This window comes from Magallana gigas, chromosome 4 (genome assembly GCF_963853765.1).
Source record: "Magallana gigas chromosome 4, xbMagGiga1.1, whole genome shotgun sequence".
Lineage (NCBI taxonomy): Eukaryota > Metazoa > Mollusca > Bivalvia > Ostreida > Ostreidae > Magallana > Magallana gigas.
Window position 1 is genome coordinate 46,720,581 of NC_088856.1, and position 72,089 is coordinate 46,792,669.

Genomic DNA, 72,089 nt, shown 5'->3' on the forward strand with positions numbered 1-72,089 from the left:
TAAGGAAGATACATGTATAACAACCCTGCCAGAAAGTTATTAATCTATCAGTCAGATGAAATTGTCCTTGATTTTTGCTAATGACCTTGACCTTAATAAGTTTTACTCTTAAGTTGCCATAAAATTCATCTTGTTTTAATTAGGATTAGCTTAAATGTTTTAAGGGGTATAAATGCTGAACACAAGAAAAAAATACCCTCATTTTTTAAATAATTTTTTTGGTATTAACTTATGAGTTGACTTTACCTTGTTTTTCCTTTCTGGAGAAAAACATCACAGTCATACCGAACCGCTTCACTTCCGTCAGCTTCTGCATGTGTGGAAAATAGTCTTCACCAGCTCTGTAAAAGAAGTTCAATTTCTATTAAACTAAATGGAAAATAACTGTTTCAACAGCATGTATATGTACTGGGCAAAAGATGTTAACAATTTTGCATTTCAATTGAATACTAAATGATTTTTTTGTTTGACATAGTTTGTGAATTTATCTAATAGGCAAAAAGCCAAGTTCTGCGCTTTATTTAAGTTATAACTGAAGATAACACAATAGTCAGTGCTACATGTATATGGGCTAATATGGGATAACTTACGGTTTGTAGCAGTTTTGAAATACTTTAAGCATATTCATTAAAATTTCTGCATCAAGGCATTCTCCGAACAGCTTGGGGTACAATGCAGGGTCTATTTTCTACAATATAAACATAAAGTGTTTAGCAATAAAGCATTTAAAAAAATCAAGGCTTGCGCTTGATATAATAATTCACACACCATAGGATAAACTAAATGAAAATAGGATGCTGAAAATATTCAAAACTATTTACCTTTAGATAATCATAGAATACTGACATATCCGTTTTGAGCACTTTGTAATCTGCCTGGAACTGAAATGAAGATGCTGGAACAGAAAAACTTCTGGGTGATAGAGATTTGACCTCTGATCTAGGACTGACAGAAGCTTGAGCCTCATTTTGAACACTTGATAAATCCAGCTTCGTTTCACTTTCAGTTTTATTTATCACAGGTTTTGGTTCTTGGTCAGTTTGTGGGGTGGGGGCTGGAGGATTAATCATTCCAGGGTTGGTGAATTTAGCAAACATTTGATTGTCCTTGGATTCTGTCTCTTTCCTCTGTTTGCTGTGGCTTTCCTCTACTCGAGATCTGGCTGCCTGTCTAATATCTGTTTCTTCAACACCAACTTCTTCAATTTCTAACCTTCTCAATGGCTTCTAAATTGTAATGACATCAAAATTTATGTATTTCTATCATACTTCAAAGATCAACGTTTAAAAAAAATCCAAATAGCCTATGTCATCAAAAACCATGACACTACAGCAATAATTTCTTGGGGTTTTTTTTGGATTTCAAAAACAACCTCCACAATCATTCAATTCTTTAAAATTAAATATATAAAGAAATATATTTCTAAGGGTTAAGAGAGAGAGAAAGAGAGAGAGAGAGAGAGAGAGAGAGGTTTGAACATTTACCTTTGACCTCTTGTTAGGGGGCTTTGTGATTGGTTTAACAAGGCCTACATCAGGGGCTAAACTGTCATGAGTCACCATTTGTTCTTTCTTCATCTCCTAAAAAAGAATTTAATTTTCTAAATATTGTATTCAAGGCCTCTTATTTAACACTTCATTTAAAACTCAGTAATAACCAAGTCCTTGGAGACATAATGGATTTTCATTGCTTTATCTAACCAACAAAATACTTGATACATGGTTGTTGTAACAGAAATGTTCCCAAAAATTATTTTATAAAAAAATGTTTGTTGATGGTTCATGCCGATAAGAAGCTATGGAGAATGACAGAAAATGGACATTACCTGTGCAAGCACATAATTTTTTTGATTAAACATAATTAATTGGTTAAATTGTATCCTCCAATATGAGATGTGTGGCATAGCCAAATTTTGTACTTAATCACTTCATATTTATATAGTTATAACATTTTCTAATTGTTACAATTTCATTTTCCTCAAACTTATGAAAGTCTTTTCAGCATTCTAAATAAAATATACTGCTGACACTGGTTACCAGTATGTATACTTTTTCTGCAACACTACCTATTGGTACATTCATACCAGCTTAAACCATCTTATAAATCATTTCATTTTGATATCATTTCTGGGACTATGAAATATGCACAGCTTCATATTGAGAGGAAACATCATGCAAAGAAAGCATTTGCAACTGGCTCCTAGATCATTTCTGGGACAATAAAATATGCACATCATATAGGCATGAACCACCAAAGAAAGCATTTGACTGCTAAAATATATATGAGACTAAGAACATGAACCACTAAAGAAAGCATTTGACTGCTAAAATATATATGAGACTAAGAAACCTGTACAGCTTCATACAGGCATGAACCACCATGCAAGAAAAGCATTTGATTGTAAAAACATTTCCTGGTCATGATCAACGTAATCTGCAAACCTTTTCAATTTTCTCAATCTCCAGCTTGGCCTGTTTGTTTTGGGGCTCCAGCTGCAGGACTTTATCAAAGGTGTCCTTGGCCTTCTGCAGCTTCTTCATGAAGAACTGAGCCGATCCCAGCCGGAGGTAGGCCTTAACATAGAGAGGGTCTAAGGTCAAGGCCGTCATACAGTCCACCTCAGCAGCTGCATATCTAAAATAAAGCGAAAAAGTTTTTCACACACATTATGCTGTCTAACATTAAAATTCTATGCCTAATGTCACAACTATGTGTACATGTACTATACATTTAAAAGAAAAATGTTGTTTCTATAAAATTGGTTTTGTTTTAACATGTAATTTCAGTAAAAAAACTGCAATTTGTAAAATACATATATTTAAGGCATATCAAGGTTAATTATATCAATCACTGGGATTGTCTTTAAAAGGACAGTTGACTAAACAGCCGGTCTACATGTTACCTGAATATTAACAGTATTTGTGTGAGTATACATGAATAAACTCACATGTTTGAAAATTTTGTTTGTTTTCCTTTCATTGCCCTTCCATGTAGGTTTTTATATCTTGAAGTGACATTAAACATAGAATTTACTCCAACTTCAAAATCATAGTGTATCAAATTGCAAATACATAGATTACTGCACAGATTTAGTATTAAGAAACCTCAAAATATATGTGTAATAAACCCCATATATGTAACACCTGACTCACTTCTGCTCCTTCAGGAGAGCCATTGCTCTGTTGGCGGGTAGGATTGGGTTGGTGGGATCTAATGCCATCCCCTTTGTATAGGATTCAATAGCATTAGTGTAGTCCCCTCGTTTAAAGTAATCATTTCCCTGTCAAAAAGAAGAAATGAATAAAAATATTTTAAACAGTATTTAGTTTAAACAGTAGAGTTTTCTGCTCATCATCTAGCACTTGAATTGCTTCTGAGAAATGTTGTTGAGAATTTCATGTAATATTATGCGATTCACTTTAATTTAAAATAATTACCTTAGTCACAAACAAACAGTGAATTATGATATGAAAATATGATTTACATAATATTATATAAATAACATTTAAGTGTTACATTATCAGAAAGTTGAACTATAGCTTTATTTCATACACGTATCTTTGATACAACATACATATACATGATGTATATACATGCACTGGTACTTTTCTGTAGATATTTTACCACATACTCTTGATACTAAATAAAGTTCAGTAAAACTGACGAAAATTCTGCAGGTATTGAAAAGGTAGTATCAGTTGTAGATCTGGTGACCCCCCCCACCCCCCCCCCCCCTCCCCCCGCAATGGCCCAGTCCTCCCCCCCCCCCACAATGACCTAGCGATTTTTCTTTTATCAGATGCTACAACAGTCTTCTCCCATCCCATGTTGGGTCTGAGCATGATTATTGTACAGAAAAATAAACCTTACAGCATCTTTATCCATGGCTGCCTGCTGCTTCTTTCTCTCTATCTCCCACTCCTCATCTGTTTCGTAATCCGATGAATCCGACTTCTCATGTTTATCCACATCATTACACATTTTATCCTTAAACAAAACACAAGCATAAAAATAGTGATTACTTTAAACCGTTATGTTAAAGCAACTAGATGGATAAGACAGAGAGTCAGACCTTATATTACAAAATATAAAATTTTCTGTTATAACATACATGTTAAAGATAACTAACGAAACAAATGAAATCAAACACTGTAATGTATATACTATCTAAATTAAATTATTTAACATGCATCTTTAATTAAAACATCATCTTCTAATTAGTTTTTATAGCACAGTGTTTTTGCAGAGAGTTTTTGTGGAAAGTTTCATGTACCACACAGAAAAAATATAATTATTTGATGACAACAATTGAGGTTTGAATTTTGGACGTTTCCATTTCCAATTTTCACTGATTTTTTCCAATTCAACCTGTACTTTTTCAGAATATTTTTGTTTGTCCATCCTTACTAACCTAAGAAACAGAATTTTTTTTTTTAGATTTTTTTAACGAGTAAAAGAGAAGAACACTAATACAATATACAAAAGATGATGCTAACACAAAGTAATTTAATATACTCTAATCTATAGTACATGTAATACTAGCTTAAAACAGAGAAAAATCACTAGTTAATAAAAACATGACCAAATCTTCACAGAATTTGATCACATGACCAACCAACTTCATATCCTGGAAAACTTTTTAAATTGCAGTTAATTTCTTAAGTAAAATATTGGCTAAATGTTATTAAATGCAAAAATTTTACATGTACAAGACTGGCCTAAAGGGCAATTAAAACTTTGATGAAAATCTAAAATCTACCAACCCAACACCATGGAACCATCAAATATTTAAGGCCTGAAGTAATTAAAATTGTAATGTATATTGATGAGCATATGAATATGTGTCCTTACAATATCCAGTTTGTCCCAGGACCGATAATCGTAGCCACTAATCCGTTTCCGCGGCTTCCTCCCCTGACTGTCATCGTCCTTTAGAGTTTTCACTTTCCTCTTCTTTTTGATTTTCAAACTGTTTCTTACAGGAGGCAATTCCTGCTACAAAGTTCAACAAAAAAAATCATATTTCATTTCATAAATGTTTCAAACGTCCAAAATCAAACAAATTTATGATATTTCTGTCAATTCTGATATGTTGGAATTAAGAAATTTTTACTTTTTTCACATCTTAAAATTTAAATGTTTTGTTCAAAACGGTAGTACCTGGACAATTAAAAAAATTTAAAGGTAAAATATCACCAACAAACCTTTCCATTAACAGCCTTTTCACTTTTCAGCTTTTTTTCCTTCTCTTTGATATCGTCTTCCCATTTATTCATGTCTTTTACAAACGATTCGAGATCCATGTTGTTTTCTCGCATGTGATGCTGAAGCATTAGCATCTTTTCTTCCGAAGCACTTAGTTTAGACATTTTTGGGTGTTGGTTTGTGAATCTGAACAAACAATAAACGTTAATAGAAAAACACAATTCACTCAGTTATTTCCATGGGCGCAGACATGTTTCTTTGAACATAATATTTTAAAGTCCGAACCCGATTTTATTTCATGAGGTCGAATTTATGATTATTCGCGATTTGTTTGAACCGCATAAACGTTTGTTGCTAATCATGTTTTAACATTATTACATAACAGAAAGCATGTAACTTTAACAAATATTATCTGGTAAAGTATATCAATTTTTCATTGGTGACATCCATTAACATCGGGTACGAGGTATAATAAAATATAACAACGACCTTTGACTTGAATCCAATGTAAACAAGTACTCCAGGTAAAAATTGCAAAGGTAAGCACTCTGTAACTTTTGTTTACCTTGTAATTATCTACGCTTAATAAAGAAAATATTTTTTGTTAAAATTATATCATATATTTACACATCAACGTCACTTAAAACATGTAATTCAGACGAGTGCTGCCCTGAATGTTCATTATGCAGCTGTTTAATAGTATTTGCACGTGTTTTAAAATAGGGTAACTTACGCCTGCATAAACAATTATTAACGATTACCTCAAAAATGTATTTATTATAGATCAAAATTTTTATTTGTACAACTTATATGAATATCCTTAAAGTTAGTGTCTTGGTTTACCCGGACTAGTAAATTAACAACCTATACACATGTACTATATGTAAATCTGTATGCATAAAGCAATCAGCTGTCTGGTTAGACCCTAGATAGAATGTTCTGTCGTTAAAATGACAGGTGTCCTACGGACCCGGTGCGCAGCCTGGTGTCACGGTAAGATTATTCTTTCTAGTTGGACCCCGAATCCTCTGGAAGAACCATTAATTTATATAAAGATAACATACATGATTGACGGGTTTTGCGTCAAAAATTTAAATGGACTGTGTGGAACTCTGTGAATTTTAAGCCACGTATCATATAGAATGAGCATTGCGCAATTACCTCCCAATTCCGGTCTTTCTCGTACCCCCATTGCACGGTGCTTGACGCGCGCGGATCCAGAATTTTTTCGGTCGGTTGGGGGGGGGGGGGGTGGTGGTGTCAGAGGGATATTTAGTTTTTGTAAATTGAATGAATTTAAACTTTCCAGGAGTGTGTTGGTGGATGGGGTGAAAGGCGTTTCAAGACACCCCCCCCCCCCCCCCAGCTCCACGCATGGTAGCTGTGCAGGTCTGTAAAATTCGGATGGACAACATAGGATATCGTCACTTGCCGGTTTGACAAATGAAGACCAAGTCCATCTGAATTTTTTCAGACCGGGAGCTACAGACCTGCAGCAACATGCATGCTTGATATACATCAAATTTTGTTGTAATGAATATTCATACAATTCATGTAACACCGTTCCGTTGAACCTCTTCGAATTCTACATGCCGTGTTAACTAGTGACTGCGGGATAAAGGTGGCGTAATTGCAAAAAAATGCATTATAATATACCCGGGTTAGCGGGTTATGTACATGAAATTTTTTTCTGCAATGATCTCTACTTTTATATATAACCCGCATGAATCATCAAAGAAAGCATATTATATATTGTTTGTATCTGCATCTTTTTTGGACTGAAATCTACACGCCCCGTTTATCGAATTGTCGAAACCTACAGCTACCTTCGAAAATCACGTACTGCACGAAATTATCAATAACATGTTGATGTCACACACTTATTCCCACAGGTGACGATTTGGGCGCTTCTTTTAGCCAACGTACTGGTGTACATTAACAATAATTTAGTGAACTTTACTTACCTTTTGTAATCAATATTAATTTATTAATTTGTTAAAAGGAAGATGTAAATACAAACAATAGAATTTTTATTAATGCTTTCTTTGATGATTCATGCGGGTTATGAAGGTAGCGATCATTGCAGAAAAAATAATACATAGTCAGCTTTCGGATATAATTGACATTGAATTCGTGAGCAAATTGAAAAAAAATAGCACGTTTTGGCTATGATATGCGACAGAGCTGACGCGGGGCATGTATTTTCTGTAATTCTTTGCTCGCTACATTCACATCAACATGAACCACGTACCAAAGAAAGTATTTTATTGATTAGATATACAGTCTCAAAATTTTTATTTTTTAGAATTATTATTATCAGTTATATTCCTGCTAGATAGGCCATACCTATTCTTCATAAAGATTAGATACACAGCTGCGCTGCTTTCCGAGGAATATAAACGAAATGATAAGTAACATCAAAATTTTATCTTACTTATCATGCTTATCTCTTCAAAGATGTCGACTTTACAACGTGCACATCTGTAGATCACATCTGTATATAAATATTAGGCTTATTAGGTACATTAATATTATATTGTTCTTTACATTTCACATATTAATTAAGTTCAGGTATCTATAAAACTGGATATAAGCTCAAGCAGGTAGAGTTTATGTTATTATAATTATTTAAACCCTATACGGCTTGTTTTTTTTAAAAGTTAGTTTGACCATCAGATATGATTTATCCGTATAATGAATTTTCACATATTTATGATTATGGACTTCTAATAGTTTTTATGAATTTTGTTTAGAATAATTTTTTCGTCAAAAGTTTTTAAGGGAAGTTATGAGTTCTTTACAACATGTAATGAATATTTTATAAACGTTTGCGATGACTATGTCATATTGTAGAATGATATTAAGGCAAATAAATTCTGTTTTCAGTTTTCAAAGCATGTACATCTTTTAAAAAAAAGGACGTATGAAACTATGAATGAAGACAAATAAATAACATGGTACTGGATAACTATAGTGATTTATTAATAATAAATTAATGCCCCCCCCCCCCCCCCCCGACCAAAAAAAAGATCCTTTAGATATTCTTTTGATTTTTCAGATGGAAGCAAAATCCACCAGTCGAGGATTAACCGCAGCAGAGCGCCTCTTCTTCTATGGCATGCATGGTCTCTTTGACGAAATTGTGTTCACTGCTCTTTATGACGTCGTATACGAACCGGATGGAAACCGACAGCTCAAAGGCTATTCCACTATTTTCTCATTTTTTATCTATGGAGTTTGTAGCTATTTGGTTGAGCGAATGTATGTCCGCCTCAAAGAAGTCGGTATTCCATTTAAAGTTCGCATCTTCATATATCTCGTCGTACTTTACTCCTGGGAGTTCTCCTGTGGCCTCGTTTTGAGACAGTTTGACGCATGCTCATGGGATTACAGCCACTACCAGTTTAACATCATGGGTCTCATTACGCTAGAGTACGCTATTTTCTGGCTTCCCCTGTGTGCGTGGAATGACGTTTTGTATAAGTATTTGCTCAGCCTTAAACTTACGGGGCATAGCATCCATGAAAAATCGACCTAAGACGAAAGGTTATCTGTACTGAAAAAAAGCTCAACATTTTCCATTTGAAATATGCAATGCTGGAACGTGCGTCACTGATGATGTCATTGCATGTATTACGTAACTAAAATATGTTAGGGTAGTTACAGTTGTAGAGTAGACAGTGAAGAGTTTGTGATTTTGTCTTGATCTCATTGTTTAAAACTTTTGATAACTGATTTTTTTTCTTCTATTACGCATTTATATTAATATGCAGTTGTTATCATTTAAAAGTTTGTATTACGGTAGACCTCCACATTGCGTCGCAGACCTCCACATTGCGTCGCAGACCACCACATTGCGTCGCAGACCTCCACATTGCATCATGGACCTCCACATTGCATCATGGACCTCCACATTGCGTCACGAGATGCATTCTTTTTATTTTGTAAGGCATAAATTGTTTACCCCCGAGAAACATGTATAAATCATTCTATTGCAATTGATCCATTTTCCTTATTTTTTGGCACTATGAAGAGAGCAATATTTGACCCATAATTCAATTGCCCGCTGCAGGGAGCATAATATCAACGAAATATTAAGCATTGTTTTGCTGTATGTTTAAATTGATGCGTATGTTGATTACTGTAACAATATGGCTGACAATCACTTCATGTGTTATACATTGTAAATATGTTTGAGACTGCTTGACTTTCTCGCTTTTTTTTGTTTTACAGTTTTTGTTTTGTTTAGTGAACAAGAATTGGTTTCAGTTGAAAATAAAAGTGAAATCTTATTCATTTATTTATTCATTAATGTATGAACCCTGGATTGTAAACTCACTTGAAGTACAGACACTTCCGACTTTTAACAATTTGATGAAGACAGTGTATTACTACCAGGCATCTTTGTTAAACTGTTTGTTGCATTTCTGTTTTGGAGAGAGAGAGAGAGAGAGAGAGAGAGAGAGAGAGAGAGAGAGAGAGAGAGAGAGAGAGAGAGAGGAGGCGTTGCCTGATAAAGAAACTAATGGGTTAACAGTCAATATATTCTGTAGGCCAATTTAATATCCAATTCCTCAGTATATTGCTTTCTCTCGCGGGAAATAGAAATACCGGTACTTTATTTGAAATAATTAACATTGCATCTTCGTTACCATGAATTCTCATTCTTATGTACATGTGTATAACAAAAGTTGCAAGAACAATGCATGTATTAGTTTATCATACATACATGTGTCTAATTCATTAACGACTAAATAAATGCTTTTGTATAACCCTATCAGATGTTAACAACAAAATAAACATTCTTAACAACAAGTTAAAGGTAGATCAACATTTATTGTCTAAAGTAGTACAATACCTTGGGGAATTGAATCAATACACTGCCTTGTGGAAATTCTACGTGGTAGCCCAATAACGGCAAAATAATTTCCTGCAGAGGATAGCAGGCAGAAAGAAGGGCGAATCTTTATGGTCATTTGGTGGATTCGGTGCAGTCATTTACTAAATGAAACATTTGTGCCCAGCCTTATATTATCTTTAATCGATATTGCGTTTGATCGCCATTTGTATACATGTCCGAGAAAAAGACATAATTTCAATACACACTTTATATATTAATCGATATGGAAATTTTAAATATTAAACAGAATACAATGTATGTCAACATACAAACCGTTATTTAACATTTTTTAATTTCAATCAATTTGTTTACGTGCAGCTGTTGATTTCGTCACTTCGCACGCACTTTTACTGTGTTTTTGTTACTATAGTAATTCATGTGTCATGGTTTAGAGGAGGGGGGTGTGTTTCAATACACATTAGCTGCTATTTTTTAATTTTCATCATTTTTCTTTCTATCCACCGCTTATTGATTATTTGTATTTTGATTTTATCAATTTTCTTTCAACGTTATATATTTGATTAAATCGTGTTTTTTGGATTTTTTTAAATAGTTCAGTAACTTCCTCTCAAATGATGATGTGTACAATATCAATGTTACTGATTCAGAATGAAAATTACTGAATGTAACTTTTTAAATCCCGTATTGGTCATTTCGGAATTAAAGAAGTACGTGATTTGCATAATGTCATATATAATGTAGTTCAAATCAAAAAAGGACATTTTCGGCATATTTGATAACATTCTTATATTGTTTGAGCTAAATAAGGCATGGCAGTATGTAGCCTCATTTGCTCTACAATGAATAACAACTAGGTATGTTAGTCTGCCGTGTTTCACACGTTTACAATTTTAAAGTATAAAATGGACTGCATGTCGATTTTGAAAAAGAAAATGCCTGATTCCAAAATGGATTAAAGAGACCATCTTAGAAATAACATGAAAAAAAATGTCTGTGTTCATAAAATGTAATTCATAATATCAAGAAAATATGACCATTAGTAATAACACACGAATCTTGAACCATGCAGCTGTGTGTATTTCACGATTTTAATTTCTACAATGTATCTATATGTAGATCATTTGTTATACTTTGCAATATCTTTTGAATTAAAGATCTTTTAGAGCTGTAAATTTTTGAAAAATACGACATTAATCAACCAAACTTGTTATAAAATCATTACAACCAAATGTCATGACAACGAAGTACAACCCACATTTTAAGAGTCACACAAATCGCATCCTGAAATACTGGAATTTCCTTAAAAATCATGAAATATGCAAATAACTATTTCCCAATGAACCTATGATCGCCTACAGTAAACACAAGAATATCGGCGCATTGATAATTCAATCACGGTTACAATAGATGTAGGTGTGTTCCCATTTCGCCCTAACTGTGAAATACAGGTAAAAAAGCAGTAAGGCGAAATGGGAATTTCTTGATAATATAACTGTAAAAACAGAACTTGAGATGTTATGATGATTAATTAATGAATAACACAGATAAAAATAATGAAATTGGAAAAATGAAGAAAAATCAATGTAATGTGAAAATTAATAACATAAATAACGAAAAAAAAAATTATGAGAAAGTTCATGTAAAAGATTCATTTTAAAATTTAATATTAGAATGATAAGCCAAAAATAGAACTCACTGGTAGTAAAATTGAATTTAATTCATGAATACAGCGATTTAAATGTACATGTAAAAACTATTTTCTAAAAAGTATCTTTTAATCTTTATGATGACTGTAGTGTATATCTTTTATCTTCATCAATTTTTTTATCCGAAATTCATAGCCGATTTGTATGAATCATTTTTATAGTGGAGCTATATCAATTCTTCATTCATTCATTCTTTACATGTATGTCCCTCCTAAGAGGATTATGAAGTTATATTAATGGTCTAAAGTTCACAGAAATGGTGTAATGTACAAGTCAAAAGTAAACAATGAGAAGGATGTAGAGAGAGGTAAACACACGCACATAAAAGGATGTTGAAAAGGATGTGTGAAGAATTCAAATTATCCAATAATTGCCTATAGTTGATCAGCTTGCTTATACTAAAATATCAAAATGTTTATACCATTGTTGCACATGGGCATCGTATCCGCTCTACACTCTATGACATATATATGAATATTAATATCTGTCATAGAGTGTAGAGCGGATACGATGCCCCTGTGATTGTTGATCAAATTTAGCAAATCATGTGAAAGATAAATACCGGTATTTTGAATAATAAAACGTTTCACATATTTATATCAGTGCTTTCTACATTACATTTTTACAAACTTATTTATACTTTATTCAGAATCAACAATTTTAGATAACAAACATTATTTACAAAATATATGTTTATACAAGTTCCCACCTCGCCTAAATTCACCTTATAGCCTACTAAGGCGAAATGGGAATACCAACTTTTACAGTTAAGGCGAAATGGGAATAAACCTTACAATAATGTAAAAACCATATTTAAAACCGCCGAAACGCTCTTTGCATCTCACTGGCTTCGAAAGCAAATTGAAAGTGTGTGTGTGTGGGGGGGGGGGGGGGGGCTAGACTAATCCTCAGAAAAATTGACAGGCAACAAACCCCCCCCCCCCCCCTAATTCCCCAAAACCATGAAAATCTTAATCCGGGGGGGGGGGGGGGGTATACCTATAGTCCCCCCCCCCCCAAAAAAAAAATCTAACTTACCAAAAAAAATCCTAATCATCCGTTGGGGGGGGGGGGGCTATAGATAGTTCAAAAAAAAAAAAAAGAAATTCACATTCCCCAAAAAAAGTTATTTCTTCCCCAAATCATGAAAATCCTAATCCGTAGGAGGGGGGGGGGCATAGATAGTTCCAAAAAAATTTACATAACAAAAAAAAGATATTTTCCCCCCAAATCATGAAATTCCTAATCCGGGGTATTATGCCTATGACTCCAACTTCTCAATATTTCAATCTTTTCAAGGTAAATTCAGGAACAATTATGTTTCCGGCGAGAATAAGTGGGGGCGGAACCCTCTTTGGTGCTATGTTGGTTTGGTCTAACTTTGCAAAAAAAAGTGAGGGGGAGGTAAGCCCAGCCCACCCTCCCCTCCACCCCCCACCCCCCACCCCCAGGTTCCGACGCCTATGCATCTATGATAACAATATTATTGTAAAACGTGTACTCATAATAACAATATCAGTGTATATGTACTCATAATGTGCATGGTCTAGAGTATGGGGCCTTGATAAATTAACAACAAGTTTCGTTGATTCTGGGTTGATGTCGTCTTTTTAAAAAAAAAAAAACGTGTTCGCACTGTTGTTCAGAATGTTGCTTCTCTTCCGCCTTTTCTTTTTGTCTGTTTACAATGTTGAATATATCGATTGAAGGTAAATATGTCGGTATTGATTTTAAAAATCCGGTTGCAACCTTAAACCAGACCTTAATTATGAATGCCATGAGCGCAATTAAATATGAATGGAGAAAAAAGACCTAGCATGTCTGTATTATTTGAAGGTTATTTTACCATTTAAAGTTCTGGATCTATACTCTCTGGGGATACACATCTAAAACTAACAAACCGCCTAGCCAGACCGTGTCATAATACGATGAAAACCGACAGGTAAAAATGACAGGTAACGAAGCGTGGCCATTGTTGACAAACGGAGAATTGAGATTTACCTTCCTACTTTAGCCATGCACACACAGGTGTGAACACTGGGAGAATTTCTTGAATGAAATATTGTGTGTTGTTTTTTGACTCATGTACGAAAAAAAATGAGGTGAAATTAATGCCGTGTGTACAGTAATGAGACAGTGACTTGTCGTATGGACATACAAAAGAAGGGGGTCATCGTTTTTTACGTTATGACGTAACGACGTTCTGGTACTGGTACTTTTAACCATCCACATCCGGGAGAAAGATTCTTTGAAAGAAAACAGTAATGGAAAACAAGACCAAAAGCTGGATTTTTGTGATCTCGTTGCTCGTGTATCTCCCGTCCATTATCTTATCCTCCAAACGATGCTACTACCCTGATGGTCAGATTAAAGGATACTGTCACGACGAGATATTTTCCAGCCCGGGACAGGTCCGTTTTTCTGTGATGGTGGGGGTACACAGTCCCCGCGATGCCCATTCCTGTGGTGACATATCCCCCGGGGGAGTCCAAACGGCCATGGCTGTCAAATGGATCGTGGACATTCTGAATGGAGCGGGGGACTTCTCCAAAGCCTTCGTCCCGGGGATTAGGCTAGGTTTGTCTGGTTCCTGTGCTATAAATATATATATATATATATATATATATATATATATATATATATATATATATATATATATATATATATATATATATATATATATATATTGCAAAAAATATATATAACGATATATATGTACGTTATTTATTAGATATCAGATGATTCCGTTTATTCTTTTTTTAATACTAGTCAAATTTACTTACAATACTATGAATTTGAGATAAATGTCTCGTTCCGTGAGAATTAAAAGCTTTTAATAAAGACTCTCTCTAATTACAAGTTGTTTCGTAAAACTCCCCATTAACCGTAATTTTATTTAACTAATGACCTCAGCGTTTTTCAAATTCTAAAAATTTGACATATGGAAATGCATACAAGTCATGCATTTTGAACAATTGTTATGCAGGTGTGTTCAAACCTTCTTTAAATGAATTTCGTTTTATACAAGGAAACAAATGCAAAATTAATACTTTTTTTAGTATGGTCTCCTGTTATGCTTGTCTGATTCTTGTTTATCGCATTAAGTTTTGTAAAAACCGTCGTAAATGATTGTAGATAGGCTTGTAAAACAAACATTACGTCGTAATCAAAGTTTACTCACGACAAAAAAAAATCTAATGTGATTACATAAACGGATCAAGTATTGACCCAAATAAGAACCGACAAATAAGCTCGAATGTCTCGCAAAATAGAATAATTAAATAATAATGAAAGAGTTGAAAATAGTAAGGCCAAAATAAAGAAAAACGACCCCCCCCCCCAAAAAAAAACTATCTATATTTAGATTTGTATTTCTTATCAATTTTTAATAAATTAAACTTCAAGTTTAACCCCACCCCACCCCCCCCCCCCCCACCCCCACACACTTCTCTCCTGGATCTAGACACCCCTAAGCGGCAATTCCAAACAAACATTTTTTCTAAGGATTACATTAAATGTTCCCTTTCATCTGACATAGATTTGTTTCCTGGAACTAGGGAACTGTTAGAAACCTCCCTACATGCGACATATCAACAAAGTCATCTATCACCAAAATCAGAAGAAAATAGGCCAGTGTCAACGACCATATAATGAAGAAATTTCACGGGTATATGAATACTCGTTCATAAGAAACCCAACGAGCGTATTAATTAGGGATTTACCAGTTTAAATCCCCCCGCAAACCCGCTATACCCGACCGAGCACAACATTCCAATCATATAAATGATTTTCATTCATAAATACTCAAATACAGACTTTCACCCGCTAAGTTGATTCCACTACACACATAGTTAGTGCATTTGATGTAATTAGACAAATGATGTTTGGAATTTCAATTAATGGAATCTCTATCAGTTTATGGAGGGTATTTTTCTTGGTAATGTAACATCGATTTAACTCCAATTGTAAAACTAAAAGCCATGCTGCGCCTATTTGTTTCAGGGTTTTTTTTTTTTACCTTAGTTATATTTAACAACACAGGTAAAATATCTTATTCTCAAGAAAATAAATTATATTCGGGAGTCGACAATACTGTCAAAACAGGTTCAAATTCTGAAATAAAAAAACGTTTCTATTTATAAACGAATTCTGCAGAAAATATAAATATGCATGCGTTTCATACCTTTTAAAATCAAACCTGCATAGCAGATCTGCTTTTTTATTTTGTTTTCTTTCGAAAACATCTTTTAAAGAATTTTAAATTTTTTAGACATTTAACCGAGAATATGATTTAAACTAAAAATAAAACTTAACCTTCTAAAATTCTTGAGGGTCACCTTGAAAAAGAAAAAAAATATTTTCGTCGCAAACAATTCGTCCGTATCGTATTACTAATCTTTCGTTCATTTCCCTGTAAACTTAACAAATTATACCCGTATATTCAGTGACCGAAACGAGAGAGAAAAAAAAGGTCAAACAAAACTGGGTGCCTAATACGTAAATTCTTTGTTTAAATGGCTGCTTACAAAGTCAATACACAGAAAGGTCACTCATTTTTGATCCGTTAATTACGTTATATATAAAATCACATTTTAAATTTAACAGCCAGTGGCGTCGGAAGCAAATTAAAAGTGGGGGAGGGGGATGCTAACTTCACAGAAATCTTGACAAGCCAAAAAAAAAAATGGATTATTGTTATTGTTATGGCTAACTTTGCATAAAAAGACTTACCCCCCCCCCCCCATCTCACATGACAGTACAAAAGACCTAATATTACTTTACTTAAAACGGCTATGTGTAGATGTGTACTGTATCATTTTACTCTATTGTTGATGATAAATAGTTCATAAGAAGAAATGAATCGTTATGGTATTGATGCATATATTAAATATTCCTGCTTTATGAAATTGTAAAGTTAATTATGAAACTCAAGTTTGACAGAATGTTAATAATTATTCTATAATTTCCAAAATAAAACAGTATTTTGGTGTACTGTAAAATAGTTGCATTCATTTATTCATTTTGAATTTCCTTACACCACCCATGTATCATTATTTTGGTTTTAAAAAAAGGGAACTAAAATTTGCCTTGAAGGAGCGTACTTTTTTATACGTTTGGTTTGTTGCTGCAGGTTTTGACGTATATGATGACTGTGGAATCAGGTCACGTGCAACAGACGGCGTGTCGGAGCTGGTTCCGCTCACAGACACCTCAGTCTTGATGAAGTGTGAACAGCCGTGTAATACATCCAATTCAGAGTTCCTTGGTGTGTATTAATATTCATCAAGAATTAAATTTATCTCTTAATTGACCCTCTTCCTATTTTGTACATCAGTCAATATTTATAAAATGGTTATTTTTTCTATTGTTTTGTCAGTATTCGTGGATGTCCTTGAATTCATAATTTGATGATAAGTAAAAGAAATCTGTGGACAACTACTGCAATGGTTCTGTCCAAAGAAACACGATAATGGCATTCATAACCAGTGATTAAAACATAGTGTATAATTACAGTGTACGGTTTCTTCTTTCATGTGTGTTTGTACAGTATAATTTAATTTCATTATTTGCGCTTTCTAGGTTTAATGAGTTCGAGCACCATGGAGGCCACATCTGCTGCTCTTTCTGTGCTATCCCCTAGCATCACGGGCATGACGTCATTATCATCCTATAATGACATCAACGACCGAAGGGTGACGTTTACTTCCACAGAAGATGCAGAAATTAAGGTATTGTTTTATATTGAAGTTTTGGGGGATTTGTTTTTTTTATATACTTTTAGATGTAAACGTCTGTTCCAAGATATTAATGCTGCACATTTGGGCAATTTTTTATGAAAATACAAATACATGTGAATGTGCAAGTGAAGTCGATGAAAGGGACATTTTCTAACTAAAGATAAATTCAATCACACATTATCATTTTCCTTCGTAAAAATTCACAGCAACGAAAACAGATTTCCTACGGAGATTTATAATGGATAATATTAACATTTTTTCTTAAACGAAAGTTACTCGGAATACCTCGCACAATTTTTCAACGTTATTATCCTGGTACCTTCATATCTTTACCAATGGGAAATCCCCGTTCAATTTTCACAGCCGTGTATTGAAACCTTACAAGCTAGAGGGGGCGTTTCAAATGGGAAATATTGAGATTTTTTCATACTATTGAATAAATACCGTCTGAACCAAGAGGTATTGATTTAAAAAATATGCGGCAAAAATATCCTGGGACAAACTTTAATTGTATATCAAACTCAAAAAAGAAATGTTCATACATTGTATATTAATATGGCATCACAGTGAGAAAGGCCAAATAATTCAAACCCATTAATATGTCATAATGTTTTTGTATTACAAACAGGGATTAGTGGAATGGATGAGAGAGCAGAAGTGGTCATTGGTAGCTGTTGTGTATACGGATGATCAACGTAGTACTGCCATGTATAATTCTCTTGTACAGCATTCCAAAAGAGCTAAAATTTGTTTAGCTCATGTTTCGCTAATAAAGGAAGAAGCGCTTTCAACTTCCACTAGTAAAGACATCCTAGAGCCAATAATAGGCACACTGGAAAAGACACAGAAAAAGTTGATGGATGAAAAACTGAGTGTGGTGTTTCTCGGAAGGACGGACACAGCCAAAATGTTATTTCAGTTCATAAAAAATCGTGATACCAATGTAATTGTTCACAAACTTCAATGGGTGCTTCCTTCAAACATTCATTTGGACTTAACACTCAAAAACACACTTATTTCACAACAGAACCAGAACATGCCAAAAGTCATTATGGTTGAAAAGCAACATCAACATCTGCCATCCTTTCAAAACTATTTCATTGATGAACTGATAAATTATAACCAGTACGACAGCCTTCCTAGACAATACTTGGATGGATATGAACAGCAAATGCTAGGTCGTAGCAATGCAGCTAAAAGTGATCTAACCAAGGTTTATAGACAAACCGAAAGCGTACTACCCACTGTAAGTGCCATCTTGACTTTAGCATCAAGTCTTCGACATATGCAGGCAAAGCTGTGTACAGTTTCAAGAGATTTCTGTCAGGAGCTGAGATCCAGCTTGGCCAACGAATTTCTTCGTTTGGACTCATCCAACTTAGAACAGCAGATAGGAAGTTTCTCTGTGATCCCAGAGGATTTGAAAAATTTGACAATAAGTAGTAGCAACTATACATTTTCTTTCCCGAGTTTTAACGATCTTCAGTTTTCTGTGTATGAGCCATCTAATCAGTCACTACACAAGGTAATGTAACTTCAGTATATGGCTATTTATCACAGATATTAGTATGTACAACATTTTAAGAAAATCATTCACAATCTTCAATCCTGAATCAGTTTTCTGCAAAGACTTTGGCATATTCAATGTCATTAAAATATGCATGTAAATATTGATGCATTTTAAGAAATAATTCGATAAAGAGTGTGAATCGGATAATTCTGTATCTATGGTATGTGACTTTTATTAGTGCATTGAAAACCAATCCTTTTTTCTTTTTTCATAGTTAGCAAGCATGGTGAATGGCAAAGTTGTTGTACACGACCAAACTTGGACGATGTCCCTTACGTCAGAATGTAAGGCACAGTGTGAAGAATGTCAGAACAAGGATGACATTGAATTCGCCTATATTCCTGGAGACGTGCTTCTGTTGGGCATATTTTCGCTTCGAGAAGACGGATCAACGTCTTCCACAGACTCAGCCAACAAGTACAACTGCGGAATGTTCCGAGATTCATATACTCCGATTACCGTATCTTCATTTCTACATTCTATTACTTCTTTACAAGAACAGACTATCATCGGGCCAAAGATTGGTGGAATCGCTTTAGACGATTGCTACAATCCTTTGAGCATATCGTATTTGTTGTCTGAACTTTTCACGGGAAAGCGTGTCTTGAAGGACCCAAATACCGGAGAAAATGTCGATTTTCGTAAAGTGATTGCTGTGATTGGTGCACTATCGAGTAAGGTAACCCAAGTGATTGCCGATCAGCTGACTTTACTAGATATCCCGCTGATATCATACGGCGCATCGTCTGCTTCACTAGACAACCGAATTAGATATCCTTTGTTTTTAAGAACAGTGCCCAGTGACGACTTTCAGGTCCAAGGTTTTGTTGATATTTTAGAGAAATTAAAATTTAGTCACGTTGGAGTTATTTACCTTGATGATGCATATGGCCAGAATGCAAAACAATCATTTTTGCAAATGACTGAACATAAGAAAATATGTGTGGAAAACCCATTGTCTATAACAGAGGATTTTACATCAGAACAACTGCAGGAGATCGTCGACAAGCTAACAGAACAAAGAGGTACTGACCTCCCATTTCTTGTTCTTTCTCCCTCTCTCTCTCCCTCTCTCTCTCTCTTTGTGTTTGGTTTTAGCAATCTTTAGTACCCATCTTTTTAATCGCGTTCACATTTTTTTTTACATGCAATAATTTAAATAAAACCCCATTAAATGCATAACTTTCTTATTGTTATGTTACAGTCCATGTCGTCCTCTTCATTGGAATCGACACAGTTGCTGAGATGCTGTTAGACAAGCTAAAGACGCAGCTTACCGACGTTCATTTCACGTTCCTGGCAAGTGAAGGTTGGGGGACGCACCCTAAGCTCATTGAAGGAGGACAAAACAGTAGAGGAATGGCCGCGGCGGGAACTCTGGTCTTTGTTACCAACGACAGCTTCTACGTGGATGACACCTTTAAGCTGTATTTAGAAAACCTAACCTCTCTTTCAAGCAACAGAAATCCGTGGCTCGATCAGTTTTGGGAAAACGTTCTTGAATGCGACTTTCGAGGATCATATAACAGACGGTATTCCAAATCATGTGAAGCTGGAGTACACTTTACGAACGACCAGATCAATGCTTTTGCATCATTTCAGAGAAGTGTTCATGTTCACCATGCGACCTATGCGATTGATTTGGCTTACAGGCATGTCGTAAACGACATTTCTTGCCAGAATCATTTTCGAACAAAAGAATGTGCTGATGTTTTTGTGGCTAGAATAAAAAATACAGAGCTGATATCCAAAAACGGTCAGAGGATTAAGGTTTTCAAAGATGACGGCAACGGATTAATGGGATTTATCGTATATAACATTCAAGCTGTGGACCAAAATAAATACGAATATGTCAAGGTATAGTAAATATTTTTGATAACATTTTTAACAAAATTCTTCAAAGATACATCTTAAGAATGGAACAAAAACCCATATTGTTGTGGTTGGCTTTTTACTTATATTACAGGTTGGAACTTATTCATCCACATCAAGTGAAATGCTACAGCTTGACATCACAAAAATTAAAATTTTCAAAGAGGGCAATCCCCCAATTCCGATACCCATACCAGAACTGGGAGCATCTTGTGAAGAGGCAACTACCTCTCGAGACAACTGTAGGGTCGTTTGTCCCGTAACAACAACAATACCTACCACTGCATTAGTAAAAACAACAACAGCTGCTTCTGAGTCATCGGACAATGCTTCCTTGTTAAATATAGTGCTTGCAGTCGTCTGTGGTGTATTGTTGCTTTTCCTTATCATTATAGTAGTTATGATGTGTAGACAACAAAGGATGACAAGTGCTTTCTACAACAAGAGAAATACAGGTAGGGTCGATTTCAGTATCAAATTAAAGTTGTAGTTCTCTTTCAAATTCACACGGCGTTTGATGAATCATTCACTTTATACAATACCATTTTTAAATTAAAACTTCCAAGCAATGAAATGCTATGAATTTTAAATAGACGGAAGGGGAAGTTTATTTTCATACGAATTATATTTTCAGCAGTTAAAAGCCCAAGCCTCAGAAGTTTGGAAATCTACGATGAGCCATATAAAGACAGAAGAGTACGGACGACGTCTTTTGAACAAAGTGAGCACAAATCCTCTTCGACAAGCGGTGTGGTATCAATAAGATCAACTGCAGGACGCGGTGGTACAAGGAATTTATCTAATGGGACTACCAAAAGCATCAAATCGCCAATCGAATATTCTGAATTCTTGCAGCTAGAGGTTCCAAGGGCCGACACATTGAAGTATGGATCGAGGGCATCAGTTGCCACATACCTTGATCCGGCAAATAACGAAGTTCCCAGAATTCAAATAACTCGCGACGATAGTGATTTACGGAATTTCAGAGCCCCTGGTATGGAACAAATCCAGAGACATCACTCTGAAAATAACGTAGGCGAATCTGATTCAAATCTTACCTACATACAGGCAAAAGATCTCGAAATGGATGACGATGATGAGCTCGCGCGACAAGAGGCTGAGTTAAACCATCGACAGAGGGCGATATCTCTGAATGAAGGCATGCATGGACAGCCCACTCTGATTCTAAATCGTCCTAATACACTTCCAGGTATACCGTCCCGCTCTGATATGGGAAGCAGGGACCAAATGCACACGCCATCTTTCTCTGCACCAGCGCCTAATAGACACATATCTCCCATGTACCTTGATGCTGTGCATGACTCACAAACCAGCGAACCATCATCGTACCCAACTATACCCGTGCATATGAATGGGCATCCTAATGGTTCGCATCTTTTGATGGTTTCACCCGGGAATTACATTCCCTCTTTCGGATACCAGGGAATCCCAACATCTGGTTACCATCCGGTGTATATTCCAACGGCCTCTCATTCCATCCATGGCCAACCGATAGCTTTTGTAAATTCCCAGGATGCAAGACGTCCAAGGGGTTCATCATTTACAGCTGGCATTACTGAGCATCCAATTCATTTTATTGACCCAAGTCAAGTTCATATTAATCCACACAGTGTTCACGGAGTAAGTGTCCATAATGACGGACAGACTGAATTTGTATCCAACACACTTCCGTCATACAAAACCAGGAGTAAGGATCAAAGAGAACAGTACCATTCGATGACGTCAATGCCTGACGTCATTTCACACGAGCATGAAGATGGTGTCGAAATAATGATCTGATACATGTGTATTGAATCATAAAAGATTTTTCATGCTGTTAGAATAATGCAGTTTTTTAATCTCTTCCGATACAATCTGTATATTGGAAACCCTATCCAAGATTTTTAGCATTTCTTTTTTAAAGCTAAAACGTTTAATATATCTGCCATACATCTTTTAGAACAAAATCCATATCTGGAATATTTTTATGCAGACATTTTTCGTTTTTTACATAATTGTATTTATGTTTATAATCGCTTCTTTAAAGGGGTTTAACCATTAAATTGTTGATCAATTTTATCATTTTCATATATAAACATAACATACAAAAAAGTTTAAAAAGAGGAATAAAAATCTTTAAACTGTTAGAACTTTTATGTTTTGTTGCAATGTTTTTGATTTAACAGAATACAATTACATTGAACAAGACCAATTTACATTGCACACTGATTCAGATGTTTCACAATCTTATCAAAACTCTACATTATCCAGTCTTATGTAACCAATGGCAATAAAATTATGTTGCTTGCAGGTAATAATTGTTTGTTAAAGGGACATGGTGACGCACAAACCCCTGTTTCAGCAAATATCGAATTTTTACACAATATTCACATATTTTATATGTCATATGAATTATCAATGGATGAATTTTTGAAAAAAATACGGTGTTCAAAAGTACATAAATCAAATTAAAAAGAGAAAAATAGAACAACGCCTTGGACCAACATTCAAATATTGAGTTTTCCTTCCGCTTCATAGCCACGCAAGCGCTGGGGAATGTAAATACTACAGTACTACAGCGTGACTAACATCATGAGCCAGAAATTAACCTCTCATTGAAACATGATGTCTTCAAGAACTATATATTTATTAAGATGCATTCTCTATAAATGCATATTTCTTACCACAGTCATCGAATATCTTCAAGTTTGAATTCTTTTTTCAGTGTGTCAATCCCATTGTAACTATTTTTAGAAAGAAATCGCAATCACGTGACACTAAACCAATGTTCAAAACAACTCGGTTTGTTTACATGTGCAATTTCTGGATGAGTTTTAATGGCCTGTACATAGGTGATGAAACATGATGCGCGAAATATTCCGTATGATGATATCTCGTGTAGCTCTTTTTATTTCCGTTGTCATAATCAAAAAGTAAAACATCCATTTTGAGTCAAAAAAGAAAATGCTGCTGAAATAATTGGCTAAGGTAGTTAATGATAAATTATATTGCTGTAGATGCAGATCTGTAGCTCTATTGACAAATGCGGGTTGACATGCCGTAGATATAAACAGTTCCCTCAAAGTTGATCATTTTAGAATTGATCAGCTGCAGAAAGTTAAAGCCGACATGAATTCATAAATATGCATTATCATTATTTCCATTTTATCCCTGACTACCGGCGTATAAGTTGTCGATTTCTATTGTTACATTCAGCGCTTCATATCCCCTATATAAGACCGAAAGCACTTTTTATGTTTCACTGCATTCAGATATTTTATTCAAGCAATATGAGCTGAATTTTTTTAAGAATTTTATTATGCTGAAAAGATGCTAGAATAATAAGTCTGCATGTAACTTAAACTTTTATGATAAATAGGATATGAACAAATCATTAATTTTTGTCAAAAGAAAGATTTCTATTCTAAGGAATATATTGCAGATTAATTTATGTACAGGACGACAAAAATTCAATTTTGCTTCAATTAAGGATAATTATAGCGACTTTTCCTAAAAAAAAAAAGTCTAACACAAAACTATGATATTTTTCGTCATTTAAATAGAAACAACATTTTCCTAAAAATAAATTTTAACATGAAAATTGCAGCTCATATTGCTTTAAGCCAAACACGTTACATTTTTCGGATAGATTTGTAGAAACGCGTTTTGAACCATAAAATATTAAGACAACAACTACGCTGCTTAGGAATATCCAATACAGTAAGAAGTGAAACAGATTGAAATCCAGGCACACATATTTCAAAATACCATCGATCATAGTAGAAAGTTGTCCTGTGTCGAACTGTCATAACATCGCACAAACCACACACTGTGGGAGATTGTGCTGTGACAGGAGGAACTTTGAAAAACGGAGTGTTTTGTAAAATTTTATAAAAGAGATGTTACGTTGTTATTTTCATGAATTTTCTATCCCTTATTTACTGTGCATTGTGGATTTGGATAAGTTGTGCGTTTTGGGTCTATAGTAAGATGTAGTCGCTGTGCAGTCTGTATAAATGACGCACGTGTTCGATGTACATGCGAAGTAATGCAATACTATTTGTGTTATATAATGCGGAAACCTTGGAAATTATTTCAAAGAATAAACAATTTTTTTTATTTATTGTTGCTCCCGTTATTTATTTCCACACATATTCTACAATGTGTAGTTCTATCATTTAGAAGTCTGTGCAACCTAAATGCCTCGATCGGAAGGCAACCGGCAGTTCCTTACTCGGCCGCTATACATGTATTTGCCCCAGTGGCAGTTGAGTTGCAATCGAAACTAACATCACGATTAAATGCTTTTTTGAAGAACCAAACCCAAACAATTTCGTTTCAGTATTTTATCATGATTATCAAAAGGTGAAAGTATGATGCTTTATCTCTATGGTTCATATCCGTAAATAGATAAATAGTATATTGAAAACAGGAGTTGGAGTGATTCAGAAAAATGATGCATTATTAGAAAAGTGCATGTAACGTAACAGGTATTGCAATTGATGCACGAAATTTGTGGTTTGTGCTAATGTCTTAACACTGTTTCACTTCCGGTTTGCCAGAGTAACTGCATAGGAGAGTTAATTAAGATCAACTCCCAAAAAGTGCCACTCATTTAATGAACGAGTTAACTTTGTCGAACAAAATGGCAGCCAATATGGCTGCGCCCTTAGCTTGAAGTAAATTTTTAATCCTTAGTACACTTGATTAGTCCTCTTTTTTATAATGATTTTCTCAAATATGCAAATAACAATAAAGCCTCGCTGCGCTCGGTATAATGTTAAATTATGTAGTAGGATGCATTTTGCACTTATGTTTCGCAACGAAAACTCATTTTCTATTTATTTCCTAAATGGTATTTGTTATTCTAACGCACATACAATGAAATTATTATACACTTTAAATTAAAAAGAAAAAGAATGCATTTACTTAAACATAAAAACATAAAAAATGTATTTCACCTAAAACAACCCAATTTTTATTAAATTATTAAAGAGAGTCAAATAGCATAGAACCCATATGATGCTAACAACACTTTATAACACATGGTGGAAATTAACATATATTTACACAGTTGGGATCACTAGTGAACACATTATTTATTAAAAGATATGTTTTATCCATGGCTTCAAAGAATTGCAAATGAAATATGTAATATATAACACAAATGTTATACAAAGCATCATCCACTTAGTTGGACTTATGCATAGTGATACATAATTTACGAGACTAGTGAATACCAATTTATTACTCAATAAGACATGATGATACGATGACTTGATGTTATGTACATGAATTCAAAAGCCACTACATGTATGAACACAATTTCTTGGTTTTTTTCCATTTGAACACTTATCATTATCCATGCATGAACACATAGGATTGATGACATACTTATCATTATCCATGATTGATGTCACTGTTAACGTGGACGTGACCAACAAAACACAAATCGTTACCCATGATCAGATGATTTAATAACGTGATGCCATGACAATGCTTTGGAATACAAAACATCATGGAGAATACGCAAAACAGTTAGTCAGCCATAAACACAGGTTTAGTAATGTAATATCCAAGTGATGCAACTAAATACAAAATATCATCAAGTTTAAACAATGAAAATCTACCCCTGAAAGCATGGTTCGATTACGTAATGTCATAACCATGCAATGATAAATAAATATCATCAACAATGCACAAAACAGTTCATTACACGTTTGAGTACGTAATATCATAGAGATGAAATACAAAATATCATGAAGTATACAAAATGCAAACCATCACCTATGAAAAAACATGGTTCGATTACGTAATGTCATAACCATGCAATTCATGATATGCAAGAATGCACACAAGAGTTCATTAGCAATGAACACGTTTGAGTACGTAATATCATAGGGATGCAATGAAATACAAAAGATCATGATTATACAAAGTGCAAACCATCACGTATGAAAACATGGTTCGATTACGTAATGTCATAACCATGCAATTCAGGAGATGCAAAATATTATGAATCACTATGAACAAACGCATTGTTGACGACGTGTTCACGAGATAGTTATCCATGAACAGGACAGCGACCGTCGTCGGAGGCTTGGAATTGGTTCACCTCTCTCATGTAGTTCCTTAATTCTTCATCCATCACCACAGACGCCTGATCTTCATCATACAACTCGTTTTCAGAGTTATACGTGTACACAGAAGGCGATGACGTACAGCGTCCAGAATTGAGAGGCCTGCTTTCATCAACGGTAGGACTATTCACTACGCACAGTTGAGCACTCGTACGAAAGGTATCTTGTTGTGTGTCGTTTCCTTGGTTTGATGATGTAATATGTCCGTCTTTGCGTTTGAAGAATGACCAGAACATAGAAACTAAAATGTGGAAAAACACTGATTTGAAAAAAAAACATTTTGTAAGCGGATGGGTGTAAAAATATTAAGCCACTGATCAACTTTTTTAAATATTAATATCTTTACTTACATAAGTAACAGGTAGTACAAGAAATCATATTGACGCAAGCGTCAAATGGGCCGCAAAAAATATAATTGCTGTATGAATCATTGGTTGTTTACATAAAACACACCACAAAAGAAGAAAATAAGAGTTGATTATACAAATTGTTGTGGTAAATTTTGATATACTTTCAGCAACTTGTTTTGAAGTTTAACATTTTACTATTATCATAGAGAATCGATTTCGTTACTGTAGGCATTTCTAATTTGAAATTGTTTGATCATTGCCATAGTATGAAGTAATAGAGAACACACATTGATTTGTACATCACTCTAATACAAAATTCAACTCATCATTTTTCTCTTGGAGATTATGTATTTCAAACCATTTTGGGTTTTTTGTTGTTGCATTGTATTGAATGAAAACTTTAATGCATTAGTTTAAAATATGATTTCAAGGGACCTCATAATAAAATAAAAATTGGTTAGTTCAAATTTTCCTGTCAATTCAAATTTTCATTTCTGTCATATTCTTGCGTAAATAATTGATATAATGTTATTTCATGATAATTTCTACCACATTTTACATGGAAATATAATAAATACACACGCAAAGTCATTTTATTTGACACGGCACATAAAAATTCAAATGTATTATTTATATAAAATTAAATGACATTGTTATTGTTCATTTGATTTTTTTTTCTTTTTGAAATGCAAAATCTGTCTTTAATATTTCAGGTCTTTAGTGTTTCCCGCATACCTGATGCATCGTTTTGAAAAGAATGAAGAACTCAGAAATTTTCCGAATAGATTATAGTCTCGATAAAAACGCGCCAAATACGACAATCTACTAAGTATGACCTACTTTTCATTTACGAGTACAACAAAAAATATGTGATATTTTCTAAAAGGCATAAAACATATTTCTGCATGCAAATTTACTTTTAATTCATAAAAATAAGCACAGTATTAATTCTATTAAAAAAGAACTATCCAGCAGAAACGCAGTAACAATATTTAAATGTGTATCAAATAACGGACCGCTTTCCGGCGGCCCGTAATTAAGGGTAATAATATTGAGGATGCCTAAACGCACATTCAGCATTGAAAGTCTAATTTTAGGAAATTTAATCTTTATATATATATATATATATATATATATATATATATATATATATATATATATATAAGTATATATATATATACTTAATTGAAATCTCCTTTTTACATCGTTTAGTTAATATTATTCAATTATTTTCATCATTACTAATTGTTCGATTGAAGTTAAATATATTCTTTAAATATACTTGAGCAGGAATATTTTATTACTAATTTTACGTCAACGAGTACTCGCTTATCACTCCGTCTTATCTATTCGATGACTCATAATGAAGTAAATAAAATTCAAATCAATACAATTAGTAAAACGTATGAGTAAGTAATGAGTTTCATCAACTCAAAGTTTTAATAACGAGCTATTCAAAAAACAATTTCCAAAGATGGTCTAATATACTCCACTTTCAAAGTATGGATAACAATAAAAGGAAAAACCAACTCTGACAAAATTAAGACTTACCTTTGTTCCGGACAGCAAGATACATGACAATAAGCAGAACTAGAGCTATCAGACACCCGATAACCACAAAAGGTGTATTGCTTGGATCTGTTTCTACTAAAAAAAGAATAAATGGACAATGATCGACGAGAGTATGAAACTAAAAAAATTATTACTTTAAATGAGTTTGAGCATATCTGTAGAACGATATTGCATTTTAGTCAATTATGAAATAAAATGATTCAGACTTATAAAAAAACTGATTAGATTTCTGTTTAACCTCAGATAACTTATACAGAAACGTTACAAACTAACGGTAAATAAATGGAATGTTAGCATTGTCCCCCCAAAAAGTAAAAGCAAATGGTGATACCTATAATTGAGGAAATGACAGGGTCTGAACCAGGAATCTGTATCAGTGATGACCGGGCAAAATATGGAATTGTGTCTTCGTCACTGTTGTAATCTCCTGGACAATATTGTTCTATCTGTTATAATACATAAATTATCAAAATATACTTTGTTCGTGAAAAAACTAAAAATCACAATTGAAGTAGATGTTAATCCATATGAAGACAATGCAATAATGATACACATCGTCTACTTTTTTCTATGAAAATTGAATTTTCTTTATTGCTTTCAAAGCATCCTTGCAAACATGTTCCTTTCGGCATTTATGGATAATTATTTTTTTTTTTATTATTCAATACTCAGATACCTTCACGAAGTAAATTCCTGTGCTTTTATTCCTAAAGGTATGATTGGCAATGGAAAGTATCTAAGAATATGAAGCAAAAACAAAAGGGTAAAAGGATGATAAATTCAAGATATAAGCCGCTTACTGTCCATTTTGAAGGAATAAGAACTGATCGAAAGGCGGAATTTAAAGAGTTATTCAATATGTGGTGTGTATTGTACATACGATGTCTCAAAGGCACTCGACTAAAATGGTGATCAGATTCCCTTCAAAGTATTTCAATCTCTAAATCTAATTTTAATATGTGTCACAGCACGCTGATTTAGAAGACCATTGAGGCACTGACTGTGACTGATGGCGGAGCCAAGAATTTGTAAGGACTTGTAACTACGACCAGTAAAAGTTGCATGGGGTTAGATCTAGAGTATGTTAATTAGGTCTAGCATGACCGTGCCATTTTCCGACTTCAAAAATTGCTTCACAAGCTCAAATGTATGCCATTGATGGAACATTATCATGAAGTGGACGTGAACATTCCTCAATCCTGACACGTGGCGTCGTTTATGAACATATTTTTTAGCTTTTACAGTAATACTTATCTGCAATACTTTTATTTGCAATTCGGCAACGGGTTTTTACGGTTAGGCCAAAAAAAAAATTATTCCTGTTTCCTGTCGCCCGATCGACCCTATCTTTTACCCTCCGACCCTAAAAGTTTTTTTGTGATCATGGTGGTGATCGGTAACTTCGCCAGATTTTCCTCAGAAATAGAAGTGAAGATGACCAAGTCTTCTGAGTTCATATAATCGTGTAAATTAACCTCACTGGCGAAGGAATGATAGAAAATTAATCTACAGACATTTTTACTGCATAAATATACCTTGTGGTGAATAACTTGCGACTATCTTACCTTCAGGGGTTATAAATATGGGTGATGCAATAACATTCTGTATATTGGAAATTACAAAAACTATGTTTATTACTTTAAATTCTGATATTACAGTTAGTCAATAACCTGTTATTAGTTAATAACTGCAATAAATGTTAAAATTATCATAAAACTGCTTTCTATATTATCTTGAGAATTAAACAGATCCTCTACATAACGTACGGTAGTAAGTGGGTCAAAGGGTTGGACTAATACCCCAAATACACGGAAGTACAGAGAGTGATTTAATTAATCATGTTGATATTGACATTAAGCTAATACAATACAATAATATTTATCAAGAAAAGGATAAATACATTCATACACGTAGATTAAATTTTGCAAATAATATTAGTTTTTAATTTTAATTAAAAAATTAATCTATTTTTTTTTCTTTGCCTGTTGTTTTCTATACATTACATGCATCAACAATACAAAGACTTTTGGAAATTTTAAATCATCTATTTACATACTGAACACTGGGAATATACATCTCTCTCATTATTACACACATGCTCCAAGTTTTTAAGAATAAAATATTTTTTTAAAATAAAATCTTTTTCCTACATACCTACCCTAATTTATTTGGTCAAGTGACAGGAAACAGGAATATTTTTTTTTTGGCTTTATACTATCGCATGAGACTGTTGTTGTTTTGGCAATCATAAGCCTTCTACTGTGTTTGGTTAGCCCTATTTGTTTTTATTTGTTTTTACTGGTTCGAAATAGTAAACACATTTCTTCACCAGTATCAATATATTAGGAAATATTTTAGCAATTGCTTAGCGGTTTGTACCTATACCCGCTATTGGTCACCTGTCAATTTATGCGGTATCCATTTGGTTTTCCTGATTTTTGAGACATATGCCTTGCCGGTTACAGTGACAGTTTGGCTAGATTTTGCTGTATCTTTGGTGGACTCTGTGCAAGTCAGACATTTTTTCACTTAAGAATGTCTCTTATCAGACCCATAAACCTCCCCCAAGTTAATAGAAATATGCAAGTCGTGTGCAATAATTTTATAAACTTAAACTTCCTCAATATTTCTAACTCGTTTCCCAACCATTTTTCAGCAGGCAGTGGTCAACGACTGGCTCAATTGAAATGGTTAAAATTTAAAACTAAGTGAGGCACAAGGTCCGTGTTTATACCGTTTTAAAAGTATTGGAGTTTAGAGCTATTCAAGAATGTCATTATCTTCGAAATCGTACATATAGTTATCGCGCTTTGCTACAATAAACATAACGTATCGAACAGCCCTCGTACCTTTTTCACAAGATATACAGTTTGAGGCTTAAACAATTCTCCCGTTGTGTAAAGAATCGACAGTTTCAAATTAACCTGTTGACAATGCGAAATTATTTTGTTAATGTTGAATAATTAAACCAGTCTTGCATAGAATTTTTGACGGTTTCAGCTTTGTGCAAATGGGTTATAAAGCTCTGCTGTGTAAAACATACTGTTAAGCAATTTTTATTCGTGGTGACTTATTTTCGCGATTAACTGCATATAAACTGGTTCGCGACGACTAATGTTCGCGACCAAGCCTTGAAGACAATACACTGGATCTGGATGATCGAATGTTAATACGATTTGTAATTACAAGTACGTAATATGATCAGGGGGATTTATTTGATTCATGATATACTGAAAAAATGGAGTAGGTAAATATCATTTTGGAATTTGTACTATTACTTAGTGTTTCTATTCTGTATCACGCTATCTGTGTCATTTTGTAATGAATCAAACATTATTCTGTTTCCGAATTTGCAAATGTGATGTCTTTTTCTTGTTTTCAACTTATCTGTACATGTAAGCGTCCAGTAAGTAAACGGTATTAACTAAATAAATCCATTACTTTGAAAAATGAACTCGTTTTCTATCCATCGTTTTTATGAACGGTCATCTACATGTAACTTAATGTTTTTCAATGTAGATATATTTTACTTCGTATAAAATTTGATAAGAAGGAAAGATGATATAACAAAATGGTTTAAAAGGCAAGCAACGCTTAATTGTAACAGTGAATAGATATACACACCAAACAGAGGCATAAACTCTATATAACTCAATTTTCTCTTTTATCTTAGATAAATCGTTTTCTTCTTGTTACCCATTTACAAACACATACAGTATAACAGAATATAATTATAAGTTATGATTAAATATGGGAACTCACGATGAATTCATCACATTGTGTTTGCTCAGGGGCCTTCCTGCATAAGCAGGCCCTCTTCACGCAGGAATCATGTGGTGTTTCAAAGAAGACATAGATGTTTTTTCGTTGGTAAAGTGAAACAGCAACAACAAGATTATCTTATAAATGAAAAAAATAGCAACTCTATAAATATAATAAATCAAACACTGTAATACAATTATTATGATTATAAATGAATTTGATTGTTTTTTACAATCACTGTATTTATTGTTTCTTTAAATATGTATTTACTCACTGTATAAAATACAAACTTCTTTTGTCATAAATGAGTGAAATAGTATTATATCATGGCAAAGTTTATTGACATCGTCATGAAATACCACTGATTCCGTTTTATTATCTTATCAATAGGTATTTTGAAACAAGTCTCTTACCCTTTGAAAACGAAAGATGATATGTTGATGACTGGGGCATAATAAGTGGCCTTGGATAGAGAGTCAGGAGCATCGTATAGGAGACAGGGTGTGGCTGTAGGCCTTGGAGACAAAGGTGAGTATGATTGGATACCTGTTAACAGAGAAACAGACGTCTGGAGAAAAAACACATCGATGTAAATACCTTAAGGTAACGTTTTTTTTTTAAATTTTCTGTCTAGCTAGCGCGTATTTCTAAGACGACAGTCATAGAAAAACGATTGATAGAGGATAGGTAGATCTCGAAGCTAGTTACCAAGCAATTACGCTAGTATTCTTTTCTTATTGTATTGAGAGCAGAACCGTTTATTGTTTATGATTTTGTAAGATTTGCAATGAAAAGAAAACATTAAAACCATATAACTGCGGCTTGGTATATTTAGGGATTGACGTCAATTTAAAACATATTGATCGCAAAACGAAGTTTTTGTGTTCGCCAACAGAATAATGCTTTTTTGTTTATATAAGTGTTATAGTGGCAACGTCGGGAATAAAACCAAGAACACGCTTTGCTCATTAGACAATTCAAAACACCTATAATAGTCTGGCGAAAATCTCCTAAGGAAAAACCAAGAATTTGTTATTGCTAAAAGGCCAGAAAAACAAAGAGGAGACACAAAACAAATGGAAACCTTACTACTGTTCCTAAAATAAAGATAATTTAATTTCGACTTATAATTTTTCATTTCACATTTACAGCAAAACTTTGCCATTCAATCAATTAAATGTTATAAGACTGGTTTGGAAAATTACTTTGTTACCTTAGAGCAGACTAAAAAAATTTAAATACATTTAATTTGAATTAAAGGCGTCGTTTCGTTTTGTTACAATTTACGTTATTTGTATTTAAAATAACTGTTTTAATACGTTCAAAGTTTGTTTAGTTTAGTATAAATTAATAATACTAAAATCTAAAAAAATACCTACATTTTTCGATGTAGAAAACTCCCAAAAAATTTTCTTCGGAAAACGTGAGTAAAAATTATCCAAATGGTTACCTGCATCACTAGAACTGCTGAATTTCATATACAGAGCCCTATATTCTGAAGAAGGGAAAAAAAAGATCGATTAAGAAACTGATATATTTATTGTGTATATGCATTATTTTACTTATAAAAATATTTAACATGTATTTAACAGAAGTTAATATACAACATTTTGTTTATATGAATGAAATATTCAGACAAGCTATTTTAAAAAAAAACCACAAGATTCTGGTATATGTACTGTGCCAGTTATCGTCCTTGATCAGTTATCGGCTAAACTGAGAGTTCGGTTTATGACACGCGACGTTCCGGGATTTTTTAATTCAGTCGTCTGATTTGAATTGGGAAAAGTAGGTTTGCTAAATATGATTTAACCTTGAGCTTAAACGATTATTGCTTACCGCTGATTTACATCTTTGCGCTTTCGGCAGTGGGGAAAGTGACGTAATAAGTTAAAAACAGAATATTACCAGTTTGTGATACGTTATTATATCCATTCTTTCAGTAGACATATAATATTAAATGGTTAAGTATGAATAAGCAAACTCAATTGTACGTCGTTTGAAGTTATTGGACTATATAGTACAAAATCAATACGCAGTGTTATCACAGGCAAAGACACTGAAAAATGTAAATATTTATTGTAAATGGAACCGGTCAAATATATCCTATCAAAAATGTATGTTGAATCTTATGGGTCACTTGTTTACTACATAGCCTCCTTATGTATACTTAATCAGTTGACATAAATGACGATACTTCTGTCCACCGGTATGATAATTCCGAGGGTTAAACCATGCGTGATGTTTTCCAAATCTTTGTTGTTGTATCTGCTGATTTCCGGATGACTGGTCTTTAAGTAGTCATGCAATTGAATGGATTGGATGACAGGTTTTTCATGAAATACATCAGCCGACGAAAAATCGTATTTCTCATGAACACCAAATTGTCTTTTAAAGGCTTCAAATTCTATAAAAAAAATATTATAAAGTGTAATGTAAAATGTAAAGAAATTGCTAAAAATGTGGTAGAAAGGAATTTAATAGTATGTCATTGAATTCAGTATGAGAGAGAGAGAGAGAGAGAGAGAGAGAGAGAGAGAGAGAGAGAGAGAGAGACTAAAAACCTTTTTCAAATCCAACTTTACAAGAGAAAGTTTCGGGTTTAGCTTCATCCAAAATCTGCAATGTGCGACGTATAATTATTGTAAATAGATATTTTCCAAACAGCTAAGAAAGCTTATCACGGGACGTTAATGATAATTGTATGCCTGTTTGCCATGTGAAAGAGACCATTACTTTGCAATTTTCTATATTTCCTATTAATATATATGTATATATCTGTTTCATATTTTATGTCTGTCAAAGTTAAATAAATATGAATCTCTTTAAAGAGTTATGCTAGATAAAAATCGAAAAAAACCCATTGAATAACATTTAACAATTCAAACCAAAGGGATGAAATCAATGTTGCATAATCGTCTATCAAATTATCATTTAAAAAAAGATTTTATAAGCTCTAACAATCGTTTGAGTAATGTCACTACAGCAACAGTTTGATGCAGACATTTAAAAACCAGCAAAGGATCCACTTTCATTGCGATTGTACGATATTTCCAGTTGATATACATGCATTATATACGGTAGAGTCACGCAAGTGTAAAATACAAAAGAAACCCGAGAAGCAACCCACGCCCCAGCTGCCACAAGCATTAATAAAAAAAATGCAAAAACCACAATGTAGTTGTTTACTTTTATACCTTCGTAAAACGCAACATTCTACATTCAAATGCCTTATAATGGCGCCTTATATTAATACTTTTAGTGGGTTTTTTTTTTATAAATACGAACACATGAACACATTTTGTCTTTTATATAATCTTTCCTATACTCATCATGAAGGACACACATCACAGCAATTTTTGAGTATATAAACATCTTTATGCAATTTTGGTTATCAACAAAAAACCAAATTTCAATGGCACACAATGCTACAGAGAGAGAGAGAGAGAGAGAGAGAGAGAGAGAGAGAGAGAGAGAGAGAGAACCTACCCCATATGAACAGTTCCTAGAATAACACAAGGAAGCTAGGGCTTCACGAAAGGTCACTCTAGCCAGGAGAATGACCAACACCCATTTGAGCATCATCCAGCTTTCACTGATAATTGACCATTAGTTGACATTTGCGACCCAGTTTAATTTTCATCGCTATTCGCTTGTTGACACAGGAGGTTTCAACGAAAAATTGATGGGATTTAAAACCCACGTGATTGGGAAACTTCCGGGTTCGTTAACTAGTGTTTTGTGTTTTCATTTTCTTCATCAAGCATCATCATTTTTATAATTCATTTTTTCACATCATTTTCTTTTATGAAAATTATAACCGCTTTCTTTTTTAAATGAAATTTAAAACTTTGACGTCACAGTGTATCTACAGCTTGAACAAGCATCGCTTTTTTGTGTTATTGATAATGATATCAAGCTAAAAACACAAACCATTTCTTGTTTTTGTTTACTTTTTTTTTTATCAAAACAAAATACTAATCACGAAGAACACATATCAAAGCAAAGAACCACTTATTACTTTTTATTTTCTTTTTCTACTTTCCCTATACAAAACAGTAAACTTCATTATTTTTTAGTGATAGAACTGATGTACTTACATTCACATAACGGAATTCATGCACAAATAGTTATTTTTTTTCTCAGACTAGTAATTTTCATTATAACAAAACTATTGACCAGGCGGATGGATTTGAGTCCTTCTTAGGTATTCACTGAAAAGAACTGCATTGTAACAATATTCCAATAATAACAACATATTGTCAGCAATTCTTCCTGAACTGTTGATTCAAACTTTATACAGCTGTCTTTGATTTCATAAATTTATGGCTATAACACTGTTTCTTCATAGACTTGTAGTTCCCTCAATCATAAATCTTTTCTTTGCTGTATTTGTTAAATATACAAACAACTCTTCGAATTTCGCTATTAGATGCTGGCTGTCACAAATGATACCCAACATACAAATGAAATCATAATTTTATTTCAATATTTAGAAAGCATTCTTCAAAGAACAGTATGCAAGATGTAACTATTGTCGCAAACCTACTTAAAGAACAATAATCCGGTTGATGCACGAAATTTTTTTTATGATTCCTATGGTTTGACTGACCGGTATGATTAATAAAATTAGAATATGGTTCAATGTTAAAAAAAAACTTTAACAAAAAATTGGCGGTCTCGATAAGTCGATTTTAAAAATGTCACCATATGGCTACAGGATTTACACTGTTTGACAAATTTACATGTATGTAATAAAATTTCTAATAGATTTGAAAAAAAAATCCTTAACGAAAAAATGGAATGTTTGACATTTAATATGCGAATTTAATTATCGCTAACTCCCTTCTAATGCTGTCCTTTATGTAGAATCTAACACCTTTCAACCAACCACTCATTCAAACAAGCCTTTAAAAAGCATTGTGCAACGTTTACAGTCAAGAATATGCTATCACATTGCTATCGCGTTATTTTGATTTGAGATATGCTCGCTGGAGTGTTACTAGTGTAACAATAAAAGATGTATTATAAGCGTTCAAAAAGCTCTTATTTTTGTTAAGTGCTCCAATTATACTTTAAAATGTGGTTTATGTTTTTGAGCTTTACTGCAGGTCAGGTCTGTAGCTACCGGACTAAAAAAAAATGAATGACCGACTTCGTAGCCACAATTGTTAAAAACTTGCAATTTATAACATACTGCCCATAAAATCTTGCACTAGTTTTGGTTTGAAAAAAAAAATGACGAAGACAACCAATGCAATCACATATTGCATACAAGCTTGTATGACGATATTTTCAATGAGTTTTGCAGAGACCTAACGCTAAAGATTGAATTCATTAACTTTTTTTAAGGCGAGAGTGGTCCGGGTTATAGGAAGACTACTCTAATTCTTATACAAATAAAGAACAGGAATTTCCTAAATTACAATGGAGTTTGTTTCAAACTAGGTTAACGTTCTGAGTGGATTAATTTTTATTTATGTCCCTAAAAGCTTTCTAATGGAGTAGAGAATTTTAATCATGGAATTATTAAAAGCATTTCAGTGATTTTTACTCTATTTCGCTAATAATAATAGATTTAATGGTGTAAGACATTAAATGGTGTAAGACATTCAATCTGTTTCTTTACTGTCACATGTAATTTCATATTTCGTGTTTCTAGCCTACATTCTACCTGTAGCTGTCCAAAAGGTGGGGTGGTTTACCTGTCTATTTCCATAATTTCCAATCCTTGAATCCCATCTATTTATCACATTTTAAAAATTTTCACCTGCAGGAAAAAAAAACTTATTGAAATTCTTTTATAAAATTAGAAATATGTTATCTTGCTTAAATAAAAAGAAAAAAAGACACCCCCTCCCCAAAAAATAACCCTACAGCTCCTCCAAAACAAAAAGGCCAGAGGATTACCAGTATTTGGCCAAAATATTAAAACTTTATGAAGGTTTTAATAATACATCATTAAAATGAAAGGCTGCTGGTGTCACAATAAGTAGAAATTTATTAGCTTAATAATAATTATATAATAATAACTAGACACGATCTCGTTGCGAGCAACGAGGAGGTCTTCCGTCCGATTTTTAGAAGGAAATATGACATCATCGACTTTGATTTTCGACAACAAAACATGATATGGAAAAAGAAGTGCTTTATTGTATCGCTTTTTATAAGTTCCCTTGCATTGCTTTTTTAAAAACTTGCATTTCTTCCAATTAAACAAGAAAAGATTAAACTTGTTTACCTCTGATCCCTAAAAACCCTAATTGGGTAACGCAAGAGAAAATCATTATAATGTTAGGATATAGGCTATAAACGTATTATACCTAATCAAGCTTTAATAACCTTTCACAACAAGGCTCTCATTAAAGGGCTATATATAGAAGATTTTAGAGTCCTTTGATCCGCAAATTTAAGGGGCCAGTCCCTTTTTCTTGAAATCAAATGAAAGGACATTTAATTCTGAACACATTTTGTCAACAAGTGTTTAGAAATTCGTTACCGTTCTGAGATATATGAGAAAGAAGGTTTTAGAGGCCGATCCCTTGTCTCCTTATAGGGGCCGTTTTACGAAATCTTGAAGGTTGCATATAATTAAGAACATCATTTTGAGCAACTTTTCTTCTGTACTACATTTCAAAATATTTTTCCTTTCTGAGATATGGGTGGGTGATCAAAATTTTGGATTATTGGCCCCTAAAAACCCTTAATTACGTAGCACATGATAAGCTCATTACATTGCTTGGATCCATAACTGTGAGATAAACATATTTGCTTCTATAACCTTTCAAAAAAATCTCTCAGTAAAGGGCTACAGATAAAAATTTTAAGAGCCTTTTGATCCACTTATTTAAGGGGCCAGCCCCTTTTTCTTGATATCAAATAAAAGGATATTCAATTCTGAACACATTTTGTCAACAAAAGTTTAGAAATTCGTTACCGTTCTGGAGATTTATGAGAAAGAAGGTTTTAGGGGCTGATCCCTTATCTCCTTTTAGGGGTCGTTTATCAAAATTTTGAAGGTTGCATATCGATAAGAACATCACTTTGAACAAATTTTCTTCTTTACTGCATTTCAAAATATTTTTCCTCTCTAAGATATGGGTGATCAAAATTTTGGACTTTTGGCCCCTAAACCCCCCTAATTACATTACACATGATAAAATCATTACATTACTTGAATACATTACTGTAAGATAAACACATCTGCTTCTATAACATTTCACAAAATATCTCTCAGTAGAGGGCTACAGATTAAAGAATTGAGAGCCCTTTGGTCCGCTTATTTGAGGGGCCAGCCCCTTTTTCTTGATATCAAATGAAAGGTCATTTAATTCTAAACAAGTGCTTAGAAGTTCGTTATCGTTCTGGAGATACATGAGAAAGAAGGTTTTAGGGGCCGATCCCTTATCTCCTTATAGGGGACGTTTAACGAAAATTTGAAGGTTGCATATCGTTATGAACATCATTTTGAACAACTTTTCTTCTTCACTGTATTTCAAAATATTTTTCCTTTCTGCGATATGGGTGATCAAGATTTTTGACTTTTGGCCCCTAAAAACCCTTAATTACGTAACACATAATAAAATCATTACATTGCTTGGATCCATAACTGTGAGATAAACATATTTACTTCTATAACCTTTCACAAAATATCTCTCAGTAAAGGGCTACAGATAAAAGACTTTAGACCCTTTTGGCCCCCTTATTTGAGGGGCCAGCCCCTTTTCTTGATTTCAAACAGAGGTCCTCTTAATGTAAACTTTTTTTACATTACATGTCTTAACAAATTTTTTTTCAGAAAAGAGATAAATAAAGAAAACCAGAAAAAATTATGACGTTTGTTTAATCTCAATTTTCGGGTCCAGGCGAGCTTTGACGCTTTTTGTGATCGAAATGAATTTAAACCTTCATGCACAATTTCAGTCTTCCGTCTACCATCGCTGAAAATTTCATGTTTATATCTGCTATAGTTTAAGAGGAGTACTGCCGACAAAACACCCCTCTGAAAATCGATAAAACGACTATATCTCAAAACCGGAAGTGACGTCATCAATAAAAAAAAATTGCAATACGGTTCATATCATCATCTATTAGGTCCCAAAGTTTCATGAAAATCAATTGAGCAGTTTTTGAGATCTCGCGTGCACAAAATTTGTAAGAAAAAATAACTAGATGCTGTCATTAGACAGTAATACCCGCACCATGTGTTTGCCCCTAAATAACACTGTTTTGTACCAGTTTAATTAAAAATGAAGGCTATATGCAAGCTCCAGTAATACAATTAAAATTTATAATTTCCATAACTGAAGGATGAGATCCCTTCCCATATGATAATACACATCGTGACATGAGCAGCACTTTATGTGCAATTTGGGGTAGAACTGTTTGCATTTTATTTTCAGTTAATCAATAATCTTAACATTTTATGTCATAGAAAGTATAATGGTCTATATAATTATTACAAACAAAATTAAAAATTAAATTATGCCCCCTCCCCGTGGCGGTTGCCGGTTTTAGATTTGCTTCTGTGTGCCTACATGAACATCATCGTGTGCACAGATTTAGAGAAGGGTGGGAGTGAGGGGTCCAGACCCCCCCCCCCCCCCCCCTCCCCATGAAAATTCATTTATATCAATTGTAAAAGTACCAAAAATACACCTTGGACCCCAATGCTCTTACAGACATGTAAACGCTCAAACCCATTGCGCTTCAATGTTAGGTAACATTATTTGGGGGGTAAATATTTAATCAATATTTGATATACTTTATTGTTTATCTCAATAGAAAGTAAACATGTACATCACAATATGCAGGTGTCCTGCACCACCTTAAAGCTCTTATTTACCTAATAAAATAGTGCAAGTGGATTTGAAGAATAGGTCATAAAAATACATGCATGTTACAATTAAATGAATGATCTTTGTCTGAAGTTACGTACACAACACAGGTCTGCATTTCTCATTAGCGGGTACTAGTTTTACCCAGCTCTTCGATTAGATGGGTTCACGTGTATACATACATGGGTGTTGCTAAAACGCGGAACGGAAAATGGAACGGAAAGCGGAACGGAAGGGAAAACGGAAAATCTTATCTAATGTTATTTACCTCATAGATTTGTTAATCATGCTAAAACGATTTACTTTATGTACCTTTTTATTTTTTTTTTTGAAAGATTAGCAATATTAGATTATTTATTCAAGAATATTTATTTCCTCAAAATTAACAGTACATGCATTGGCCACTATATTCTGTCCCAAAATATCCTCGATTCACTTTTTGCTGTATATTTATATATACCTCAGGGTTCAAGCGATTCTCTTTTAGAAGCATTACACATTCTCATTATTCTTTCTTTAAAACGTCCTCACTAGCTTATCAGCTGGTATAAATACACGGCTAAAAACAAAGAAGTCTACGGGGTTTTGCATTTCAACAGACCCGGATTATAGTGTTGAAAAATTGTGCAAGGTCTTCTGAGTGACTTCCAAATGGAGAAAAGATTGTCAACATTTTCCATTATAAATCGTCCAAATGTGCTGCATGAATATTTTGGGATCGACATACTATAGTCCCAATATATAATCGTAAAATCAAATTAGGCAACGTCTAGAGCTCTCTATTCGGATCATATGTATATAGCTGCTGGAATAAACAACTGCTTAGTAATGCAAACGTAAACAAAATTGCATTGCTAAAAATACTAGTTTCACAAATTACTAGTTTCACAAATTACCGGGTATATTTTAATGTTTTCTGTATTTTAATTTTTAATGTCGTCAGTCCTACGGGTTTTTTTTTTCTTCCATCTCAATGATACTGTATCGTCTGTATGATAAAAGATCGTCTAGAACACCGACAATTCAATTTTGATGTAAGTATATACATGTACATCATCATATTTGAAATATAAAAATACTCAAAACACGCATAAAACGCTTTCACTAACTGCGTACGTTACGCTGATATGCCAGCAATACCATATAAGAAAAATAAGTAAAAAGTTATAGCTAATTTGCTCGTTTAATCATGTGAATGTTTCACAATTCGTATACATTTGATTTTCCCGTTTAGTACTCAACTAAAGCCGAATGAATACAATGCTATAATTGATAGACATTCATATGAATATAAATAAAAGATACAAAGTAAATCGTTTCTGGCCAGTCTATACCCTTTTTAAGCGATAAACGTGATGATATTTTCCATTCCGTTCCGCTTTCCGTTCCGTTTTTCGTTCCGCGTTTTAGCAACACCCATACATACATGTCTGTGTTTTCCGTATGCAGAAAAGGATTAGGCCCCTAGTTAAGATCAGCTAAAGGAATTCATTATTGTGTTTTAATTGGATTATCATTATGATGTTGACCAATTTAGGTAAGCATAATACATGTAGTAGCAGTAGCGCAATATAATGAGATGCCAGCATGCATATATAAGTTCTACTTTCACTTTCTAAATGTGATCTCCCTTTGACAGCATACTGTATCATCATCTTTTAATATTTAAATAAGCTTATCATCGTTACCTATCCTATCGCATTTGTAAAGTTTCTGTCATTTTAGTTGCAAAAGTTATTTTTTTCATTTGTCAGACTGCATGATCATGCACTATTGAGTTGACCCCATATTGACCCTGTATAAACAATTTCTTATTAAATTTGTGTATTACATGTAAGTAGGTGTAGACACTTATCATTTTTATATGAGTTATAATAGGAAGGAAGGAGTATTTCTTTCCTAATGTATTATAATGCATCAAATACAATGTAGGTCATGACCTTATGGGACTGTTCTGACCCCACGAAACAGGAAAATACAGAATATCTTCTAATGTCATTATGCATGCATGATGCATCAAATGGTGTAAAGTACATTAATGACCCCCAGGTGTTGTATTTAACCCCCCAACCCCCAAAATAATGTATTTTATCTTATTCATATGTTATACGGTAGTGTTTGATCCATGTGGGTAATTCCTAGCCTAATGATATGTCACTGCTTTGTTTAGGAGACTTTACAATTGCCCCAAATAGGCGAATACACATGGAAGTGATGCATATAACATTTTGTTTATAAATCTTAAAAATTGAATAAAGCAATTTCCAAAATGTTAATCACAAGAGAAAAAGCAATCAAGAAATGATTTAAAATTTGCTACTGTACACATGTAAGAATGTATTAAGAAGACTGAATCTTTTTAACCAGATTAGATGGGGGGGGGGGGGGGGGGGTGGATGTGGATATAAACATTTATAATTTGAATAATTTATTGTTATTAATTTTAACTTGTCAATGAATACTACTTATTGATCCCAAGGTAGAAATATGACCTCTGATTATATCTCTATAGATCATTTGTCAATTATGCAAGGTGTAATATAATTTTTTTAAGAATAACATTTTTTACCAGTATATGTCAGTTTTTAGACACCCAAATTATATTTTGATTTTAATTAATAGATCATTCGACAAGGGAGGGGAGGGGGGGGAACAGTTTATATTTGAGTTTGTTTGGGAGTGGGGGTTCCAAGTCATATATTTGACAATTTTTTAATGTAATTTAAAATAAGACTAAGCCATACTACAGTCATGAACATGAATAGTATAGAACAAAACACAAACTAATACATGTACATGTATATATACATAGGAAGTATTACAAAACAGATGATTGATCTATATCTGGGTTCTTAAATTGAATCATATATCATGTACATATTATATTATTGTTTCTTTGTTCAAGGCATTTAAGATGGTATGTAGGTCATGATCCAAAGTGCTCTTCCTGAAATTATTAAATATCATAAAACCAGTCATGACCCTAAGGGGTCATCCTGACCCCCTTAGAATCAGAAATTGTCAATTATCTTTAAATTATTGATGTTTGATGATCCTATCTCTATTTAATCTTTATTATTAAGTCTCCCGAATGAAATTTGAAGACTTATTGTTTTTGTACGGTTCTTAATACATGTATTATTATTCTTCATCTTCTTTTTCTTCTTTCCTGCTCTGAACTTGTTTCTTAGAGATGGCTGAACAGAATTGTACAAAACTCTAGGATATGATAGGCCTGCATATCTAGTTGTGCACCCTGGTTTGATTTTTCTCATTTTGGGTTAGACAACCACTTTTCGGGGGAGGGGGGTGTCAAAAGGGTGTGGGGTCTAACATTGAACCTTGTAGGAAGAATCGTAGACTCTATTGTAAATGGTAACTTGAAAACGGACAAAGATAATAATATAGGGTTTTTATAATCATATATTGGCTGTTACTGGCAATATATAGGGTTTATTAGATCTGACCCCTGGGGTCATCCCCACCCCCCAGGAATTTGAAATTACTATATATCTCAGAAACTGTTATAATCATATAACCCCTAAACCATATATATTCATGTTTCTGATGTCAAGGGGCATCAAATGTTATGTAGGTCATGGGCCCTGTGGGTGGTCCTGACCCCCTCAAACAGCAAGTCCCTTAATATCTTCAAAACAGTTGAGATCCCCACCCTTAAACCATATATATTCTTGTTCCTTGTGTCAAGGGGCATCAAACGGTATGTAAGTCATGGGCCCTGGGGGTGGTCATGACCCCCCTTGAACAGGAAGTGCACGAATATCTCGAAAACGGTTGAGATCCCCACCCCTTAACCATATATATTCTTGATCCTTAAAGGGCATCAAAAGGAATGTACCGGTAGGTAATGGGCCTCAGGGTTAAATTTAATTTTTCAAAACCGTAATGCACATCTATGGAACAGTTCCTATCATATCCCAAGATATGATGTGTCTATCCATTAAATCATAAAAGGATTTCTAGGATCTATGTTTTTTTGAAGTGATAAACGTCAATTTTCTGCTACTTTTTGACTCCCTGGATGAAATTTAAATTTTTAAAACCTTACTGCACATCTATATAACAGTCCCTATCATATCCCAAGATATGATTGTCTATCCATTAAATCATAAGAGGAGCTCTTGGATCAATGTTTTGTTTTTTAGTAATAAACGTCAATTTTCTGCTACTATTTGACTCCCTGGATGAAATTTAAATTTTTAAAACCTTATTGCACATCTATAGGACAGCCCCAATTATATCCCAAGAGATGACATAGCTACTCCAAAAGTTGTAAGAGGAGTTCTGGGAACCATATTTTTTTGGCCAAAAAACGTCATTTTTTGTTGCCCACTGATCCCCTTAATAAAACAAAAAAATTCTGGAACCTGATCACGCCTCAATATGACACCCCCAATCATATTCTAGAAGATCATTTGGCTACTGCAAAAAAAAATGACGTTTTTGAAAGCAGTTTTTTTAAAAAAAAAAACGTCATTTTTCAGCCATTAAATGACCCCCAGGACAAAATTGAAAATTCCGAAACCTTATTGCGCATCTATAGGATACCCTAAAACATATTCCAAAAGATGATTTGTCTACTGTTGAAAATGTAGGAGGAGTTCGAGGAAGAAGGTTTTTTGTGAAAAAACGTCATTTTTTACCAATTATTTGACCCCCAGGACTAACAGAGAATTTTTGAAACCTTTTTACAAAACAACATGATACCCCAAATCAAACTCCAAGAGTTCAGTTTGCTGGTTTATAAGATGTAAGAGCAGTTTGAGAAAGTAAAACGTGACAGACGGACGGACGGACGGACGGACAGACGGACGGACGGACGGAACAGGGTAACAACAATATACCCGAACTTTCTTTAGAAAGTGCGGGTATAATAATATAGAAGAATAGGGAAAAAGAAACAAAGCAAAACAATAAGGTCTTCCGTTGCAAACGGAAGACCTTAATAATGATGATGACGATGATGATAAATTTGGCGGGATTTATTGTATGTATTGATTTTTATGCATTTTAGCGCTATATTAAGGATAAAATGTTAACCCTGGGTAAAGCATAATGTACTACGATTTTTTTCGCTCAATAAAAGGTGAGTTCCAGCTGGAAAAATCTCTTTATTTGAAGAAAGACTGGTGAAAGACTGACGATGAACAGATCAACTAACGAGAATTTTTCCCCATTGAGAGCCTCAGTCTCAAATGAGATGAAGTTCAAGGTCACGTAATCATAGAAGTTTGTGTCTTTCAATAGTTCAGACGCGGGTATTTTATGTCTTTTCTTTTTGGATTTTTCTAATGAATTTTCACTGGTAACGTTACCGGTGAGTTATCATAGCAACATTGCTATTGTAGAACATATGTTCTATTTGATTTTCCCATGTGGGAGTCTTTTTTAGCACATAAGACTACGTTCAACACGTGTTGATCATGATGCGCTGGACCTGTTATCAGTGACGTCACTGCCACAGGGCGCCATTTTGCTTCTTGAAGTTCTTCATGCCATGTGGTGTGAAGAAATAAGCAGTTCCTAAACTCAGATAACATTGATTTATCGCTAAACCTGTATTTTTTAACATGGCTAATGAGCCGGGGACGTCGTACATGCGAGAGTCCGACAGTTTGGACATTGTCGATCAGGTTGACGACGATGCAGGTCAGGATGAGGAACGCAACGTGCAAAGGCACACGACGCAACCCAAGTCGAAAATGTCCACGAACGGAATGTTTGACATTTTCATGAGCAAGCTCACAGAAGTTCAGAAAGAACTTCAGGACTTGAGATCGCAAAGTAAAGGGGACACATCGAGAAAACGCGGGCGGAGTATGAGTACTCGTAGTTCGCCTCCCCCTGTTAAGAAAACAACAGTGAAACAGAGCAAAAGCTGTAATCGATCGTTTCACGAACTCAGTGATGATGACTCTGACGAAGAGACTTCAGATAAATCGGACGCTGAGGACGCATTGAATTCCCTTATTGAGGGTGAAAATTGTAGCTCGTCGGACGACGATGAAGCATCCGCTTTGCACGAATTATCAGAATTCTTTGGCGATGAAGACAAAACTAGCGAGCCATTAAGCCCTGAGTTGGCTAAAATTATGGAAAAAATGTTCACATCAAAAACGAATTCGGAGAAAATAAAAGAAATCTCCAACAAATATGACAGGCCAAAAAACATTAACAATGTCTTTGCTCCAAAAGTAAACAAAGTAATATGGGAAAATATGTCTGCAAAAAACAGGGCAAGCGACATTAAACTTCAAACCACTCAAAACCTGGTGGGTAAAGCTATGATCCCCACTTTGAGACTGTTTGATATTCTCATCAACACCAATGCTAAGAAAGCGATTGATGTGAAGAAAGCAAAACAATTGTGCGGCGACATTTTGAAGTTTCAAAAATGTGTGTTTCACAATTTGTCCTTCAAACGGAGGGAACAAATTATTCAACCAGAGAGAAACAAGCAATTCGTTAGCTTATGCTCCGCTGAAAGCTCATCCGAAAACCTTTTTGGAGATGATTTAGGGAGCCAAGTCAAGAACGTGCTAGAAGCAAAGAAGCTTGCACAGAAGATATCAAATAAAGATTACAGTGGAAAATACAGAATTCCCAAATTCTCAAATAATTATGGGAAAAAGCCAAGGCATGGAGCTGGAAAGAATAATTCTTTTTTGTCCAAGCAGTTCAGCTTCAACAAGAAAAAGAAGAAGGGGGAACAGATGATGTTAGTACTTGCATGCCTGAGCATATGTACACAAATGTAGATCAAATGGCTGTGGTGAACACGCCTAAAAATTTTATTGCTGGCAAAATCAAAAATTATTTTGATAATTGGTGTAAATTAACTCATGATAGTTGGATTCTTGATGTTGTTAAAGGCTACAAAATTGGCTTTATTAGAGAACCTTATCAAGTGTGTTCACCAAAACCATTAACTTTTTCGGAATCTGAATACAAAGCAGCTCAGATAGAATTAGAGAAGTTTTTGTGTAAACAAATTGTAGAAAGAGTCTGCAATATGGATGAATGTGAGCGTAAAAATTCTTTTTATTCAAACATTTTTCTTCGTCCCAAAAAAGACGGATCTTTTCGAATAATTTTGAATTTAAAAAATTTAAACCAATATGTTGACAATTGTCATTTTAAAATGGAGACTTTAAAGTCTGCATTGTCGCTGGTCAAATCGAATTGTTGGTTTAGTGCACTAGATATTAAAGATGCGTACTACTCGGTGAAAATTCATCCAGATAGTAGAAAATTTCTTAGGTTTAGATGGGAAAACAGAACATATCAGTTTACTTGTTTGCCTATGGGACTAGCAAGTGCTCCTCGTGTTTTTACTAAAATCATGAAACCTGTTTTTTCTGAACTCAGAAAATTTGGTCATTTAAATGTTATCTACATAGATGATGTTTTGTTACTGGGCAATACAAAAAATGAGTGTGAAGATAATTTAAAAGCCACTATAAAGTCACTAGATAGTCTTGGTTTTACCATTCACCCAGACAAATCTCAGTTTCACGCAAGTCAAAGTATTGTATTTTTAGGGTTTATTTTGGACTCTTCTTCAATGACTGTTAGATTGACAGCAGATAAAGCTCAATCTGTCAAAGAATTTTGTGAAGTGATTTTGAATAAGAATGAAGTAACAATAAAACAGGTAGCACAACTTGTGGGCATGTTTGTAGCCTCTGAACCAGGAGTGGAATTTGCCAGATTGTATTATAAGAATTTAGAAATTGAAAAAGATGTAGCTCTTAAACTCAATAAAGGGAATTTTGATGCACACATGAAAATTTCAAATCAAAGTAGGATATTGATCAACTGGTGGTCCCTTAATGTGTGTAAATCTTTCAAATCACTAGTTAGAAACCCACCAAATTTTGTTTTTAAAAGTGATAGTTCGAAGTTTGGTTGGGGTGGGGTAAACGAAGATTCAGGTGAAGCTATTAGTGGTTTATGGGATGAAAACACTTCTGAATCACATATAAACTATTTAGAACTTTTAGCGGGGTTTAAAACCATAAAAGGACTAGGAGAGAATTTAAGAGACTCGCATGTTCGACTGTGTATGGATAATTCTGTAGCTGTGTCTTATGTGAATAAGCAAGGAGGCAAGATCTCAACATTGAATGATCTAGCTCATGAGTTATGGCTTTGGTGTATAGATAGAGACATCTGGCTTAGTGCTGAACATGTTCAGGGTGCAACAAATATTATAGCTGATTCATTATCCAGAAAAAATGTTGACATGGAGTGGAAACTAGATGAAGTGGTTTTTCAAAAATTAATTAATGTGTGTGGAAAGTGTGATGTAGATTTGTTTGCATCAAAAGACAATCATCAATTAGAGAAATATTTCTCTTATACTCAAGATTCAAATGCTATAGGAGTTGATGCATTTGCACAATCGTGGAAAAATATTGACTGTTATTTATTCCCTCCTTTTAGTGTCATAAGCAGTGTCTTGAAGAAAATCGAGGAGGAGGAAGTACAGTTTGCATTGTTGATAGCTCCAGTGTGGAAGACCCAGGCATGGTTCCCGCAGCTGCTGCACCAAGTCGCAGGTCCTTGCTATCTTCTACCAAAAACAGAACACCTGTTGAAGCTGCCGAAAGATCCGAAGCGGCAACATCCCTTGACCAAGATGAAGATGGGTGCGTTCAGTTTGTCCGGCAATGCTTACATGGTAGAGAGTTATCAGCAAACACTATCAACATTATCTGCGGATCATGGCGGGAATCCACAAAAAGACAGTATAGGGGTTATCAACAGAAATGGTTGCAATTTTGTTGTGAAAAACAGAGTGATCCATTTAATGCAGATATAAATTTAGTTTTAGATTTTCTTACTGAACTGTATAAGAAAAACCTTGGTTATAGTGCTTTAAACACAGCAAGAAGCTCATTGAGTTCATTTTTGTCTTTGTCAGGTCAGTCTAATACGAAATTAGGTGATCATTTTTTAGTTAAACGGTTTATGAAAGGTGTTTTTTTGTCAAGACCAACTTTACCCAAGTATCAATTTACATGGGATGTAAATAAGGTTCTAGGGTTTCTGAAAACTTTGTCACCTGTACAAGATTTGTCTTTGTTAGATTTGTCAAAGAAATTGGCAATGTTATTTGCTCTTTTGTCAGGACAAAGAAAACAAAGTTTACATTTGTTAGATGTTAGAAATGTCTCAGTTAGAGATGATATGTCGATCATTAGATACGGTGATTTGTTAAAACAATCAAAGCCAGGACATCATTTAGATGAAATTTGTATTGCTGCTTATCCAAATGATGTAGATTTATGTATAGTTAATGTGTACATGGAATATGTTCAAAGAACTATGAAATTGAGAGGCTCAGGATCTAGACTGTTTATAAGTACTCAAAAGCCTCACAATTCAGTTTCTGTAGACACTATTGGTCGTTGGATCAAAGGGATTATGAAGAGTGCAGGGATAGACATTAAGTGCTTTGCACCACATAGTACAAGATCAGCAGCAACTAGTGCTGCAGCGAATGCTAAGCTGTCTGTGGATACAATTCTTCGAACCGCAGGATGGACAAGTGATAATACTTTCAGAAAATTTTACAACAAACCAGTGAAACTTTGCAGTGATTTTAGTAATGCTTTACTGGACAGTTTTCATAAAGCATAGCATAATGCTGCATGTTATGTACTTAAGTGAACAGATTTTTCTTTTATTGTAAAATAAAAAATGTTCAACTCAAATATGTGTTGAGAATTTTAAATCTCATTTATTTATTGGTGGAATGATGTTTATTGGGTCATCAACTCTGAAGTCTCATTTGAGACTGAGGCTCTCAATGGGGAAAAATTATAAAGTTAAACTAGACTTACCTGGAAGGTGAAGTTTGACTGTAATTTTTCCACCATTGAGAGACGTAGGGATCAAATGCCCAACCCTAGGGATTTTTTCTAGTCCCGCCCTATAATTTTCTGTTACTTGATGCCCCAATAATTATAAATACTCCTCTGAATTATGATTACGTGACCTTGAACTTCATCTCATTTGATCCCTACGTCTCTCAATGGTGGAAAAATTACAGTCAAACTTCACCTTCCAGGTAAGTCTCGTTTAACTTTATAATTTACAAGTAACATCTGATGGATCAGCTATGTCACTGATTATTCTGTTTTACATGTTTAGTTTTATTGTGACATCGTCGGTTTTACTGAATTTCGCAGCCTTGTTTTTCATGATGAAAGACAAAGGTCTGAGAAGACATAGCCAATATTTGATGTTTATGATCATCTCTTCAACTGAGATAGTAATCGACATATTCTATCTTTGTCTCTTTTACTGGAATAAGACGTTTGTGTATTTTTGCCATGTGTTATTAATAGTTTTGACCATCGGAAGAAACAATGTTTTCTTTCATCTGATGTATTTGTGTATCGAACGATTATGTGCCATTACAGTTTCGCTTCAAAAAGTGTTTCAAATTCTTATCAATTCCAGAAACCGTGTTATTTTTCTCGGGATTTCCCTTTTTGCCTCAGCTGCCCTGTTAATCCCGCCGTATTTTATGTATGACAGGACTGAAAGACCAGAGGCTTGCATGGTTCAAAGTTTGTTCCAGGAAAATGGAAAATTTGTTCTTATGTATATAAGAACTGTTTATTGCATAGAACTGCTCATAGTTTGTTTGATTTACTTCCACTTAACAAGGAAAATTAGACATCTCATTGTATCGGTAAGTCCCGTCGTGAACAATGCAGGTCCGAGTAGCATAGATATACCACCATCTGCTAATCACAAAGTTAACGACTTAGATAACTGTAATGCTGAAACACAAGAACAAACGGTCGGCATTAGCTCACAAAAGAAAGCTCCAAAACTACAAGGGAATAGAAATGGACTGGCGTGGAAGATTCGAGCGTTCAAATTTACGCAGGCCACCATTTTAGCAACAGTTATACCCTCTTCACCAATGGCTGTACTTCAAATCGCTGGATACATCAAACCGGATTTGCTTAGCAAGAGAGCTGATCTGGTGATTTCAATGTCCAACACTGCCCACGCCGTGATTTTTCCGTTGGTATTCATTGCAACCGTTAAAAAATTAGAATGTTGTAAGAAATAATATTCCTCTATTTATACAAGTGACTTATATCCATTACCTCTGTTGTATGTAGGAATTTTAATGGGTGTTTTAGAAAAGAAGCCCCCTCCCTGTTTTCAACATTATTTTGGTATCTTAATCTGATTGTCCTTAATATTCAAGATACGCTTCGGTCAAATATACTGTAAATTCCCTATTTTACGCGATCACCTTATTCCAAGATTTTATCGTTCTCCAACAAACCGCGAGAACATAAAATCGCTAATGCCGAATATTTTATCCAAATTCATGCAGTTTACATATATTTTAAAATATAAAAGCGAGATGTTAACATTCACAATTTTGCTTCTCGCAATTTTTTGCGTATATTGATTACTGTGGAATCATTTAAATTCGTGGTAGCCAATTTTCGTGGATTGTTACCTTTTTTTTCATTAATGGGGATGTAATTTCGTGGATGCGACAGTTCCTGTTTCAGTAACAAAGATAAATCTTTCTTAAATTGTATTCGTTGGGTATTAAAATTCGTGGGGGATGGTTACCCACGAATACCACAAAAATTGGGCCACCACGAATTCTAATGATTCCACAGTATTCCCGTTCAATTAGGAATCTACAGCAAGTTTGCATTCTGTAATAGGGAATGTTTAAAACATTCAGTACAGTTGTTAATTCTGTGTCCCTTATGGGCCATCTCTGTGATTTTATTGTATCAAATTCTGTATTTTGTATTTGTCAAGTAAAATACTCATATCCAAATTAGTTTATTTATTGATTTCAACTTAATAATAGTTAATAACTTTATGTATTTTTTCAAGAGTTTTGTTTTCATAAAAAAACTGAAAGTCATTCCTGGGCCCATATCCTCGAAAGTTAGCATTTTACCATTTTTTCATATATTTCTTCATAATGCTTATTGAAATACCCAAATGACGTGAAGATACATGTATAGAGAAGGACATGTTTTTTTTTTTAATCCCAAGAATATATATTTTGTTCCAATTGCTTTCCGTATGCCTTTTAAAATTTTTTTTTTCATCTGAGGTTCGATCTTTTGATATATAAAAAGTTATTTTATTTCTTCTTCTTCTTCTTATTATTTGATCATGATCTGTTCTATTTAAACCGAGTAGGATAAAGACAGGAACTCCATTCGTGATTATTTTGTGTGTTTATTTGTGTATGGCATCAAAATAACAGAAAGAAAAACTCCCCGACCCTGGAATATAATAAAATACAATATATACAAAAACAATAACTCTTAATGCAAATTCTGCATGCATGACCCTGTATTGAATTTATAATAAATTTCAATTTACTATCTGATTAACTCATTATAAATATGCTCAACCTTAATAAAGTTTCTGTTTAATACAAACTGCATAAATTTCATTTAACACATAACCCATGCGAATAAATTGACCTACATGAACAAAACAAAGAAACAAGTGATGTATATAAACTTAAATTCATTTATCCATAATAATTTTAAATGCAACAATAATTCTGCTTAAATAGTTCCTTTTTCTAACAAAGGGAAGAAAATATATTAATATCAACAAACATTTCATATATATATATATATATATATATATATATATATATATATATATATATATATATATATATATATATATATATCCCATGAGATGCGAAGGTCCTGGACACTTTTACCAGTATAGGTCATTGAACTTAGTGTGTATGTCAAAACTAAATGTGGTAGAAATATGATTTTAATATGTATGGATATTTTATTTATTTTTAAGCATTATAAAATTGTAAAATTTATAATTATAGTGCACTCATACTCTTCAGCCTAGCTTTTAAACTTATTTTGAAAAATACAATTATTTACACATGATAAAATTAATTTGAAGATTATTTATTACTTAAATTACATGTACAGTGTATTTACCGCATTTATACAAATACAGGTTTACATAAGTTATTGACTTTTCTCCCATTTTATCTCAATTATTTCAACATTCATTCGAAGTGGGAAAAGAAGTGAAAATAGATAAATAAATAAACGAATTCTTAACCCAATTACAATTGAACACACTAGAAATCAACCTTCCATTTAGAAAATACTTGACAAGATCTATGTGACTACTACAAAAATGCTATAAATAGAGTCTACAGGTGACTCCTAGGAGTAACCAATGTAATAAAAACAAACAGAAAATATTAATTCAAATTAATTCAACTAAATAATGTATTTATTCACCACTCATAAATCATTTTCTATTACATAATTAAATAAATCATTGTCTGTAATAGTAAAATTCCTGAAAAGTAAGAAATTGATTAGAACATGTCAATAATGATGAAGAAATCAATATTCTAAAATTGATATATTGAAAACCTACAAAATTTCACTCTACTACACTATGATTAAAAAATGTTGTTTGTTTGTAGATTCAGAGAGATTTTCTATCCATTTGGGTTTTAAATTTGATATTGTGGATAGATGGATAGGTGGACAAATCAATGGTAATAAGTGTACATGTATATAGAGTATGCATGTTTTTGTTTATAAAATGAAACTTGATATTTGTGGGAAACAAAAAACCACCAGATTAAAAAAATGGTCGAAAGAGGAATTAACAGAATATAACATCCAACACATGCACCAAATGTTCATTTTTAACTCTTTTAAAAAACATGTACGGGGAACAAATACCATCCAGTCAAGGATTATATATCACAGGATTAAAAGACAATTGGCCGTACGTCCATCTTAATATGGTTGCAGTAGATATCAATTTTCTTAACGTTCTTTTGACTATCAATCATGTTTTTCATATAAAGAAATTATAATAACGATTGTAACCTGACCAACACGGGAGTTCGGATTTTCGGTCATTATTGTTTTTCATATCAAGAGCTTTGTAACATCTTTCAAGTCTTCGTCAATATTACGAGTAGGTCCTTCATTCCATCTTTATGTACAGAACCGTCATCGCAGATCCCGTATTTTCCGCGTATCCCCGCCGTCCAAATTGCAACGCGGTTTACGTAGCAAGGGACAGTTTCGTATAAAGTAATCGTCAATATTTTTGTAAAATTGAGAATTGCTGTACTTGAAGGCTTATGAGTGTTGCTAAAATTCATGAAATGATTTTTAATGATTATCATTAGTTAGAGGGATGTCTCTTGTTGAAATTGATATGCAATATGTAGGCCCCATATGTTAGGTCCATGAGATTCAGAAGTAAAATGCGAAACCTGCGGCTATGACTGGTGTGTTGACTTTACACAGTGAAAATGCAAGTTACAGACGGGCGGGTAAATAACACGAAAAGTAGGTGGATAAGACATTATAAACTATATTCCAGTAAGTTTCTGACATGTGTTGGTGCAACATGCACATGGTACGGAAGGTCAACCCCTTGCAGGGAATTGGTTGGGGGAGGTCTAAAAAGCTGGAAAATCATGAAAAATTACCAAAATATGAAGGGTCAAAATCTCATAAAAACCAGTATGTAGAAAATTTTACAGGTTTTGACTAGTAATTTTTTTCAGAAATTGGTGATTAGCCTTATAAAGAGTGAATTAAAGGTATTTGTGCTGAAAGGGTACTGAGGAATTTATTTCTATCACTCCTAAAAATTTCAAGAAAATCTATCGAGCCATCTCTGAGAAATCGTGTGTACAAAAAAGGGGAACAAAATTCGTACCCAATTTTCGAGCCATAGTGAGCTCTTAAGAACGGCGCAAGTGGCGCAAAACAAAACCAATAGGCACAACTTCAGACTATGGTCTACCTACCCTGAAAATTATATTCATATCTCTGATAGTTTTCGAGTTAAAGCGTGCACATAATGGGTCGAAAAAGTGACAAAATCAGCGATAAATCGGTACCGGAAGTGACGACCGCAAAAATATTACAAACAAAATAAATTCAGATCACTTCCTATCATCTGTGAAAAAATTGTGTAAATCGGTTGGATAGTTTCCGAGAAATCGCGTGCACAAAATTTGTGGAAAAAAATGATAAGAAGAAACTGTACGAAAACTATAAGGTCTTCCGTTGGAAATAATAAGTACACATTTACATGTATTGATTATATTTGTATTTTGTGTGAATTTTATGTTCTTAATCAACTTGTTCAGCAGCAAGGTTTTCTGTACAATTGACATAACACAAGATCTGGAAAACAGTTAATTATCATATAAGAATATTCACAAAGCGGTTTATGGCAATTTAAGGTCGCGAGGATATTTTTCAGGTTAACAACAGAGCTAGAGCTAGATTGATTGTATAAAATAAAGATAAAATGTATGTATCTGTTGTGAATTTTACAAGCGACATAAGGATAATTGAAATGCGAAATGACCGGTCTAAATTTATTTCATTTGAACATTAATTGATTTAAATTCATACTGTAGATGCAAAAAGTCTATATCTGGCTTTTTTTTTTTTTTAAATTGTTATCATTTTCAATGACGGCACGAATATTGGACACTTGGATATGAATATAATATTTTTCCATTGAATAATAATTGTGTTTATGTAGCAATTTATAAACTACTGACAATGTTCATAATAAGGCGGGGAAAATTGTCAAAGATAACGGATTTACACATGTAAAACGTCACAACCATACATTGATCAATTCTATGTAAGAATCAAAATTCGTTGGACTAGCATAGTCTCCGATATTCTACGTAATCTACAGTTTGATAGACTTAAGTGTTATTTTAAAAAAATGACGTGATTTAAGATTTTGTTTGTTTTCCATCCATTTAAAAAAATACTTAATGACTAAACAAAGACAGAAAATAAATAAAACAAAACCCTTAATGAAAACATAAAAACAATCTCACAGAAAAAAGATGTATTCTAAAAAGCATTTAGTTGTGTATTCTTTAAAACATCTTTGTAATGGAGATTCGTAATCTTGGGCCTCGAAGATATTTTTCTTTCACAAAATAAACAGTTGTCTGATTATATCCTTCATTTAAACCAAATAATTCTTGAGAGCTATTAATTTACCGGCAAGGACCTACTAAAATTCATTTTTATTTAACCAAATGTCAAAACTTTTCAAAGATACCCAAAAAAAAAGGAAACCAGTAAGAGGAGGCCTTTTTTAGGTTGAACCGCCAAAAAAAAAAATAACAATTTCTTTTAAAATCTTAAGAGCAATAAGTTCTGAATGGTGTAGACAAGTTATGGAATTAAGGATTTGGTATTGCGATACAAGGTGAACACATTCTTATCTATTGTTTATAACTGAGCCATACCTAGACAGACATCACCTGATGTTGTTTAATGGACAGGAAAGTGTTAGTCCGTTTTATATCCTTTGATATAAATCCATTTTCCTTTCCCTTTTCAGCAGTTTCATTCATTGTAGAGGGAGGATGATAACAAGTTTTCGTTGTTATATTTTCAAATATAAAGTTTTATACTGTAAAACGACGAACAGAGAAGATATCTCTGGGTTTTTTTTATAATTTCAAATGGGAAACATTTGTCTACAACATATTTGCGTTTTTAAATTTTAAATGGTTATCATGCAATTTTGTTTACATTTCAATTATCTGTTAAGTTTGATCCGTTTTAACCTTTGGAACAACGTCACTACGGCAGACAACTGTACATAATATACAATTAAAGCCTTTTGATGAGGTCAAATCATATATCTTATCGACGGGATATACTAAAGACCTGAAATACTAAATACCTGAATGACATTGAACTTTATAAAAATGGTATATTTAAATTTCTATGTGCTGTGTCAAATTGAATGACTTTGTGTTTGTATTTATTATATTTCCATGAGAAATGTGGTAAAAAAATATATCATGAAATGACATCCATACATGTATCAATTATTTACGCAAAAATATGAAAGAACTGAAAATATGAATTGACCTGAAAATTTGAGCTAAACTTATTCATTATTTATTCTTTTGAGAACCTCATGCAATTAAATAACGATGATTATCTTCATAAACTGAGGTGTAGATTTATAATTCCATTTAACGAAAAATTATCCGGCTTATTTTTTACCTCTAAAATTGTGCAGATTCTACCGGATGAACATGATCTGACATGTACCTTTAAAATAATGTATTTCTATTTTATGAGGTGGGCCTATAAAATAATATAAACTAATGCATTAAATTTTAATTCAATACAAAAAGATCAAAATGGTTTAATATACATAATCTCCAAAGGGATAATGATGAGTTTGAACGAACTTTGTATTGGAATAATGTACAAATCAATGCGTTCTCCATTACTTCATACTTGTTCTATGGCCATTATCATACAATTACCGTTAGAAATGCTTACAATAACAAACTCGATTCTTAATAATAATATTAAAATGTTAAACTTCATAACGTGTTGATGAAAATATATTAAGATTTACCATACAAATTAGTACAACTAACTCGTTATTTTCTCTTTGTGGTGTGCTTTATATGTAAACAACCAATGATGATTCATAAAGTGACTTGATTTTGAGTTTCATAGAGATTAAAAACTAAGGCATTTGTATCTTTCATGAATTATTTTAAATAGAAAATTTAAACAATACAAACTAACTAAATTTCTACATAAATCCTTGAATTCATAACGTTATAATTTTACGTTTGTTAGGGAAAGTTTTCATATCGAATGCCCTTGTAAGTACTAATGGTATTAAATGTACAGAAAACATGTATATGTAATATTGATTTTCATATTAATAAAAGCCTAGGTTTGAAGTTCATTACACGATATTGAGTTTGTATTCTACTTTACCCTATGATTTCCACTGCTTATATGAGATATTGCAAGAAAATGGAAAAAATATTAACGTATGGGGATATTCAACTCAATATCACAAGCTGCGTGATAATGATAAGAATTACTGATATAAAAACATTTTTGTACATCATAAGTGCATTAACAGAGGCGTATATCGATGTCCTATATGTTGTCATACTATAGTGGAGAGGTGAAGGCGTAAACTTGTTGTGTGACCTTTGTATATACCGAATAGGTAGGGATATTCAACTTCATCTTCTGTGTCTTTGTATTGAAAGTTGATTTGCTCTTACTTTTTCTCGCATTATCTCCGGTGTGAGATCGTTTTTTCCAGTGTGAGACAGAAGTGTAAGATTTTTCTGTCTTACACTGTGTACTACTATTTTGCTTAACAAACGTGACTGCTGTAGGGGAATGCAAAATGATTAACTGAGATCATCCATTAAATAATTGTTTTGCTTATTTAATTACAATTAATCATATTTTTTTCTTTTGCTGTCATTTTGTATTGCACTATTTACAGCACGCGGGGGGATAAACTGAAAATAATCTTTTGAACGTCATAACACTAAGACATCGTTTTTTAATGTAAAATTATGCAAGAAAAATAATCATTCATTTTATACTCATGTGGGAATGTCAAATTCTACCTCGAGGCGCAGATTTACGGTCTAAAACTCGGCAAAGCCTCGTCCTTGACCGTGAATCTTGTCCCCTCGGTTGAAATTCTATTAATCTCTGAACAATATATACTCTCTACGACCAAACTTTATGAACAGTAACTGGGTATCATTGATCACTACTTTATACTAGAAATTCTGGAATATACTTGAAACTCATTTTATTTTTACAATGATAAGTTTTTATGCAACACACCAAATCTTGATTTCTATAACTGAAAATAAATTAAGTAATTTACATACAAATCACTTCTGATTTGATAAAGAAAACCATTATAATCTGAAAAACCTGGTCTATCAGAAAAGATGCTTAACTCATACGCCACTTCCTTCTTTTCTGTTGAAACAGTGAAAATACTTGTGTCCTGTGATATACTTTGTGAGGAAGTATTAAACAACTAGTTCTTTAATCGATTGTCAATACACCTGGTACGTGTATACATATGGATGCATTTAAAATTAAACTTCATTTTTTTTCTATTACGAACCATTTTAAAGTCTTCAATAAGTCTCCCGTTTCTGCTACTTTTTGGTCAGTTTTTGGTGGGATTGGATAAATAAGACTCATTTTATATTGTGTTTCAAATATATGAAAAAAGTAGGCGTGTCTTATTTTCTTATGACTGTATCTTACTGTAGTTGATAAACATTATCCAATCAAAAACCTTAATGTGAAAAGAAATAGTCCATAAGACCCTTGAACAGTCATTGTTGCTCGCACAAGAAGAATCTTAAAAGACAATAATGTCCAATAAAACATATGTGGATCCTTTTGATTATACCACTGTATATCCCATTTTAGGAACTATTGTGTCCGTGGCTATTTTGCTCAATGTCATCAGCTGCATGATAATGATAAAAAATAAGGATTTAAGGAAAAATCGACAGTTTTTCGTGTACATCACTATTTCGTTGACTGAGATAATTAGTGACGCTTTGTATATCGTCATATTATTTTGGAGACGGGAAAATGCAGAGTTCTTTTGTTTGTTTATTTTTCTTTTTTTTTGTCTAGGTAGAGAAAACATTCAACTTCAGCTGCTTTGTCTCTGTGTCGAAAGATGTTTTGCCCTCAATGTGTCTCTGAATGATATATTTCATAAAATGGTAACCGTTAAAGGGAGACTTACTGCTTTCGTATCATGTGTGGTTATATCTTCTCTCATTATGGCGCCAATCGTTTCCATTTACGCTCATAAAGATTCTTATGCATGTGGACCAGCAACTTTATTCGAAAATAACTCTAGATTAGTTCTCCGCTATATAAGAACTGTACTCTCACTTCAGATCGTGTTCATGCTTGGTGTGTACTTGTATGTAACAAAGAAAGTGCAAACCCTCACAGCTCCAAATCTTAATTCTACTGATGTGAGTCAGGTAGGAACCGTACAAAGCAAACCAGAAAACAAAATGGAGACGGTGTTAACTGGTTCTTCCCGGGACACAAAGGAAAATTCAAAAACCTGCGTAACCCAGACAACGAGTGCGACGACTTCAAATATTGAAACCGTTCAGAAAACAGACAAGGAATCACCGAAACAATCAATATATCCACATCTCCACAAAAACAGTAAAAGACAAGGTGGAAAGTGGAAGCCTCGCACATTGAATATGCTTCGATCTGTCATTCTAACTACCGTATTTCCTTCCATTCCTATGCTGGGACTTCAGATTGTTGACTATATAAATCCTCGATTTATGAATACTACGCATGATGTAATAATTTCTCTTTGTAACGTCCTCCATGCTGTTGTTTTTCCTCTGATCTTCATTATGACTGTTAAAAATATAACGTGTATGTGTTGCAAGAAGAGAAGAAATATTGACACTTCAACTTAAGGGGGCTTGATTGTCAACAAATTACACTTTAGATCTACATAATAGAAAATTAGTATGAAATTTTAACATTTTGGCACATAACCAAAAATTAACTAAAGGAAAAATTAAATCAAACATTTTTTTTTAATTTGAACATTTTCGTATATTAAAGAATTCCATTAGTCTATATTTGTTACTATTTTGTTGTTGGTAAGAAAGTAAAATGTTCTGCTCGGATTCGTTTTTGTGTTTAAAAAAGTGTACATCACTAGTATATTTTGTGAAGGAAAGAGATGCACCATGACCCATAGACTTCAAAATGAAGCTTGTTTGAACCAGCAAATGGAGAATGGTAGGCTGATATTTCAAAATTTCTAAAACTATCGTTTTAATTATGGGCGAAATATAATAAAATAAAATAATTGATTTTCATCGTAAATGGCTGATTGTAGATGTAGCAGTAATTAAGGAGTTAGTTCTCCCTTTTTCTTCATTTACATATAATTTTTAAAGTATTTCAATGAAATTAATCATTCGTAATTAAGCAAAGTATATATTTATTTTTTTTAATTTCAATTGGCAATAAAATTATACAATTTTAGATAAGTCAAATTGAAAATTCAACATAACGACATGCCGAATATCCCAACAATCTAAAACGTTTTCAATAAACTTCTGACCATAATCACTGCTCGTCTTCTTTTCATTTGCACTGTTTTCAGAGAACCCTAACGTTTTATATTTCAATCATATGAAAATATTTCATTTGCACAATATCTTGGTTTGATTTTTATTTATAAACCTACCATTAATGCAAACATGAATCAAACCTGGTTCATAATGTATTTTAAAAGTAGAAAACTAAAGTATATGCTATTTCATTTTTTCATGTAAAGCATTCAAATGAGTGGTGTGTTTATTATTTATATGACTTTAGTTAAAATGTGTTTTCCATTGATATTTTTATTGTAAATTTGAGAAATGTAAAAACTTTTATGAACCTAAAATTTGTAGAATTTGAAATATTCATGGGTTCTTCAAAATAGAATACAATACTTTTAGCGCAACGCATTACGTAGTGTTCCTCCCCCACCCCCCCCCCCCCCCCATTTCATTTGCTCATAATTGTACATGAATATAAATTGATAGCCTTGTAGTAACCATTAAAGATAAATTGCATGTGAAATAATAGCATTGTAGTAAATATAAAAGATACTCTCCTTTTATGTATAAAGATAAGAAACGCTTATATACATTTTATAATAAGCTATATGCTAGCAAACATATTCCAGATAATGATATCGATACCAATCTGTCTTATACTATTTGTCAAACGTTAACAATCGAGGAATAACCAATTTGTCTTAATAAGAATTAAAAAAAGGCTCTAAATATTATGAAAGGCAGTTAATCCCCGGGACAAGATAGTTCACCAGTACAATTACAAAAATATATTTGGGAAGAAATAAAAATATTAACATTTTCCAGTGTCTTTGCCTGTGATAACACTACGTATCGATTTTGTACTACAAAACCTATAACTTCAAATGTCGCCAAATTGAGGCGCCAGCGGGGTTTGCTGATTTATGTTTAATAGCACGATGGTTTAAAATTATATAAATATAAGTAATAAGGAATCATTCTTTTGATAATTATGAGCTAATAATTTCGGTCGGGGCGTGATCAAATCTATCATAATGCCCTTCGGGCTTTACTGGATTTGATCACGCCCCGACCAAAATGACACATGTATCACCTCATAATACTCAAAGAATGATTCCTTATATACATAATGTGCCTCTCAAATAAAAAGGTTTGAGAGAGGCACGCTGTCATTTTCACAAAGGAATGCCATTATCTATTTAATTCATAAAAAGGATGAAATAGACCAATTAAAATTATAGACCTATACTTCTTCAAAATATTTACTGACAATCAATGCAAAAAAGTTGCAAATAGAGTTATAGGCCATGAACAATTTAAAGGAGAAAAAAACATAAAAAAAACAACACTCGAATACATATTACCTCTTGTATTTTACTTAGTATTGTACAAGGTATAAACAAATTTACATTATGTACATCATTTTTAAACTTTAAACCACTTTTTTCTTGATAAAGGCGGGCTTCCCTGAACATTACTAGACATGCGGTATTTGTTACTAGGATTAGGTTTCCAAAAATAATTTCTTATACTTGCAAAACATGACGACGTGTAATATTTCAATGATATCAAATAATTGTCTTTTACTAATTAACAATTTTTTATTGTCAATGAGTCCATGATATTCCCTTCTTTTTGGCCAATGGCGCTTCTTATCAAATGATAAGGAGAAGTCCTGAATAAAGATGAAAAATGAAGACTAATAAGGTTTTACGTCCGTGCGGCTTTATTCAATAGGGACAAGTGTATTATAAAACATGAAATAAAAATAAACTAGATGTGGCTCAAGGCCCTCACAAACAATGTCCCTAACAGTAATTATACAATGTGAAAAATTCATAAATTCAAATAAGCTTCAAAATAATATTCTCAATACCAAACCAAAAATTAAAAGAAATAGCATGACTTAAGGTTTATGCTTTCAATTATTATTTTTAATTCAAAATTATAAAAGAGACATTGAAAATATAAAAAGAAACACAGACATCGACTATTAACCTAACGCAAACACCTAATTTAGATCGGGCGTGATCTACTCACAGAATCGTAACTTGGCGCACATGAGTTATCACACAAATCGCGTATGATCGACAATTTCTAAAAGTACTTTAACATTTCCGATTAACAAAAACGATCAATCAATAGCTTACTTGCGTTTCAGACAATGTTAACATCACGTATGTAAGTCAATTGACATTAACAGTCTGTAGAGTGACAGTCGTTGTAAACAAGGAAAATATATTTTAAAAACGTCGAGCCCGATTCTAATTTCTACTAAAAATCTATGTACACAAATTTTTGCCTGCGTAACCTCTACGCTACATCATATGAGCAATTTTAAAAATTAATTCATAAGACCTAAATAACATATGTACATAGTTAAAACAATAAAAGTGCATATTATGACCAATCGAATGTTATATTAGGAACTTACAAAGAATATTTTAAAGCAATTTACAAGTCAAAATAATTAAGCCTAACATTCTTTATGTATTGGAAAATTATTATAAACTTCATGTACCAATGTAAATAGCTATCTATTCAACATGATATAAAATTGCGTAGTATTATATACCAATAATAATTCCAATATAAAATAAAGTAAATACCGGTAGTCATATTTACCACAATAAAGATGAAAAATGAAGATTAATAAGGTTTTACGTCCGTGCGGCTTTATTCCATATGGAAAAGTGACCGACATGGGGACGCGTACCCAGTCTGCCGAAAATGTAATTTTGTGAAAATTGACCAATTCTTTCTTCAAAGGACTAAGTGCGGTTTGGGCCTTTTTCTGCCCCCTGGTTACCGCGAAAAATAAAGTGGAAAATTCAAGCTATTTTTTTATATCAAGGTAAAAAAGAGAATACATTCCTAATATTTTTAATGAATATTTTTTATATTTTGTACAACTATATTTTGAAATTCCGAGTCCCTGAAGTATCGATGTTTTGGAGAATCTACAAATTTAATGGCTCTTTGTGTTACATTTTCACTTAATTTAATATGAGCGCAGGCTTGCTCAAGTACCAAACTTTTATAGAAGACAGATATATTTTACAGAAATAAACAGTGAAAAGATCTTACTTGAGCAAGACTGCGCTCACTGTTAATTTCGAATAAAACGGTCGCATTGATTCGTTGTGCAGTACAAAATTGTGACGTCGAGAAAATTCGGTCGCGTTTGTATTTCTTTTATTGTTTGGCAAATAAAAAAAAGTATGTTTAAATTATCTTGAATGCATATTTTAAATAATTAAATATAAAGATAATGCAAAACTTTGTTGTTGATGTTCGTGAATAAAACTTGACTGAGTTAACAAAAACCGAACGAAAGGAAAGTAAACAATTTCTACGATGTAGATACAGTCATTTATCATGGGTTGGATGGCTTGAAAGAGGGGCCTCTATTAAAGTTATCCGCGCTTTATTTGATCGTCAACATGGCAGAATTACTTAGGTAAGTAAAATAAAACATAATGAAAGAAAACACACACCTTAAACATATACACATGTGCATGATCAGTACGTACTTAACGTCTATCTCTGCCTCTGTTCATTTGCTTTTAATTACACTTGTAAATACATTTAAAAAAATAGCATTATTATTCAAGAATTAGAATGAAACAATGTGCATGTACACGATTTATTTCATTCATATAGAATTCATAAAGCGTTTAGTCGAAAATTTCGACCGTCTGCTTATATACACACAGTCTCGTCTGCCTGACGAAAGATTCATACATTATTCCTATATGTATACTGCTGCAACAATCTAAAACTAACGCGTTTGTGTTCTTGAAGGAATTTTAAAATAAGTAATTTATAATGCATAATGCAAATATATACCCTATGTTATTAACTTTACTTTTGACAGCTGGATAATGTTTATTGTATCTTAGCGACATTAAAGGGAAATAATCATTGTTTGGGGCACCATGCGGGATAACTCTCTTCCTATATAGATGTATCAAAACAAAAACAAAATAAAAGTTGTTCCTTTGTTATTGTAACATTTACATCACAGCTATTACTTTTATTTTTTTGGATATATTATTTAGCATGCTCTCTCTCTCACCTTAATTGTTTCTGTGATAAAGTTTATTCCATTGTATAATATAAACACCTGTTATTAGTATACTATAGAATGGATTTTATTACAGAAACAAGCCCATTTGTTTGTTTAAGAGAAAGAAATAGAGAGAGAGAGAGAGAGAGAGAGAGAGAGAGAGAGAGAGAGAGAGATTTAATCAAAATTCAGAAAAAAATATCTGCTGCAAACTTAAATACAGTTGAAAATATTTATCCTTTTGTTGAAAAAATATGTTTTGGATGTAAAAGCATGCAAAGATTTCTTATGAATATATTAGATATTATCAAATCTTAACTGGTATATGTGAATAGGTACATGTTCATCTATATTACTCTCAAAAAAATATTCCACCCTGTATCATACAATTGAAAACTTTATTTTAATTGACATTTATTGAATACTGTTATAATCTAGTTGGATGATTATTCATGCAACTAGTTTATAACTAGTAGATTTTTAATTATTTGTTTCAGAAGCTTTGTTTCTGCTTGATTATGCCTAAAGCATACTCCTGCTGTTGGTGTCATACTAGAAGTTGTGGTGGATATCAGTCTAGGAGACCTATTAAAACCCCAGCATTGATATGTGCAACCGTGAAGCGAACTGGACGGGATGTCTCCAAAGTAGATGTTATCTGTCAGAGATGTTTTAGATCTTTTTCTCGATCACAGACCAAAGTTCCAAGTGTTTCATTGTGCAATGAAGTGTCCAAAGACCCAGACTTTTTACCACCTAAGGCAAGAAGCGACTCCAATTCAAAAAATCTTAGTCCAAAGTCTATTAACCCTCCAATAGCTTCCACACCAAAAGATCACAGAAAATGTGTTGTCTGTAGGAAGCCTCATAATGAAAGGAATCGTCTTGTAGTCGTTCCCAATGCAGGTATTACACAAGCTTTTATAGAAAACGGCATTTTCATCAATGATGACAGCAAATGCTGTAAGACACATCTACAGGATGGCTACCTCAGCAAAGCGGCTCGGTCATTACTTACAACAACCAAAAATGAAGAGCAGTTGTCACGATCTGATATATGCAAACTTTTATCTGACCTAAGAGATACTATCAAATCTTCAACATACCTGAACTTTGATGTACCATCGCTTTTAAGTGAAGAGGGCTATTCAAACCTCACTGCATTAAAGAAGGAACAATTTTCTGAACTGGTTAATGAATTAAAGAACTTGAATAACAACTTCAGCCGCTCAAAAAGAACATGTCTCGCTGTATTCCTCACAAAGCTTCGGACTGGCCATCCAAATACAATTCTCTCCAGCATATTCAATCTTTCACTTATTCAGATTCAAAGAATAACTCCATCTGTTAGAGAGGCTCTTATGAAAAACTTTGTTCCCAGACATCTTGGTTTCCAACACATTAGCCACCAGGAACTATGCTTGCACCATATTACTCCAATTGCCAGAAAGCTGTTCACCAGTGAGGATAACCAAGACCAGGCTGTACTCATCCTTGATGGTACCTACATCTACATACAAAAGAGCCATGACTATGAATTTCAGCGGCTTTCCTACAGTCTCCATAAAAACCGTCCATTAGTGAAACCAATGATGGTTGTAGCTCCTGATGGGTATATCATAAGTGTTCTGGGACCATACCTGTCAGACTACCATAACAATGATGCTAGCATAACTAATTGCAAATACACAATTTCAAAAAAATTCAGAGACACTTAATCATAAGGATATGAATGAACATTTGTATATGTAAATGCTATAAAAATTACTTAACGCTAAAATGAAACAAAAATAAACACATGATGCATGAGGTACTGATATTGAAATTCTTTTTCTTCTAGAATGGTTGAAAGAAGATGATGTGGTGATTGTCGATAGAGGATTTCGAGATGCAGTCACATTCATGGAAGAAAATGGTCTTCAGGTACATATGCCATTTTATCTACCAAGGGGAAAGAAACAACACCCCACAACTGAAGCCAACATATCTCGGATGGTTACAAAAGTAAGATGGGTTGTGGAAAGTGCCAATGGTAGGCTTAAACAGTGGAGACTCCTTGATAACGTAGTTCCAAACAAACTTCTTCCACAAATAGGAGACTTTGTCCGCATTGTATGCGCTCTGTGCAATAAATTCAGACCCTGTCTTGGGAGCATGGATCCAGAGTCATCGGAAATTGCAACTAAAATGTTGGAAAAAGCAGATATGCCAAATACAGTCCAAAGTCTGGTAGAAGAAAACAACCTTTTGACTCGTCGTGCTGTATACTCAGCCATTGAAGCCTCCTCAGACCAGCTGGATAATTTCCCTGTTCTCTCCTTTGATGATATGCGTACCATCACACTTGGAATTTATCAAATAAAGCATGCAGAAAACTACTCGAGGGAACATTTAAAAGATGGAGGCAGTTATGAAATCATGGTATGTCATGACTTTCCTTTTCTCTTAAGAGTTAAAATTCAGTCTCGACACTCAAGGAACATTCTACATACTCTGTGGATTAAGTATTACTCTGAAACAGAAGGTGTTGATTCTATTTGTGGTTGGTACTGTACTTGCAAATGTGGAGCAAGAATAGTGGGTTGCTGTGCTCATGTGTCAAGTGTGTTGTGGTTTCTTGGTTGGAAACGACATCAGAGTAATGAACCCTTTGCATCTGGATCTGGGCCCAAACGCCATTTTCTGAATGCAGCTCATCTGGAGGACTCTGACAGTAACACAGTTGAAGAGTACTACTGCTTAATTGAATGTAAGTGTAAGTAATTGTGACTTAATTTTGTGATGGCTTTCTCATAATTATTTCATTTGAAGAAATGATGTTATTTTTATGAAATTTGCAAAAGAGATGTCGTGCAGAATTAGTTTTAATCTTTATTCAGTGATTTGAAAATGTCTCCATGCTAATTTAATTGCATTTGTTGGATATAAATGTATACATCTGATGTATTTAACTCAAGAAATCATTATGATTGTACAAAATGTTAAAAAAAAGTTGTTACTGTCATGATAATTTTAATGAATATATATTGAATTATTTCCTTGTAACATAATTCCAAATGTTCTTTTAAAGTGTTATTGTTTAGAATTTGAATGAATGAACAAGTATTTATGTATGAATTATATATTTTGTTCTATCAATTCTTTTATGTGGATGAATTAAATTATTTTTTAAAGTTCAATAATTATATGAATTTAGTTGCAAATGTATGAATTGGTTGATAGGAGATTTTGGATTATTAAGTAATTTTGGGTTTTAATGTTGTCCTGAATTGTTGTTATAGAACTGTAAGGGGGTTGAGTATTTCTTGTAGATTGCTCCTAGGAGTATAGGAGTACGTACTTAAATGTATGTGTAGATGGTATGTTAATTCATAGACATGTACATGTATAATGTTCTTATGATATGCTTTTATTGCTACATTACTTTATTTTGAAAGAAAATGACAATGGAAATCTGACTTTTCAATTCTTGCATTCAAAGCACACCACTGTAATAACATAATGTTTAAAAGAAGCTTTGCTTTATTTAAGTATTGTTTTTGATGCATTGTTATTAATTTGTAATGGTTCCCATGGTAACAAGTTAGCTGTTGCTAGGGAGAATTTTGATGCATGTGTAGGTGATATTAACAAATATATATAAAAAAACTATTCTACAATATACTTTACTGTAGTAATTAGATTGATAAATTTGTTAAGATACATGTTATGAACTTGTTGCTATGGTAATATTGGTTGCTTGGATATTTTTGTTTTGTTGCTATGGTTAATTTTTCTCATTACACAAACATGTCAATTACTATTAAAACTGCATTGGAAATATTTGCCTGGATTTGTAACTTAAAAAAACAAATTTAATAAATTAGAGGATAAAAACATATGCCGAAAAAGGGTGAGTTTTCATGGACCGTTGCTAGGCAACATGACGTCAAAACAGTACAATTAAGTCATAAATTAAAAGGTTGACCCATATCCACCTTTCAGTATAACAATTGTTGGATTCTGAGAGGGGGCATAAAATGGCACAAACCGCACTTAGTTCTTAATCTTTTGTTTAGGGGTGTAAAAGTCACCAACGAACGTGTTCATGCGAAGCGCGCATGATGATGTCTAATTGATTACATAATAATTTGATAACACATTAGAGGTGATAGAAACTTGGACTATACTTAATCCGAACACAAAGGCTAGCTAGCTTTGAGCAATCTAATAAAATCCTTGTTCATTAACTTTTTCACCTACACAATTTACCTAACAGATCAATTACTTACAAGAGCAATAGATGACAAAACATAAAAGACATAGATTTTAGCAACCCTGACAGAAGGTAAATAATATATGTAATGTTACATAACACTTACTCCGAAAAGTAAATTGAGACATGTTACATGTTATTAAATCAATATGTTCAGAAATATAATTTTAGTTAATTTGAAGACAAGTTTTCCTCACGACATAATTTTACATACAAAATGAAGGAACACAATTTTTTTCTCTTGTTTACCTGGGAATATGGACTCCACTCAAGTGATAGACATGAATAACGCTTTTCCTTCATTTGATGAGATTTTTTCGTGTGCGTATATTATCAGACATTTTTTGTGTAGTTGTTACTGTGATCTGCTTAATTCTAGCGGCGTATCGTAATGGATTCTGACTCTCCAGTTTATTAACACGTGTTTTCAATAATATCGTGTTGTACAGTGTTATTCAGAGGGTGCATCAGGCACCCCCCCCCCCCCCACCAAAAAAATCATTATAGAGTTAATTCATACACCTCCTGGCAAATGAATGCAAAACTTACATGCATTTACTAGCAAATCCATAATGAATGTAAGACTGTATAAAACTAAGACTTATCTGATCCAGGGCGCCCCTTGCACCCCAGGTGATGATTTATCTGAGGGTCTCTGCAGAGACGTTGCCTCGCTTTTTATGTGATAAATTGAAATATATATATATATATATATATATATATATATATATATATATATATATATATATATATATATATATATACACACACACACACACACACTAAAAAAATGAATGTAAAACTTGCTAGACTTAGTTATCAACTTTTTGGAATGTCATGATATTTCACTACATTAGACTGATTTTAACAGGTTAGTATGAGAAAAAAATTGTGTTTAATGGTGTACTAACGTTTATAGAAAGCCCATCGTAGTTAAGCTTTTCTTGAATTCAAATAGTTTTTGACAACTCTTTCACTTTTATTATAATTCAAGCTTCAATAGTTATACTTTTTAAAACTTCATTTACATTGTTCCATTTAACTTTTCAGCAAGTCGTAGTAAGTTAAATTTCTGCAATGCATAGGATTTGGATAGGATTACTGCAGATCTTAAATCTACAAAACTTTTA

The 72,089-nt window shown here is 33.3% G+C and overlaps 5 protein-coding genes and 1 long non-coding RNA gene across 10 annotated transcripts in view; 4 read left to right on the top strand and 2 right to left on the bottom strand.

Annotated features, from left to right (window-relative positions):
- The window catches only part of LOC105338548 (RNA polymerase II-associated protein 3), a 5,760-nt gene extending 280 nt beyond the window's left edge, over positions 1–5,480 (bottom strand). The window contains exons 1-9 of one of the 2 annotated variants that reach the window (XM_034449576.2): positions 5,205–5,480; positions 4,852–4,992; positions 3,871–3,987; positions 3,153–3,280; positions 2,442–2,634; positions 1,485–1,580; positions 822–1,226; positions 591–688; positions 247–341 (exon numbers count right to left, since the gene is read on the bottom strand). In XM_034449576.2, the coding sequence (XP_034305467.2) occupies positions 247–341; positions 591–688; positions 822–1,226; positions 1,485–1,580; positions 2,442–2,634; positions 3,153–3,280; positions 3,871–3,987; positions 4,852–4,992; positions 5,205–5,369 (1,438 nt within the window). In that variant the 5' untranslated portion in view covers positions 5,370–5,480. Of the gene's footprint in view, positions 1–246; positions 342–590; positions 689–821; positions 1,227–1,484; positions 1,581–2,441; positions 2,635–3,152; positions 3,281–3,870; positions 3,988–4,851; positions 4,996–5,204 lie in introns of both variants that reach the window. The other variant, XM_034449575.2, reaches the window with a different exon arrangement.
- An 8,090-nt stretch (positions 5,481–13,570) lies between these two features.
- Positions 13,571–23,157, top strand: LOC105338546 (uncharacterized). 2 transcript variants are annotated; one of them, XM_011443725.4, is made up of 8 exons: positions 13,571–14,349; positions 16,904–17,038; positions 17,353–17,501; positions 18,139–19,035; positions 19,295–20,105; positions 20,285–20,937; positions 21,047–21,407; positions 21,590–23,157. In XM_011443725.4, the coding sequence occupies exons 1-8, from the start codon at positions 14,037–14,039 to the stop codon at positions 22,750–22,752; spliced, it is 4,482 nt and encodes a 1,493-aa protein (XP_011442027.3). In that variant the 5' UTR covers positions 13,571–14,036; the 3' UTR covers positions 22,753–23,157. The 2 variants fall into 2 exon arrangements, with proteins under 2 accessions (XP_011442027.3, XP_011442026.3); XM_011443724.4 differs by having other exon boundaries at positions 13,573–14,349; positions 21,587–23,157.
- Positions 23,158–25,921: 2,764 nt separating this feature from the next.
- On the bottom strand, positions 25,922–36,568 carry LOC105338545 (uncharacterized). 3 transcript variants are annotated; one of them, XR_010713293.1, is made up of 11 exons: positions 36,266–36,566; positions 35,341–35,395; positions 34,974–35,183; positions 34,156–34,271; positions 33,190–33,322; positions 32,777–32,913; positions 29,691–29,750; positions 29,346–29,460; positions 28,994–29,089; positions 26,905–27,333; positions 25,924–26,739 (listed from the first exon to the last, which is right to left on the bottom strand). XR_010713293.1 is itself a non-coding variant. In XM_066082609.1 (10 exons), the coding sequence occupies exons 1-10, from the start codon at positions 36,359–36,361 to the stop codon at positions 27,017–27,019; spliced, it is 1,332 nt and encodes a 443-aa protein (XP_065938681.1). In that variant the 5' UTR covers positions 36,362–36,568; the 3' UTR covers positions 25,922–27,016. The 3 variants fall into 3 exon arrangements, 2 of the variants coding, with proteins under 2 accessions (XP_065938681.1, XP_065938680.1); XM_066082609.1 differs by having other exon boundaries at positions 25,922–27,333; positions 28,994–29,086; positions 36,266–36,568; XM_066082608.1 differs by having other exon boundaries at positions 25,923–27,333.
- A 10,234-nt stretch (positions 36,569–46,802) lies between these two features.
- LOC136274859 (uncharacterized) lies at positions 46,803–51,353 on the top strand. The gene is made up of 2 exons (XR_010713294.1): positions 46,803–47,085; positions 48,637–51,353. It is a non-coding gene; the product is annotated as an uncharacterized lncRNA (long non-coding RNA).
- On the top strand, positions 47,079–48,392 carry LOC105327961 (uncharacterized). The gene has a single exon (XM_066082076.1). It carries the CDS (start codon positions 47,205–47,207, stop codon positions 48,390–48,392), a length of 1,188 nt encoding a protein of 395 aa, XP_065938148.1. The 5' UTR covers positions 47,079–47,204.
- A 15,749-nt stretch (positions 51,354–67,102) lies between the features above and the next one.
- Positions 67,103–70,745, top strand: LOC136274860 (uncharacterized). The gene is made up of 2 exons (XM_066082611.1): positions 67,103–68,403; positions 68,525–70,745. Exons 1-2 carry the CDS (start codon positions 67,223–67,225, stop codon positions 69,465–69,467), a joined length of 2,124 nt encoding a protein of 707 aa, XP_065938683.1. The 5' UTR covers positions 67,103–67,222; the 3' UTR covers positions 69,468–70,745.
- The last annotated feature ends 1,344 nt before the right edge of the window (positions 70,746–72,089 follow it).

Bases quoted from the DNA above. Each gene is read 5' to 3' on its own strand.
- LOC105327961 (XM_066082076.1), top strand. From the start codon at position 47,205: ATGGCTAATGAGCCGGGGACGTCGTACATGCGAGAGTCCGACAGTTTG.
- LOC105338545 (XM_066082608.1), bottom strand. From the start codon at position 36,361: ATGATGCTCAAATGGGTGTTGGTCATTCTCCTGGCTAGAGTGACCTTT. The intron at 35,184-35,340 runs GTTTTTAGTCTC...TTTTTTTTATAG, and splicing joins TAAAGTTGGATTTGAAAAAG to AATTTGAAGCCTTTAAAAGA. The intron at 27,334-28,993 runs GTAAGTCTTAAT...TCCACATTTTAG, and splicing joins TCTTGCTGTCCGGAACAAAG to TTTCTATGTTCTGGTCATTC.
- LOC136274860 (XM_066082611.1), top strand. From the start codon at position 67,223: ATGCCTAAAGCATACTCCTGCTGTTGGTGTCATACTAGAAGTTGTGGT. The intron at 68,404-68,524 runs AAAATTCAGAGA...AGGTACTGATAT, and splicing joins TGCAAATACACAATTTCAAA to TGAAATTCTTTTTCTTCTAG.
- LOC105338546 (XM_011443724.4), top strand. From the start codon at position 14,037: ATGGAAAACAAGACCAAAAGCTGGATTTTTGTGATCTCGTTGCTCGTG. The intron at 20,106-20,284 runs GTACTGACCTCC...GTTATGTTACAG, and splicing joins CAAGCTAACAGAACAAAGAG to TCCATGTCGTCCTCTTCATT. The intron at 21,408-21,586 runs GTAGGGTCGATT...TTATATTTTCAG, and splicing joins CTACAACAAGAGAAATACAG to CAGTTAAAAGCCCAAGCCTC.